At 52.5% G+C, this 70,147-nt stretch overlaps 2 protein-coding genes, 1 long non-coding RNA gene and 1 other non-coding gene across 4 annotated transcripts; 2 read left to right on the top strand and 2 right to left on the bottom strand.

Moving 5' to 3' along the window:
* Nucleotides 1-15,432: 15,432 nt before the first annotated feature.
* On the bottom strand, nucleotides 15,433-17,542 carry CEBPB (CCAAT enhancer binding protein beta). The gene has a single exon (XM_045529258.1). The coding sequence runs from the start codon at nucleotides 17,078-17,080 to the stop codon at nucleotides 16,034-16,036; it is 1,047 nt and encodes a 348-aa protein (XP_045385214.1). The 5' UTR covers nucleotides 17,081-17,542; the 3' UTR covers nucleotides 15,433-16,033.
* A 19,291-nt stretch (nucleotides 17,543-36,833) lies between these two features.
* LOC123622992 lies at nucleotides 36,834-36,940 on the top strand. Its single transcript, XR_006729721.1, has one exon. It is a non-coding gene; the product is annotated as a U6 spliceosomal RNA (small nuclear RNA).
* Nucleotides 36,941-42,256: 5,316 nt separating this feature from the next.
* Nucleotides 42,257-66,347, top strand: PEDS1 (plasmanylethanolamine desaturase 1). Its single transcript, XM_045529255.1, has 6 exons — nucleotides 42,257-42,476; nucleotides 50,076-50,195; nucleotides 60,287-60,378; nucleotides 61,547-61,691; nucleotides 62,919-63,131; nucleotides 64,870-66,347. The coding sequence occupies exons 1-6, from the start codon at nucleotides 42,353-42,355 to the stop codon at nucleotides 64,989-64,991; spliced, it is 816 nt and encodes a 271-aa protein (XP_045385211.1). The 5' UTR covers nucleotides 42,257-42,352; the 3' UTR covers nucleotides 64,992-66,347.
* Nucleotides 65,843-68,632, bottom strand: LOC123622717. The gene is made up of 2 exons (XR_006729621.1): nucleotides 66,702-68,632; nucleotides 65,843-66,299 (listed from the first exon to the last, which is right to left on the bottom strand). It is a non-coding gene; the product is annotated as an uncharacterized LOC123622717 (long non-coding RNA).
* Nucleotides 68,633-70,147: the final 1,515 nt, after the last annotated feature.

Below are 70,147 nucleotides of genomic sequence, written 5' to 3'. Positions count from 1 at the left end.
AGATCTGGAAGTTCAAACCCCAAAATTACAACACCACACTGGCAGGGCAAGGAAGGAGCCAGCCCTGGGGTAGGTGGTCCAAGATCAACTTCAGCCTGATCAGAAATGTTTTCTATGTTAAGAGAACAGACGTGTGTATTAATAACATCAATTTAAGTCAAAATTTAATAGTGAAAAGACAGGGAATCAAAGAGCAACTTGTACTATCTGTCGAGCACCTACTGTGTGCTCCAGGGGCACAGGGCAGGCCCGACAAGTCCTTAGTGCCCCAAGTTTCCCACCGATGGGATCGAGGGCCAGAATCGGGACTTGCCCCTTGTTTCCCTGTGGCCTGGCACAAAGCACTTCCTCCCACTTCCCAGGTGAGGAGACTGAGGTGAGTGAGGTTAGTGATGGGGACACCCACTCTCAGAGAGTGTTCCTGAACATCAAAGGACACAACTCAGGGGAAAGTGCTAGGTGACCATTCTGGATGCCACAGTCCTGCCCAGGACGGCTAGGTGACGATACGGGGTTCCTCGTTCTCAACTCATTAAGAATTGCAAAATGACAACAGCAGCCCATTAAACCAAGCGGGGGCCATCCTGAGCAAGGGGCCCATGGGACCGCCCAGGGCGCACCCCCATGAAGCCCACCCTGGCTCAACTTTAGCTCACCAAGAACGCTCATAAAAACCAGAGTAGAAAGTAAGAGTTTCCTGATAACCCTCAGGCAGTCAGAAAGCTCCTTTCTCCAGCACCTTCCATTCTGTGCCGGCTGTTTTCACATGTTGGTGTTTATGAGGTCTTGGGGCACCAGGGCCCCCCTTCCCACAATATCCCACAAGTAGCAACGATATCAACAACGACAGTAACAGCTGCCACTGTTGGCGCTTAGCAGACGCAGGCATCATGGCGAGTTTTGCACACATTTGATGACTCCTCTATGCTCACCACTGTCATTAGGTAAATACTCCCGTGGGCAGGCTCTGGAGTGGAAACTGAGGCACAGAGTGGGCCACTCACCCCAGGCTGCACGGCCAGATGGAAGCAGAGCTGGGATCCACACCAAAGCCTGCCGGGCTCCGGAGCCCAGACGCTAGCCCGGGAAGGAAGGCAAAGGCCGCAGGAGGCGGGCGGGGGTTGGCAGAGCCACCCAGGCCAGGGAGCGAGGCTCCGGGGATGGGAGCTGCCCTCTGCCCGACTCACTCCCCTCCTCACTTGGAGCTGCGAGCCCAGGGCTGGAACGGTCTTTGTCAGGCGGTTTCGCCATCCCCTGCCAGGCCCTGGGGAGCCTCTGGGAGTACAGCAGGGCTGTCCAGCACAGGGGGTCCAGCCCCCGGCAGCAGGTAAGGAGCACTGTCTGGGGTTCCTCGGACCCAGGTTCAAATCTTGCCTCTGCTGCCCAGCCGCTGTGTGACCTCAGGCAAGGTGCTCCCCCTTTCTGAGCTCCTAGGTCCTTTCTGGTTTTTCCTTCTGAACTTCGGGTGCCAAGGGTGGAGTTGCCTGCTCCGTTGGCAGCATGTTCCCAGGATTGCCTGCACAAGCTCCTCTCTGGTGTTACCTGTTTATTCCCCTTAACCCCACTCCCTGCTCCCTGCCCGCCTCATTCTCCTGTTTGATGTGTATCTTTAGATAATGTTTTATGTTTCTTCTTTGATACTGAGGTGTAATTACATACAGTAAAGTGCATGAGTGGGGCTTGTCTGAAGCACACAGCCCAAAGAACTTTTATATACAGAGAAATCCGCAGGCCCACTTCCCAGATCAAGACATGGAGGTGTGGGAGCGGCCCGGAAGGGCTCCTCATGCCCCTTCACAGGCCACAACTCCACCACCCCAGAGCAGAAGCCATTGTTGGGGTGTCCAGATTCGTCCTGACTGTTCTTGAACGTCACAATCAGAGAAATCACACAGAGAGTGGTCTTTCTCGTCTGGCTCCTGCCACTCTGCATAACGCTTTGAAGACGCATCCCGGCTCCGACATCTATTGCACGTCAGCGCTGAGCAGTGTCCGCGGCGCAGGTGCACCCCACAGGGTTCGGCTTCTCCCTCGGTGAAAGTGAAAGATATTCGGGTAGTTTCAATCTGAGCCTGTAATAAACAAAACTGCTGTGAATATGCGCATAGGTCTTTCTGTTGACATACGCGTTTATTTCTCTTGGGTATATTGAAGGTCAAGTATCTGTTTTGAGATGATATTGAACTTGCAGAAAAATTACAAAAATTAAAAGGAACTCCAGGACATCTTCAGCCGGGCTGTTTAGATGATATTTTGCCCCACGTACTTCCTCACTTTCCCTCTACTGGTGTTTCCTTCTTTTGCTTGAATTATTTGAGAGTCGGCTGCAGGCATGATGTCACTTCACCCCTAAACCCCTCAGTGTGTACCTCCTGACCCTCCGTTACACACGTACAGTGCCGTTATCAAAGTCAGGACATTGTACTATTATCAAATCCACACGCCAGAGTCAACATTCCACAAACTGTCCCCAGGAAGGTCTTTATGGTTTTTTCCTGTGCCAGGATCACACACAGGTTCCTTCAGTCGTGTTTAGGCTCCGTAAGCCTGAAACAGCTCCTTCTTCCGTCTCTGCTCGACTCCCATGACCTTGACACTCTGAGGGTCCTGGGCTCGCTATTCCGGAGCATGCTCCTCACTTTGGGGGTGTGTCTGACACCTCCTCGTGATTAGACGCGGGCTCTGCATCCCACAGATCTTTGCAGGGATACAGTGGAGGTGACACTGTTCTCCTTGCGTGTCCTACCGGGTGGCACACAACTGTGATTTGTCCCGTTGCTTGAAAATGGGGATAATAAAAGATTCCACTTCACAGAGCTGTCACAAGGAATTAAATGAGGCACAGCCCAAGGCTTGCTTTTGTGATTAGTATCTCCCCTAGACTTGGAGGGAGGGCCAGGCACAGTGCAGAAAAATAAACACAGGGCTGCCCCCGCCCAGGTCTGTCTCCTGGGCCCACCCTCACCTCATGTCCTAGAACTTAGTTAGACCCAGGATGTAAAGAGAGACACAGACACTAGGAGCCTGGAATTCTAGTCGGCCCAGGCTGGAGGCCCACTGATGTTGTCTCAGCCTGACCCTCTAACTGAGTGATGGGGAACTGAGGCCCAGGGGGGGCAAGGGGCTTCCCCAAGGCCACACAGCCAGTCACTCAGCCTGTGGAGTCTCAGCCCAGGCTGCTGCATCCTCCACACCCATAATTTTCAACCAAGAACACCCAGGGGACACTTAGCAATGGCTGACAACATTTTTGGTCATTACAACTTCAAGGAGAGGGACTGGCTACTGGCATCTAGTGGGTGGAGACCAGGGATGCTGCTAAACATCCTACAATGCACAGCACAGCCCCGCAGCAAACAGAGATCCCACTTCAAATGCCAGGAGCGCTGCGGTGGAGAACCCTGGTCCACGCTGGATGGGAGCTGCAGGCAGCAGGGTGAACCCCTGGCCAGCTTCCGCTCCACCCTTCTGCCAGGGCCCAGCTGGCTGCAAAGAAAAGCCAGGTTCCGGCCCTTCAGTAGTGCCTAAGACTTGAGGAAGGGAGTCCACATTCCCCAAATGGGGTTTTGCCACCCAAGTCTGTTTTTTTCTGGGTTCACAAGCGTTCAGATCAGCGTCATTGGAGATGGTCTGAGGATGTCACAACATCTGGGGAGGTGAGGGGTGGGGCACTCGGAGGGGTGTCTGCAGGGGACCTGAGATTTTAAACCATCCGTGGCAGACAGACTGCTGGGTAAGGCAGTTACACCCCGAGATCCTGTCTTTTCTAGACTCTGATTTTATAGAATCTGAGGTTCCAGGCGGTTCTAATTCCAGGTGGAGAGAGGTGACTAACCCTGGCATAGGGCAGATTCTCATATATGATTTGTGAATAAATGAGTTGTGATAATTAATATTTATTCAGCATTTACTATGTGCCAGGCACTGTTTTAAGCACTTTGCATGTATCATTTCATTTAATCCTCACAACACCCTATGAAGTAGATACTATTATTACCATCTCCCCATTTGGCAGAACAGGAAACTGAGGCACAGAGAAGTTGTCACTTACCCAGAGTCACAAGCTGTTAAGAGAAACACAAGTGAATGAATGAATACAAGTTCCCATCTAGGTTAGTATTTTTCCTTCAGATATTACCGAATCAAACATCCAGCTACAACTCTTCTTGGAGGATAACAACCCCAGCCCAAGCCCCCTGACTCCTTGGTTCTCTCCAAGTCAGCCCATCTCCCTCTCACTGCCTAAAGGGGACAGTTCCCAAATGTGAGCCTGAAATAGAGCCTTATGACATGAAGGCCTGGGGACACTTCTGTGGTGGGACCCTTTCATTTATCAAGGGCCTACTTTCCACCAAGCCCCACAATGCACAACAGTCAGATATATTGCAAGACCGGTTACACAGATAAGGAACCTGAGGCCCAGGAAGAGGGGGCAATTTACTCCAGGTCAAATGTCTAAATGACAAAACTGGGATTTGAACCCACACCGATCCAACTCATGAGCCCTATAAACAGATAGTGAAGGAACGAGGGCAATGAGAAGGAATTGTCCTCATAGGCAGGTGGACCTTGGGCAGTCAGTCAGCCTCGCTTCACCCCTTGATCACAATCTCCCCATCTCAAAAGTGCAGATTTCTGATCCTTATCGGGTGGCTGAGACCAAAGATATCTGGCTCTATCAATGACATTAACACTCTGCAATCCCACTCCTGGGTGAATACCCCAAAGAAACTCTAGGAAGTCCATTAAGCAGCTGGAAGCTCAAAGATGTGCCACCCAGGTCGCCTTCAGGGGAAACCCAGCTGCAGGGAATATGATCAGCTGACAGCCTCCACTTGTCACAGTTGCCTCGGCTACAGAGACCTACCTTGCCACAGCCAGTCTTCCCAGGGCAGTACCAGACAGAGCAAGGCGGGGGATTAGTCTGGCCATTCGGCCCAACATGGGACACACTGACAGCATTTTCCCAGACTACCCACGGCTCTATAGGCCTGCATCACAGTTAGACATCTCCACCTGCCCAACCCTGCCTCCTCCCCCTCCATTCACAGGCATTGACCCTAATAAACATCTTGCACCCCAAACTCCATCTCACTGTCCAGACAACCTAACCTGTGACAGAGGCACATTCAACAACATTCAACACAACAGTGTTTGTGGCTGTGGGGCCTTGGAGGCAATGTGTCCTCCAAGGAGAGTAAGTAGTTCATTAAAAGGCGGCAGATACATGCCGAGGGAACATTAAGCATCAGCGTAAAAAGCAATGACTTAGAGGGACACAGAGCATTTGGAGACATCTCTAAAGCACAGCATTCCGGGCATGTATGATGCACTCATACAAAATGTGACCCATTTGATATGGTTGTCCATTGCAGCATTGTGTGAAATAGAAAAAAATTAAAGGCCAGGTGCAGTGGCTCACGCCTGTAATCCTAGCACTCTGGGAGGATTGCTTGAGGCCAGGGGATCGAGACCAGCCTGAGCAAGAGCAAGATCCTGTCTGTACGAAAAATAGAAAAATTAGCTGGGCATGGTAGCGCACACCTGTAGACCCAGCTACCCAGGAGGCTGAGGCAGGAGGATCACTGGAGCCCAGGAGTTTGAAGTTGCTGTGAGCTGTGATAACACCACTGCACTCCAGCCTGGGCAACAAAGCGAGACCCTGTCACAAAAAAAAAAAAAAATTGAAAACAACCTATATGTCCATCGAAAAGAGACTGATTAAATAATTATGGTTTATCCATGAAATGGAATATTATAGGATTATTAAAAGAAATGTGGCAGCTCTACAGTATTTATATGAACAAGCTCCAAGATACATTGTTGAGTGAGAAAAACAAAGCACAGAACAGTGTGAAAAGTGTGCTACTAACTTCATATGTGCATAAACTTCATATGTCTGTGCGTGTGTGTGTATGTGCTCACATAGGCCAGCTGAAACAAGAAAAAACTGCTGAAAACTGCAGTGAGCTCTGGGGAAGGGACCTGGGAATCTGAGAGCAGGAGTGGGAGGGAGATCGACTTTTCATTGCAAACCCATTCATACCTTTCAAATTTTGAACAATGAGCATATATTAAGCATTCAACTTAAAAAGAAAATTATATAGAGGCCATGGCAGAGTTAATCTGAGGTCATGCACAAGAAGCGGGGCATTGCATGGGGCCAGAGCCTCAGTGGGATAAGCAGGTGTCCAATCAGGGTGCAGAAGAGGGGAGGGGCAGCAATAGCAAACTGGTTATGTGCAGGGATTGGCCAAATAAGTAAATATATTGAGGAAATGGAAGCCAATTTTTTCACTGATGGAAAAGAAAGTTCCAAATACAGAAAGAAAGAAAATTAGAATAAACTCCTGTGGTGCTGGATTGGACCTGGAGTTATCAATGCAGACTCATAGTTCTCTAAATAGATGATAGATGTTAGAGAGATAGATCATTGTCAGACACAGAAACATAAATGTGTGTCTACATATATACATACAGTCCTTAGCTCTGTCCACTACGAGGGCCAGGGAATAGAGAAACCCTGGCAGCAGTGTGTACACCTTGTCCTAGGATCTTGGTTTCTAAGTGCCATTCTCCACTAAAATGAGCCAGGGCTCCTGGGAGAAATGGCTGATTCCAGGGTTGGAGCAGGGAAAATACTAGATGAGACTAGAGCACCTCATTGTGCCGGAAGGTAAAGAAGTATTCAAAGAATGATGGTAACATGTCAACAGGGCACTGAAGCTAGCTAAAAGGGGCTCCCAGTGGCCAAATCTGGGACAGTTTGAGCATATAAATAACCTAACAATTATGTTGACGCTAATGATGATATACTACAACGCACTGAATAAATAGAAAACCATGAATCCATACTGATAAAAATAAATGACTAATTGAAAGTTTGATGACATTCAAGATAGTTACATAGTTTGAAAGTACCTCCCCTCAAACACTTGCTAACTGCAAAGGGGGAAGAAATAACTTTACAGATGTGAAGCCCGGCAGATCCCTCCTTCAATCAGGTGATCAAAGTGTACGCCATCAGCAGTGAGACAAAGAGAAGAACACAGCCTCTCTTCCGTGACTTTCCTGCCAGAGACGTAGAACCTGAATCTAATCACAAGAAAATGTCAGACAAACCCACAGGGAAAGACGTGCTACGAAATAGCTGGCCTATATCCTCAAAAGTGTCAAGGTAATGACTTTTCCACAGTCAAGGAAAGACTGAGGAACAGTTCTCCTGTAAACAAGTGGCAACGAAACGCAACACGTGATTCCAAACTGGATCCTCTTACTAGACGTTATTAGGGCAATTGATGAAACTTGAACAGGTCTGAGCAGATGATCCCAATTTATCGTGTTAATTTCCTGATTTTGATGGTTATATTTTGGTTACCTAGGAAAATGTTCATGTTTGTAGGAACTATGTATCAAAACATCATGGGGTGATAAGGCAACAGGTCAGCAATTTATTCTCAAATAATTCAGAAAAAAATGTTCTTTGTGCTGTATTTGTATCAATTTGAGATCTTTCTCAAAATAAAAAAGTTTTTAAAAACAGATACATAAAAAAGTAAGGAACAGAATGAGAGCTAGGGTTGAATACTATTAACATGCATTAAAACATATACTCTTAGCATTTCTTACAGCTCAGCAAGCCACTCCTAGGTGTATACCCAATGAAATATGTGCTTATGTTCATGAAAAAACACTTCCCATGGAATGCTCAGCTCAGAAAAATTCTATTTTAATTTTTTAAAATTATCTCATCTAAAATGTCTCTTTTTATTTTTTTAGAGATGCGGTCTCGCTATGTTGTCCAGGCTGGTCTTGAACTCCTGGCCTCAAGTGACCCTCTCACCTTGGCCTCCCAAAGTTCAGCCCAATTGTAAAGAGCTAAAAACTGGAAACAATGTCGATGTCCATGAACAATCCAATGGATGAATAGATTGTGATATATCCATGCAATGGAATTCTACTCAGTAATAAAAAGGGACAAACACTGGATGAATGTTACAGTTACAGTACTGAATAACAGAAGCCAGACACAAAGAGTGCCTGTTATGTGATTCCATTTCTATAAAGTGTAGAAACAGGCAAATTAACGTTTGGTCTCAGAAATCAGGATAATGACTACTCTTAGAGATAGGGAAAAGGTGGTGAGAAAGGGGTTTCTGGGGCACTGGAATCATCCATTACTCGATCTGGGCATTGGTGGGTCCATGCCAGGAAAATTCACGGAGCTGTACACCTATGTTGTGTGCACCTTCCCTTGTGTGCGTACATCTCACTGAGAAAGGAAGGCAGAAAACAACACGACGCATGTGTTAAGGACAGATATCAACCTCACTGGGGTGGGGACTACAGGAAGTGGGAGAAATGGATGGGGGAGCTGGGGTGAAGCGAGAAGTAAAACCAAGTGCAATGCAGGCCTTGCAAGGGCCGCTGACAATCGTAACCTAAGAGCTGGAATGTATAATGAGCTCTGCATCTGAGAGGCAAGAGTAAAGGCGTGAAAGGGTCTCCATTGTCTGCTGTCCCTCCCCACCCCCCAGAGGGTCAGCAGGGTGAGCTTGATGACCGGCCCCATTTGGGCATGAGAGGACTGAGGTCTGGCTGGAGTCAGGTGACCCTGGCCGCCCTGACCCCTGCCCCAGTTCTCTCTCCTCCACAGCCCACTAACTCCCGCCCACCAGGCTCTCTGAAGAGTCTTCCTCCTGCCTGGCCACCTCTGTCCCTGCCAGGGCTCCAGGGCTGGGACAGGGATCTGGTGACAGCTATAAAAATAAAAGCTCACCCGGCTCAGCAACCTGGCCTCCAGACTCACCTCTCAGAGATCTCCACTGGGCTGGCCCCAGGCAGGCTGGCAAAGGTAGCTTGGAGCCCTGGCAAGCCAAGGCCTTGGTGGAGCAGGTGGTGGTGGCAGCAGCATGGGACAGAGGGGTTATTCAGGGTGGCCCAGGGCATCTGGTCCCAGTGCAGCTGCCAACACACTCTGTGAGCTGCAACAGGGCCTGACCCTCTCTGTTTCCAAACTGAAGGCCCCTTGGTGGGTCACATATGCAGGTGTGGGGGCAGGATTTGGAGCTCACTGAGGTCAGAAGGGAAATTTATATACATTCCAAGGGCCTAGATCAAGCCTGACCTGATGCACACTGAGATTTCAGAGTCACTAGGGAGACACCTGAGGACAGGCAGAATGTTTTCATGACAGAATGTCTTTGTGCATTACTTCTGTAATCAAAATGAATAAAAAGAAATTCTTCTACCACATCTGATGGAAATTATTTTTCCTAAGCAAAGAATTTATTTCTGTACTCATATACAATAGTGTCAGTAGAACATTCTCAGACAAGGAAGCACTGGGGCATCACTAAAAAAATGCAGGTCACAAAACAGGTTGATTCCGTTTTGGCAAATATATCAGTTAGAAATAGACTCAGCTGCCAGTAACAGGAAGCCAAAATGACAGAGACCTCAATAAGCACAGATTTCTTTCTCTCTCATGTAAACAAGCCCAGAGCAAGGCAGGTAAGGACGGGTGTGGCTGTTCTGCTGCCATAAAGAGCTCAAGTGCCTTTTGTCTTTTGGTTTCACCACCCTCAGCATGTGGCTTCCATGCCTCAGTGTTTGCCTCATAGTTCAAGATGGCCCCTGAAGCTCTGGCCATCACGTCTGAATTCCAGGCAGGACACAGGAAGAAGCCGGGAATGGGCAGCTGCAGAGAAGGGAAGCAAAACGGAATGTGCCTCACAGGTGAGTCAGCCCCCTTTAAAGAGCTTGCCCAAAAACCACACCTACAACTTCTACTTGTATCTCAGTGGTCACCCCTAGCTGCAAAAGAAGCTGGAAAAGGCACTTGTCCCCAACGATAGAAGAGCCCCATTGCTAAGGAAGGGAGGGAGTGAATATCAAATCAGCAACTGTAGCTAAAATGAGAAAAAAATACACATAGAATCAAAAAAGTCTGGAAGGAAATTAACAACTGCTACATACAGAGGTCTGTTTACAATCACCCAGCATAAATAAACCCATCAAATCTCTGCAAAACACTGTGAGGAATTTTATTATCTTCTTGTTACAAATGGGGGAACTAAGTCCCAACAAGACACAACATTCACATGCCCCAAATTACGCAGCCAGGAAATGTGGGTTCAGAACTAGAACACAGGCATCCTGATTCTAGCATCTGAGCTCTTAACCCCCCAGAATGGTAATGATGTTCATAACAACGACGGCTAGTCCTGAGGTGTGCTGGCACCGCTCTAAATGTGTTATGTGGTTAACTCGCTTAATCCTCAGAACAACCTTATAAGGTAGATACTATTAGTATCCTGTTTAATAACCAAGGAAACTGAGGCACAGAGAGGTGAAGTCATTTGCCCAAGGCCACACAGTAAGTGCTAACAGGTTTGTTTCTGGGCGGTGGTATTTCTGAGTGCGTTCTGTTTCCTTCTCTTATTAATACTCCACATTCTGTGACCTTCCCACCACCGTCATGCATTACCTGGGAAATGAAATAAAAAGAAAACCCCCCTCCAGGGGTCCAGTCTCCTGCTGCCTGTCCCCTAATCCCTCACCTCCCTCCTCAGCCCTGCGCCCTCCCTGCACGGGGCTGGTGCCCTCTCCCCTGCAGTCACGGCTTCCCAAAGAACTCTCCCTCTCTTGGCTCCGCTACTGCTCCTGGCCAGCCCTTCCCCTCATTCCTGCCTGCTGAGAGCTCCCGTGGCTCCAGGCCCTGGGTCAGAGGCTCCTCGCCCATGAGGTCTCCTGGGCCCAGGCAGGTGGCCTCCCTGTGCCCTTCACCCACTGCACTTTGCCTCTTCCCAGGGGCCAGGGGCTGCTTCATTCCACCGACAGACTCGTCAAGGGCTTCCCGGGTGCCAGGACTGGCAGGGACACCCACTCACTCATCCTCAAAACAACCTCTCTCAGCCTCACCGCAGCCTCCAAGGCACGGTGTGAGGGACCCTGCCACCCCCGTTCTCGCTCACTCCACCCGTCGCTGCCTCTGCGCCAGCCACGCTGGCTGCGGGCTCTTCCTCCCCCACGGAGCTCAGTCCTGCCTCAGGGACCTTGCCCAGGCTGCCCACCCCGCCTGGGACGCTCTCTCCTCACTGCTCCCAGTCACCCTCCACCACTTCCCCCACTTCATTTTCCTCAAGGCCTTTGTCACAATCGAAAACAAACTGCCGATCTGCCAGCCACACGCTGTCTCACCCGCCACAGTGGCAGCTCGGGGGCGGGACCACTTCAAGGCCACAGCGGATGTCCCTCGATACTGGCTGAATGCATGTACTCTGTGTCCACAGGTGAGGAGGCCCAGGCCCAGAGAGGCCAAGTGCCTTGTCCAAGGTCACTCTGTAAGCAAGGGACAAAGCCCGGCGCTATTTTTTGCCTCAGCATCGTACCCTCCGTGGTTTGCACATCTGTCTGCCCCGTAGCAGTCAGGCAGGCAGGAAAGGGGCTAAGCTTGGGGTGCAGACAGACCTGGATTTGAACCCCAACTTTGCTGCCCTTTGGATAGGAGATGTCCCTCTCAGAGCCTCGCGTCTCCCTTCTACAAAATGGAACTCTTACCCTCTTGCCTCGGAGGACACCTGGGAGGGGCTCAAACACCCACAGGCCAGGGCCCCAGAAAGCACCTGGCTTCCCCAGGTTTAACCAGCCCAGGCCTCCCTCCTACCCTGCACTGACCAACACACTGTCAAAACCCCACGAGGACAGTGGCCTGCTGGCCAGCGGGTGCCCCTGAAACACCACTGCAGATCAGCCAAGCCGAGAAAGAGCTCGGGGTGGGGCAGGAGGGCAGAGCTGGGACACAGCAAACGAGAGGTTTGGGGCTGTGGGGGGAGGCAGGCGGGGAAGGCCTCAGGTGCAGGGGAAGGTGGGATTCCAATCTCACAGTAGCCACTCACCAGCCCTTGGGCCAGTGACTTTGCCTCTCTGTGCCTCAGTTTCCCCATCCGGGGAAAAGGAGTCATAAATAGCACCCACATCACTGGACCTTTCTAAGGATAAGGCATGCAGGATGGCAGCTGGTAGAGTGAGTGCTTCAGAAACCATGACTGGGCCCCACTCCGTCCTCACCTGGCTCTGGCCTCTGCTCAGATGCCACCTCCTAGGAGAGGCCTTGAGGGCCCTCCCCTCCCCCTCTGCCTCACCTGCTTCGGAGCCCTTGCTCCGTGCCTGCCGTTGTCTCGTTCCAGTTACTGGATACTGAAGTCTGTCTCTCCTTGTAAATGGCCACCTCCATCCTGGCCATCCCATGTCCCCAGCACCCAGCAAAGGGCCTGGCACACAGCAGGTGCTCAATAAATGCTTGTCTAATAAATGAAAAAAATATGGGGCAAATAAACGTCTCAGAGACAAGAACAAAACAGCCTCCGAGAGGCCTGGACAGGACTTGGAGGGCAGGGGAACATTCTCTAGGTGTTTAGAAAGAAGGAGCAGTCCCTTCTGGTTCCTACCCAACTTCCACCATTCTTAGCTGCACAAACTTGGACAGGTCACGTCACCTCTCTGAGCCTATTTGGTGGCAGGAAAATGCCGATAATGAAAGCTGCAGTCTTCGGAGGCCAATGAGCTGATTAAACCGGTGAGTACAGCCTTAGCACCCGGCACCCAGCAGTGTCTCGATCTTTCTTTCTGACACCCACTTTTCTCCTTGGCTGTAGGAGGACTGCATAGGATTATGAGGTGTGAACGTGTTTTATTAACTCTCTTGTCCTGAGCAAACATTGGTTGGGGTTCCAGGTTCCCCACCTCCCAGTTAGCCTCAGTGTCAAACCCATTAAATGGGTCTGTGGTTAACATGACCGCCTTTCTCTGCCAGACGGAAGGATCCAGTTAGCCAACTGTGCCAAGAGCTTGGAGTGCTGCTTTGTACATCTTAAGTACTTGACTCACATCCACTATTACTATGATTATTATTATTATTATTATTATTATTCCGTGAAGCCTGGCCCTGCCCTCCTGGGCTCCCCTCACCCATTCCCACTCTAGTTTCTGAACTTTGGAAGGAACTGGTTCCACCCTGCAATCCCTTAGCCCTTGCAGCCTGGTGATCCATGGGATGGGTGTCACCCCAGCTATGACATCTCTACGAGTCCTTCAGGTACAGCTCCTTCCACAGTGCCCCCACACCAGGTCACCCAGGCCACTGTCAAAGCCTTAACTATTTCTCCTAGCCCTCTGCAGAGGCAGTCAGAGGGGCTCAGGTTCAAATTCCCTTTCCACTGCATACAAACTGTGAAACTCCTGTTTGCAAGTCACTTAATTCTGGGGTTTGCTGAACTTGAGGCCAGGCAAAAAGCCCTCCAAAAAGCCTAGGATTGGGGCAAGGGGTGGGATTACAAGCCAGTCTCTCAGCCCCAAACTTTTCCTGGAGACTTGGGCGTCGGATGGAGGGGTTCTGTAACCAGCTCCACCTGTTCCACCTCGAGCACTAACCTCACTTCTGTGGGCCTCAATTTGCTTTTTTAGAAATGGACGTAACACCTCCATGGAGTGTTTGTGTAGATTAAAGCGAGATGTGAGCGTGTGAAGAGCTGCCCTGGATGCTGGCTCGAGACAGCACTCGGCAAACGGGAGCCAGGGGGAGGGTGTCACTGTTGGGCCAGGCGGCTGCCTCTCACCTCACTAGGTGAGCAGCCACCACCTGCCAACTCTTGGCGACAAAGGGGAGAGCAGGAATTGGAGAGACTCATTTCTAAATTGCAACCCTCCCCACCACTCCGGAAACACTGAACCTTCCCTACGCCAGTCCCCCAGCCTTTGCCTTCAGCAAGTCAATCTTAGAGGTTGAGCCGACGTCCCGTAGCTGGTACTGATGGAGACCACTTTCCAGGATCCAAGGGCCCGCCTGGCCAGCTGTCCAGTAGCCCCGTCACCCGGGGCTAGGAGGAGACGTGGTCAGGGCCATGCTGCAGGCCCCAGGCTGAAGGGAGGTTCTCTGTGTCCAGCGGTCTGCATAGCCCTAGTGCCACCAACAGTGCAGTTTGCTGGATCCTCAGTTCCACAGCGGTGGGGGCCGACTGTCACCGTCTCTGTTCCCCACACTGGGCTCCCACAGGGAAAGCGCATCTAGGCCCCCAAAGGGAAAGGGAGGAGAAAAGCATTCCCCATTCTCAAACCACAGTATCAGCAGCTGCCCCCACGGTCCCAGGCTGCCCCAGGCCCTCGGCAAGCCCACCACCCCAGAACTCCTCAGGGCAGGGCGACCCCAACCAGTTTCTTGCCCATAGGGATCTGACAGCCAAAAGCTGCTCCCCACCCCTAAAAACAGACATCATAATAGTACCTCACCTTTGCAAAGGTGGTTGTGAGGTTTAAATGAGGTGGGGCAGGTCAGGGTTTGCCGACGCTGGCCCCTGGCAAGTGCCGGCCGCACTCACGCAGCACTGCAGACTGGGGTGCCAAATGCCAGGAACCTCCCAGCAAAAAATAATAACACGAGCAAACGCTTATATAACACCTCTTCCGTGCCAGGCACCGTGGGACGCTGTGCATGTATCCACCAACCCCTCCATCCACATCCTCAACTCTCAGGAATGCCGTCCAGCGCTGGAATGGGGGTGGGGGTTGCAGTGAGGAGAGGCCAGAGAGGGCAGAGGGATCAGGGGGCTGGGAGGAGGAGCTTGTTCCAGGGAATCAGGGACGGCAGCCCCAGGTCCATGCCTGGCTCAGCTATCTTGGGCAAGCAGGTGACGGTGGGCCTCAGTGTCCACATCTGGGCAGAGGGCAAGTGGTAAGTTCCCATCCCAAGGAAAGGGAGGAAAAGCGTAGGAACCCTTCCCCCACCTCTTTCCACCTGGCCTGGCTTCTCCCCTCCTGCTGCTGGCCAGGGACACGCAAACCAGCCAGGGTCACACAAACAGTTTCACCCACACACTCAGGCTCCTCTCTTAAAAATATATATACACATATACACAAAGTATTTTTTAAACAACCCACCCGACTACACAAAAGAATCTGCCCAGACTCAGGCTCAGCAAGACCAAGACCTGAACCCCCTCCTCCTATAGAGTCACAGGCCTGCCTGCCCTGTCCCCAAACACAGGGCAGGGGTCACAGACCTCCCAGCCCCTCCAAACTCAAGCCTGACACTGGGAACTGGCCAGAGGTCCTGGATTCCCTTCCCAAGCAGAGCTCCCAGCCACCCATCATCAGCACCCAGGGGTGCTGAGTCACCCTGAAAGCCTGACCCAGCACTCTTCTCCCCCTTACTCGCAGGGCCAGCACCCCATCTCCAAGCAGACCCTGGGGGTGGGGGGAATGGCAGAGGAGGAAAACCAGCTGCAACACCCCCATCCAACCACCAAAAACTCCAAAAATAATAGCAGTGCCCCCACACTCAACAACCCCCTACACACCAGAAACGCAAAAACAAAACCCTATAAATCCAAAATAAAGGAAAAAAACAAAAGCCAACTACTGCCCCCAAAAGGCTTTTTAACCATTCTCAAAAAAAAAAAGTTTATTAAAAGTGTTCTTTACTTAATGCTTGAAACGGAAAAGATTCCCAAAATATACAGACGCCTCTTTACTCATAGAAATAGATTTTTTTATAATACAAAAAAAAAAAAGACCAAAAAAAAAAAAAAAAAACATCAACAGCAACAACCCCGTAGGAACATCTTTAAGCGATTACTCAGGGCCCGGCTGACAGTTACACGTGGGTTGCGTCAGTCCCGTGTACACACGCGTTCAGCCATGTTCAAACCGATTGCATCAACTTCGAAACCGGCCCGCCCGCCGGCGCCCGGAGAGGGGGCAGAGGAGAGGCGGAGAGTTTATCATTCATCTGTACACATAGACGTTTCTTCTTTAAATAACACCACGGGCGGGCGCCCCATCTGCAAGTGCGGCTGGTGTGGACAAAAATATAGATATATATATAATAAAATATTAAAATTACCGACGGGCTCCCCGCGCTGCCAAGTGCCCCAGTGCCAAAGTTTTGCCGGCGCCACCGGGGCGGGGGCGGGCGCTCCCCGGAGTCCCGGCAGCGCAGAGGCCGGCGGGCAGGGGGCCGCGCGCGGGGGCCGCGCTAGCAGTGGCCGGAGGAGGCGAGCAGGGGCTCGGGCAGCTGCTTGAACAAGTTCCGCAGGGTGCTGAGCTCGCGCGACAGCTGCTCCACCTTCTTCTGCAGCCGCTCGTTCTCGGCCGTGAGCTCCAGGACCTTGTGCTGCGTCTCCAGGTTGCGCATCTTGGCCTTGTCGCGGCTCTTGCGCACGGCGATGTTGTTGCGCTCGCGCCGGATCTTGTACTCGTCGCTGTGCTTGTCCACGGTCTTCTTGGCCTTGCTCTTGACCTGCGAGGGCGCCGGCGCGGCCCCCGCGTAGCAGGCGGCCGGGGGCGCCTTGGCGTCGGCGGGGCTCGGCGTGCCGGGCGGGCTGGACGACGAGGACGTGGAGAGGCTCCCGCTGCTGCCGCTCGGCACCGCCTGGTAGCCGAGGTAGGCGCGCAGCGCGTACGGGAAGCTGGCCGCCATGCCTGCGGCGCCGCCGCCCGGCGCTCCGGCCTCCTCCTTCCGCTTGCAGTCCGCGGGCTCGAAGCCCGGCTCCGCCTTGAGCTCGGCGGGCGGCGGCGGCGGCGGGGGCGGCGGGTGCAGGGGCGCGAAGCAGCCGGGGTGCAGCGCGCCCTTGGCGGCCCCCAGGCGCCCCAGGCTCACGTAGCCGTACTCGGCCGCCTTCTTGCAGTTCTTGCCCCCGTAGTCGTCGGAGAAGAGGTCGGAGAGGAAGTCGTGGTGCTGCCCGGAGGAGGCGGGCGCGGGGGCGGGCGCGGGCGGAGCCGCCTCGAAGGTGTCCGTGGCCGTGGCCGTGGCCGGCGCCGGGGCCTGCGGCGCGCCCAGCGGCTCCAGGTACGGGCTGAAGTCGATGGCGCGCTCGTGGTCGCCGATGCTACCCAGCTCGCCGGCGGGGGGGCGCGGCCCGGGTCTGGCCGCGGGGGGCGCCGCGGGGGCCGCCTTGCCGCCGTACGCAGCAGCCAAGCAGTCCGCCTCGTAGTAGAAGTTAGCCACTTCCATGGATTTAAAGGCAGGCGGCGGCGGCGGCAGGGGGAGACATGCTGGGTCCCAGGCCACCAGGCGTTGCATGAACGCGGGTGCCCGGGGAGGGGGCCTGGGGCTGCCCGCTCCGGCCGGCCCGCAGGTGGCGCGGCCTCCCTGCTCCGAGCTGTTGCCGCTGTGTCGCTGCCGCTGCCGCTGCCGGGGTGGCCGCTATCAGTGCGGGGGCTGGCGGCTGGACCCCTCGGGTGGGTCCCCTTCCCGGTCCCGTGCGCGGCTCTGACTCGCTAAAGTTTCTCCGGAGCCCGGTTATTTATAAGGCGACCCATGGCAACGGCTGCGTCACGCCTGGGGCCGCCCCGGCCCCTCCCGCCGCTGCCGGGACGCGGAGGACACGACTGCGGCCGCCCGAGACCCCCGGGAGGGCGGCCGCAGGGTGCAGCCTCGGCACCCAGGGCCAGGAGCGCGTCATGGGCTGGCGGAGGTCTCCCGGCTGCGGGGGGCGCCCTGACGCCCCCTACCCACCCCCGCCCGGCGGCCCCGGGATTGGGAGCGAGAAGGGGCGGTGCGACCCCGCCCCCGGCCCGCCCCCTCCGGGCTGGAGGCTGCCCTGGAAGGCGGGGGAATCCGAGGAGGGGGCGAACCTGATCGCGTTCCCCCACCCCAAACACTGCCGGGGCCCGCCCCCTGCTGGAGGAGACGGCGGTTTCAGGACGGCGGAGTCCAGCCCCGACGTCCTGCAGACGCGGCGCTCCCCCGGCGGACCCCGGGGACCCCAGTCCCCAGCTCTGGCTCTTGGGGAAGTGACCTATCTCCAAGCCCTTCCTTGGGCGCGGCCCCGCCCCTGAACAACCCCCCCCCCCCAAGCCCGGGTCCCCAGCTCTTGGAAGGAAGAGACTCCACGCCTGTGTTGACTCCCCTCTTAAAGCCACCGCCAACACGAGGGCTCCGTGGGGACGGGCATGGGGCAGGGGTGCGCGCCACTGCGGCCGCGGCCCGGGTCGACCGCGCGCCTCCCCTAGCCCCGCCCACCGCACCTGCCGCGGGCTTCGCCCACACCTGGGCCTTCTCCAGCCCTGCGCCACCCCACCCGGGCCCCTGGGATGGTGGAAGGGGCGGGGGCTGCTCGGTTCTGCCACACTGTGTGACCTTGGGTGAGTCACTTCACTTCTCCGAGCTTCAGTCCATGCAGGGTGTGATTACTGTTATTAGTAGTGTTACTGTCCCCACCACAGACTCCCAAGTTTTAAGACCATTGTGGGCTGTACAGCAGAGAGAAGGGGACCCTCACAGAGGTACCAAAGGAGGCCCAGAGTGGGTGCGGCATACCAAGGTCACCTGGCCCCCTGTCTCCCCATTCAGCCCAACAGAAAAGCCCCTGTCTGGGCCCCCTAAGACCAACAACCTATCCTGGACCTGAGCACAGGCCTCTGACCACCTGCCCTCGTCTGCTGAGTGGCGTAGGACCAGAGGGCCCTATGCCCTCCCCAGCCCCATTGGGGCAGCTCCCTGGGCCCACCCCTCTGCCACTCCCAGCCCAGGCAGGAGCTCCCAGCCTCCTGGGGCTGACCCCCAGCCCACTGACCCTAGCCCTGGCCCCAGCGGGCAAGAGGGCATTGCTCAACCTTCCGCGTTATCAGCTGAGCTGGGGTGACCTCTGCCCCCAAGAGCTGGAGAAATGACATCTCTGTGTGCCCTTGGGGGTGGGGGGCAGGGAGGGACAGGATGAAGCACTGGCCCAGCCTGCTGACTCTCTGGGCCTTCCCAGCAGCCTCTGGGCTGGGGAGAATCAAGGCCCAGAGGGGTGCAGCAGCTTCCCCAGAGCCACCCAGCCAAGCCTTGTGAGCTGCACAGTGGGATACTCAGGGCTGAGCTGGAGGGCCGTGGCCTCTGAGAAGCTCTCCCTGTCCCTCCAGCTGGCAAACTTCCTTCCCAGGCTCCCCCTAGACTGGCACTCCATGAGGACGGGCCCTCGAGTATTGGAACTCCTGGGCCTAGCATGCTCAAAGTCTACCAGTGAATGAATGCATTGCTGTTCCCTCTGCGCCAAGAGCACTGTCCCCCCAGCTCTGCCCAGTGCAGCTCCTCGGTCTCAGCCGAAAGGTTACCTCCTCCAAGAAGCCCTCCCTGACCTCCCCACTGAAAGTCCCAAGCCCACAGTCATGCCTTTCACACCCCCTGCTTCATTTCCTTCACCATTTTCATTATGATCAGAATTATCTCACCCAGCCATCTTGCTGTCTGTCCCCACTGCCCCTTCTGCATGTCAGCACCCCCCAGGACAGAGGTTTTTCTTTATTTTGTTCCTTGCTGTGGCCCCATTGCCTAGAGCAGCGCCTGGCACACAGCAGATGCTCAGTGAGTGGAGAATGAATGAATGGAGGAGGCTGAGAAGAGGGAGCGGTTCCCCACTGTTGGGCTGTGTGACCTCAGGCAGAACGGCTCCCCTCACTGAGCCACAGCACCCCCCCACACACACCCTGTCAGGGTTCTGTGGAGATGCAGTGGGGACCTGGGGGTCTGAAGGTAGTTGGGAGATTTGCTACGTGTCCTCAGGCCAACCCCCCACCCCTCTGAACCACGTTAAGCTCACTGCACGTATTAACTCATCTGATCCCCCTGATGATTTGAAGGAGAAAGTCCTGTTGTTATCTCCACTTTACAGACGAGGAAACTGAGGCCCAGGAGAGTTAAGTGCACCTGCACAAGGTCACATGAAAGGGACGGGAAGGAATAAACTCTTCCCAGCCTGACCTTCCCCTTTGGGTTTGTGATAAATTGTAACAGGTCTGGCAATGTGAGCCCCATTTTCTGGATGGAAAAGCTGAGGCCCAGAGGAGGGTGACCTGGGGTCACACAGTGAGTCAAGGGGTAACTCAGACCCCAAGGACCAGCCCTTGAGGACCAGACTCTGCCACATCAGGGTCTTGGCCCTCTGGCCTCCAGGATGGAACTCGCCCCCACCCTTCCAGCCCCCTGCAGTGAAATCGGTGGCAGTTCCTGCCCCATCGCCAACCCAGGTGTCCCACAGGGAGTCTGCAAGCTCCGGTGACGTCAGCCCCTGTCTTTACAAGGCTCTTTGCTTGACAGGCCCTGCCTGCTGCACCGCCACTAATACTCAGCCATTCCCCGGGGGGGGGGTGGGGGGGGGGCTTGAACCACCATGGCCCTGAGGCCCAGAGCATGCCTGAGTGGCCATGTGGGCCCGGCCACCTCAGCCCTGCAGGCAGCAAGGGCCAGGAAACAGGATCCACCTGGCGTCACCTCTTCCAGTTACCGGCCCTCGCAAACTGGGGCTGGGAAGGCTCTCAAACTGGCAGCCAGTGGCCACATCCAACCCACAGATGTGCTCAGTTTGACCCCACAGTGTTTTGCTTATTCTGTGTGTGTGGGGTAGGGTGGGGAATTTATTGCCAACGTTTAAAAATGAGAAGACTACACATCAAAATGCAAATTTCTGGCTTTTCTTTTAAAACTCAAAGCAGTGGGCTGGGCCCCCGTGGCCACAGGGTGGTGGGCAGAGCCAGGCAGGGACTGAGAGGGGACGGGCACTTTCCTACCTGGCACCCGCGTCCTCCTCGGCCCCCAGACTCTGCCAGTCTCTGCAGCTTTCCTTAGCCCGTTTTCAGGAGCAAACAGGCAGCAGCCCAAGGGGGCCCCACGGTTGCTGCTTGGACAGAGACCGATGAACGACGTTTGCAGGGGCCTGAGAATCCTGCCGGTAAGGCTGGGAGGCACCATCAGACCACGACAGGGGTGTCTCCAGTGGATGTGGGGCGGGGGGTTGCCAGGGTTGGACAAAATGTGCAATAAACAGAAAAAAGGTGCTCAAACCTTCACAGAGTCATTCATCAAGTGTTTTGTGGCACTTGCTGTGGCACAGGCCCCAGAGACTCATTCGTGAACAAGTTGGAAGATTCCTGTTCCTGCTCTGTACCCTCCTAGCTGTGACACTCTGGGCGCATCTGGCGTCCCCTCTGGGCCTCCGTCCCTGATCTATAACATGGGCGCGATAACATCCCCTGTCTTTTGGGGGTTCCGGGCCTGCTGTTCCCCTCACTGCTGGCCCTCCCCAACACATGGGGATGGGTCAGACGTCCCTTTAGCCCCACAAAGGGCATGACTGTGGCAAGCCATGAAAATGTCATAAAGCAGGCAGTTGGGGAAATTGAGGCCGAAAGAGGTTCAGGACTTCCCACCAATCACAATAAATTGGTAAAAAGGGCAAGGCTTAAAAGCCAGATCCCCTGATTCCAATGTTTGAGGTTTTCCCCACCTCGCCTATTCTCTGAGGCCTCAGTTTTCCCATCTGCCAAATGGGGACAGCAGAGATTAGAACCCCGAGGGCCAAGGCAGGAAGTTTCTGGGATCCAGAACTCTGGAGCCCTGGGTCGCCCAGGCCGGCTGGTAAAACTTGCCTGGGTATATGCTGCCACCACGTGGCAGGACCCGGAACTTCGGGAGGGATTTAAAGGAACCCTCTGAATGAGGCGCGACTGGTACCTGGCTGTGGGACAGGTGGGGCCGGCGCTGGGCATGTGACAGATGCCCACGGGACTCGAGCAGGCCACGAAAGGAACAAAAGTGTCCAACAAACAGAAAAAAATGTGCTCAACCTTCACGGAGTCATTCATCAGATGTGTTGTGGCACTTGCGGTGGTACGGGCCCCAGAGACACATTCGTGAACAAGATGGAAGATCCCTGTTCTCCGGGAGCCGAAATTCTCCTGCAGGAAGACAAACAATAAACGAGGCCAGTGAGTGGAGACTATGTGGTGTTAGGTCCGGTCATCGCTATGGAGAAGCATTCAGCGAGGGGGGTGCCGGGCGTGCTGGGGGACTTGCTTTTAACTTCAGGTCAGAGTGGTCGGGGAGGCTGCATTGAGGTGACATTTGAGCGAAACCTGAATGCAGTGACGGAGCTGGCTGTGCAGGTCTGCAGGGAGAACGGCAAGAAACGTGGCCAGTGCAATCAAGAAAGTGAATTTTTTATTTTATTGAGTTTTAATGTAAATCACCTCCCATGACTAGTGACTACTATATTGAACAGCACACATCTAGAATGATCTCCAAGGTCTCTCATTAGTGAAAAAAAAGCCAAGGGCAACCCAGGATGTGCAGGGTGCAACCCCCACATGAATGAGGGGAGGTGTGGGAATCTAGGCATGGTTTTGTTCTTATTGTTTTTCTAGAGGCAGGATCTCACTATGTTGTCCAAGCTGAAGTGCGGTGGCTATTCACAGGCCGGTCATAGTGCACTATAGCCTTGAACTCAAGGGCTCAAGCGATCCTCCCGCCTCAGCCTCCGGAGTAGCTGGGACTACAGGAGCGTGCCACCACGCCTGGCCTCATGTTATCTGTTTGAGGGTGTAGACTGCTGCTAGCAGGAATATAAGACACTGGCAACAACAGCAGCCTTGGTGGAGGCAGGGTCTGGATATGGTGTAACAATGCACCCCAAAACTTAGTTGGCTTTAAACAACCACCCGTTTGTTCCCAATCCTGTGGGTCACAAATTTGGAAAGGGGCTCAGAGGACGGCTTGTCTCTGCTCCAGTGGTGGCTGCCAGCTGGAACGTGCAAGGTGGTGCCTTCATCCCCGTCTGTGGTACACCAGCTAGGATGGTCCGAGTGGCCGATGGTTGGCTGGATCTTATCACTGCAGTCTTAGTTCCTGGTTCCCTGATTCTCCCCCAGGCAGTTTCTTCCTCCCCACATGGTCACTTCAAGTGGCCTCTGCACGTGGTCCAAGTTGTCCCTCCACGTAGCCTCTCATCAAGGCCTCTCCATGTGGCCTTTCCACGTGGTCTCCCCAGCACACGGCCACTGGCTTTTCCACAGCACAGCAGTGGAAGCTGCCGGGTCTTCTCCAGGCTGGAGCCCAAGACTGGCACAGACCACGTCTCTTGTCCCCTGTTGGCCAGCCCAGATCCCAGGGGGGAGATTGCACGAGGGCATTCGCTCAGGAGGCTGGTCACTGGGAGCCACTAAAGTGACTCTACCACAAGGAGGGGGTAGGGCTGAGTGGAGAGTGGGCGAGGAAGACATATATCATTTTGTGACTTTAAAGTGTCCACTGTGGCCAGGTGCGGTGGCTCATGCCTGTTATCCTTTGGGAGGCCATCGTTTCAGTCCAGGAGTTTGAAGTTGCAGTGAGCTATGATCATGCCCTGCACTCCAACCTGGACGACAGAGAGAGACCCCATCTCTGAAAAACAATTAAATTAAAAAATAAAATGTTCACCAGGGGCATATATTACTTTGTCATTTGACTCAGAAAGCCATGCATGGCAGGGTCCTGCCTCCACACCTTAGCTGCCTCTGACACCTTTCCTCTCCCCCTCCAGCTGCAGAGATTCGCAGGGAAATTTCCCCTGAATACCCAAGTCAAATTACTCTCCCCTTCCTCTGGGCTCCTGCTAGACTTTGCACCTCTGGATCTCGCTCCACCCCTACCGGAGTTACTTTTGTGTGATCTCTCGCTCCTAGAAGCCCCTCAGGGTCAGCCCAATCTAGGTCATCTCTGTACAGCTGCACGTGCGCAGACGCACGCACAGTGCAATCATGCGGGTGCTGAGTGAGCGCTCCATAATTTGAGGACCAAGCCTGGAAAACACACACTTGCTTAACTCACCCACCCACCTGCCTGCAGCGGGGGGTGAGCTACCCAGAAGAGCCACCAGGGGGCGCTGGAACCCCGCCTTCGCCCCCAGCACCCACGTCTGAGCTGGGAACCGCCTTTGGGTTGGTGCGGGATCAGAGACCCCAGGGCCAACCTCCAGGGCCGGGGCTCCAAGCCCCGATTTAAAGAGAAAGTTCCCATCCTTATTGCCCACTCCCCTCCTTCTCAACTTCAAAATGCGCTGCCTCCTCAAGTAAATTGACTTTAATTATAGGTGTGCCAACCACTCAGAGATGCAACATTAAATCTCCAAAATCTTGTGCGGAGTGAAAGATACCAGACACAAAAGAACCTCCCGCGTGCTTGCATTTATGTAAGGCTCTAGGATAAGCAGAACTCATCCACGATGGAAAATAGCAGAGCCCCCCGAGTCAGGGGCGAGCACAGTCGGGGAGGGGCATGAGGGGGCGATGGGGAAGGTTCCCTGTGAGTTTCCCGGGGCCCCCATAATGAAACCCCACACACCAGGTGGCTTAAAACAACAGAACTTTATTCTCCAACAGACAGGTCTGGAGGCCAGAAGTCTGAAATCAGGGCCATGCTGCCTGTGCAGCCTTCAGGAAAGAGACCTTCCTTGCTCTTCCAGTCGGTGGTGGTGGCCGGCAGTCCCTGGCATTCCTTGCTTGTAGCTGTGGCCCTCTAATCTCTGCCTCTGTCTTCAGATGGCCTTCTTTCCTCTGTGTGAGTCTGTGTCCAAATCTCCCTCTCCTTTCTCTTGTATAGACACCGGCCATTGGATTTAGGGCCCACCCTAATCCAGTATGATCTCGTCTTCAGTTGGGTTACGTTGCAAGCCCCTATTTCCAGATAAGGTCACATTCATAGGGACCAGGGGTTAGAACTTGAGCATGTCTTTTGGGGGGACACAGTTCAACCTACTACATGTTCTATATCTTGGAAGGAGTTTGGGTAACAGGTAGATGCACTTGTCAAAAGTAATTAAATATACGCCTAAGATTTGTGCATTTCATCAGTTGTATGTTTTGCAGACGGAGAAACAATATTGGACTCTAGTTAAGGATATGCATGCTGAAGTGTTTAGGGGTGAGGTTACTGGTGTCTGCAACTTGCTTGAAAATGAATGGAAAAAGAAAAAGGACTGATGAATAAATAGAGGGAAGGAGAAATGAAGGGGCCCATGATCCAGCCCCAGCAATGGCACTTCTGGGAATTTATCCTGAGGAACCAGCGTGGAGATGAACTCAAACCTGCTCTGCCATATAAACATCTTGATGGTGAAAAACATGGAAACCGTCTCTGGGCTGAGTTGCCTCCTCTGCCAGGGCACCTGGCAACGCTTCACCTGAAGCCTGTAGCAGGGTGCCAGGTGCAGGAAGCCTGTGAAATGGTGGGAAAGGTGGTACGTGGCCATGTCTGCTTTGTTACAAGGAGGATGTCCCCAGATTTCATTCAGTTTTGGGGGCCAAGCCAGTGACCACTCCCCAAAAGGTGAAGGCCCCTGGTCAGTTAGGCACCAGGTGTTCATGAGGTGTTGACGTGCTCCACTCTGGCCCCCTCAAGAGGAGAGAGTGGCCTCCTCCACCAGGAAGCCAGTGCTGGCCCCAGCTCTGCCACCCACAGCGGGAGCAGCCAGGCCTCTGCTTACCGGGCACTTGCACGGTGCCAGGCATCGTGCCACGGTGTTCCTTGTTCTTCTTCTTGTATTTATTCCTTCATCTTCCTGTGCCTGCCATCCACCTCTTCTTTCTGCTCAAAGGCAGCCATTCTACCTCTTTGTGTCTTTTTGTTTGAATGTGTCCCTGCAAAAACGCATGTGGCTATTTTTTGGCATGAACATTTAATTTATGTGAAGGGTTTTGCAGATGTTGTTCATCCTTTCCCTTTTAGGATTTTGAGATCCATCCCTGTTGAGGTGGGTACATGGCCCATTGCTCTTACCGCTGGCTGCACGATCCTTTCTGCGAGCATCCCCCAATCTCAGCTGCCTACGCTGGACCCCAAGTCACCTCCAACTTGCCCCACCACAGGCAGGGGAGCATCATCTTCCCCGCACCCTCATGGGCCGGTGTGAGGATGTCTCTGGGACTTTCACTCGGGGGTGGTCGCAGGGGACGGGGGCACTCGATTTGACTGCGGGCCGCCAGGTGCTCTACAGAGAGGTGTCCCACCTGCACACACACCAGCGGGGCCCAAGGGGTTCTGTACCCCCTTATCCCGCACCAACCCTTGGAGCTCTTCACCTTTTAAATGTTTTTTAATTTTGAAATAATTTCAGACCTAGAGAAAAGTTACAAACAGTCCAAACATTCCCCAGATTCCCAAATGTTATCATTTTATGACATTTGGTTGATCACAGTCTCCTTCTCTCTTTCTCTCTACACACTCACACACACACACATTTTTGTTTTTGAATCATTTCAGAGTAAGTTGCAGACATCATGCACCTTTATCCCTAAATATTACACTTTAGGGTATAGTTCCTAAGAATAAGGACATTCTTGTGTGTCACCACAACAGCAGGAATGAGCAGTGATACAATACTGTTATCTGCGGTTCCTATTCACATATCACCATTTGTCCTAATAATGTGCTCTATAGGTCCAGGATTTAACCCACCTGCATTTAGCTGCCCCGTCTTTTGGCCTCCTTTAACTGGGAACAGCTCCTCAGTCTCCCTTTGTCATTCGTAACTTTGACACTTTGGACGCAGACAGGCCAGTTGCTTTGTAGACTGTCCCTCACCGTGGGTCTGTCTCAGGTTCCCCATGGGGAGACCCAGGATGTGCACCTTGTCAGGAACCACAGAGGCAAAGCTGTGTCCTCCTCCAGGTGTCACACCGGCAGCCCGTGAGATCTGTGTGTCCCATCACCTGGATGTTACTGTCAGTGACTTGGTCAAGTTGATGGCTGCCTGGTGTCACCACTGACAAGTGACTGTTTTTACTCTTTGTAGTGAGTAAGCATCTTGAGGAGAGATATCTTTAGATTTAATTTAAATTTAAGTATCCTGCCACACCTCCAGCTTCCACCCACTGATGTTAACATCCATTTGTGAGGCTCGCCTCAATCAATCCATCTGCTGCGTAATAGCCCAAAACTCAGCAGCTTGAAACAATAACCATTCACTTCCTCACTGTTTTTCTGGATCAGGAATTCAGGAGCAGTTTGGCTAGAAGGTTCTTGCTCAGAGACTCTCAGAAGGTGACAGTCGAGATGTCAGCAGGGGGCACAGCTATCTGGAGGCTCAGCTGGGCCTGGAGTAGCACCATCCGATAGAAATATAATGCAAGTCACAAATGTGAACCACATATTTACATTTTCTAGTAGCCACATTTTGAAAAGTGAACAATGGTACAGGTGAAATTCGTTTTCATAATATGTTTTATTTAACCCATATCAACATGAGATCCATAGTTTAAAATATTAACAAAACGTTTGCCATCCTTTTGGTCCTGCTGTCTTTGAAATTCAGTGTGTATTTAACAATGCATGTTCCAATTTGGACAAGCCACACTGCAAACACTCAATAGCCGTCTGTGCTTCGTGGCCACTGGACGGGATAGCTCCGTACCCAAGGGTCTGCGTGCAGATGGTGCACTCACGCGGTTGCTCACCGCGTGGGCCTCTTCGTAGGGCTGCGGGGTGTCCTGATGACACGGAAGCCGTCTTCCCCCAGAGAGAGGTCCCAAGAAAACAAGGAGGAAGCACGGTGCCTTTTGTGATATCTCCAGACCCAGTGTCACTTCCACCATACTCGATTCAGTAGAATCAGCTCACTAAGTCCGGCCCCCACTCCAGGGGAGGTGAATTAGACTCCACCTGTTGAAGAGGAGGGTGTCAAAGAAGCTGTGGACATGCTTTTAAGTCACACTTCCCTTTATTTGCTTATTCATTTATATCAGTATGGACTCAGGGATTTTACTTTATTCCACGTGTTATAAATCCATTTCTAGCAGAATTTATATTGGTGCTCAAATTGACCCAGACTTGGCCAGTGTGAGCCCCTGGGTCCTTTCAACATGTCCCCATCTTTTCTGAGCATTTCCTTATTTCGGAACAAGATGTTGCAAGGTCAGTGTCTACTTTTCCTATCCCAGCCTTGGTTCCTTCTTGTGAAGAATGGCATTTCGAAGCCAAAATCTGGGTGCTCTCCAACTCTTATTTTTACCAATCTAATAGGTGTAAAGTGGTATCTCATTGCTGTTTTAGTTTGCATTTCCTATTACTAATGAGTTTGAGCTTTCTTCCTAGGCTTGTGGTTTTCCTCCTCTGTAAATTGCTTCTCACATTCATTGCCCATTTTCCACTGGGGCTGCTGTCTTTTCTGTTGTTTCTTTGTAGAAGTTTCTTGTATATTTGAAGCACTGCAGTTTTAGACACTGTAACATCTTCTCACTCTAACATCTGTCTCTTAACTTTGTCCATGGTATTCTTCTTTGGCCATAATTCCTTCATTTTGGTGTAATCAAAATAATTCTTAAAAATATGTTTTGCCTTTTATATACTCGTGCTTTTTTTTTTGTTTGCTTGGGTTTGTGGGTATGTGGGTGTGTGTGGGTGTGTGTGTTTTGAGACAGGGTCTCACTATGTTGCCCAGGCTGAACTTGAACTCCTGGTATCAGGGGATCCTCATGCCTCAACCTCCCGAGTAGCTGGAACTACAGGTATGTCCCACCGTACCAGGCTTGTGTTTTTTTATTATGGTAAAATATAGATAACATAAAAGTTACCACTTTTAAGTGTATAGTTCAGTGGCATTAAGTACATTCACGATGTTATACAACAATCACCACTGTCTGTTTCCAGAACTTTTTCATCATCCCAAATGGAAACACTGTACCCATTGAACAATAACCCCTATCCTCCTCCCTCCACCCACTCCCAGCCCAGGTAACCTTGAATCTACTTTCTGTCCCTGTGAATTTTACTAATCTAAGTACTTCCTATAAATGCAACAATACAATATTTGTCCTGTTGTATCTGGCTGATTTCCCGTAGCATAATATTTTCATCCATGTTGTAGCACGTGTCAGCATTTCCTTCCTTTTTAAGGCTGACTAATATTCCACTGTGTGTATACAACACACTCTCGCTCTATTCATCCGTTCATCCATCAGTGGACTTGCGGGCTATTTTGCCTTATAGCTATTGTGAATTACTCTGCTGTGTGCACAGGTAGGTGCACCAGTTTCTGTTCGAGTCCTGCTTTCAGTATATAGATAGCCAGAAGTGGTGTTGCTGGATTTTATGGTAATTCTATTTGTAACTTTCTGAGGAACTTCCAAAGTGTTTTCTACTCCAGCTGCAGCATTTTACATTCTCCCCAGCAATGCACAAGCGTTCCGGTTTCTCCACATCCTCGCCACCACTCGTCATTAATATTTTCCATTTTGTTTGCATAACAGCCACCCTAGTGAGTGCCATGTGGTAACTCACTGTGGTTTGGATTTGCATTTCCTTAGCGACTGGTCATGCTGAGCATCTTTCCGTGTTCTTATTGACCATTCGTATAATATACCATCTTGGAAGAAATGTCTGTTCAAGTCCTTTGCCCATTTTTAATTGGATTGTTTGCACCTGTGCTTTTAAAGTTTACTTTAAGAAGTCATTTCTCAACTCTAGTCACAAAGATACTTTCTGACTTTTCTTCTTTGAGGGGTAGGTAGCTTTTTTGGTTTTATTTTTATGGTGATAAAATATATATAACACAATATTTATCATTTTCACCATTTTTAAGTGTACAATTCAATGGCGTTAAATTCACTGTCTATACCCGAACTTCCTCACCATCCCCAATATAAACTCTCTCCCCTCCCCCAGCCCCTGATAACCACTACTCCACCTCCTGTCCCTATGAATTTGACCATTCTAGGTACCTCGTACCAGTGGGATCACACAGTCCGACCCTCTGTGTCTGGCATCTTCACTTAGCGTAAATCTGTGTTGCGGGATCGTCAGGATTTCCTTCCTGGGACAAAAAGGCCTGTCTGACCCAGCCGTCCCTGGATCTCCAGAACGCGGCGACCCTCCCCTCTGTGCCCTGTGTTTTCATCTTCTGGGCTGGTCACCCCGGCGCTCTCAGCTCCTTTCCTTGCATCAGTTGCTGCGGAGCCGGGACACACAGAAACCTCTGGGCCTTGAAGCAGAGGGACTTTCCCACAGGGAATGGGTCACAGAGATGACGGAGGAGCCCAGAGGCCAAACGGGACTGTGAAGAAGCTCAGAGAAAGAAATTCACAGGAGCTGCAGGTCCCTGCCACCTCTAAGCTGGAGGAACCGAGGAAGGAGGTAGGTTTAAGGCAACCCAGGGCCTGCGGTCACCCGCAAAGCTAGAAGCACAGGGGCCTGTCCCGTGGGTGCTGGAGCCAGGGAGGAGACTCCGTCATTGACAGAGATGCAGCCCAAGGAGTGGGGAGACGGGGAAATACTCTGGCTTTGCCCTCCCTGCCACCGAGCTCCCTCCAGGGCCTCCCATGGCCAGTGGGAAGTGAGTGGACCAGAGCCTGGGGGCAGCGGCAGGCGTCAGCCCTCTGGGCCGCAGGGCAGAGCTGGCAGGCAGGGCTTGGTTCCCAGGGCAAAGAGGACCCATCCCTGCCCAACAGGCGCTCCCTCCCTGGTCTCAGCTCCTACCAGGCAGCCCCACTATAGCTCTAGCCCTGGCTTCTGGGATCCAGTGACACCACAGCCTCCTTCTGTCCCTGTGGCCTAGGGTGGGAGCCCAGGGAATCTTCTGTCACTCTCTGTAGCTGCCCCCAACCCTGGGAAATGCATTCCGACCCCTCGTTCCATTCCTTTCCCTCGGATCTGTGGATTTGTGTGATAACACTGCGTGCGGGGCTCTTCCCGTGGTGTTTCCTGTGCGTTCCACACAGGCAGGAAACACAGCTCCTCGGGGCCTCTGCTCAACGTCCTCAGAGACGCCCTCCGCACTCCCTGTTTGTAGCGACCTCTCTCCCGGTCTGTCCTCCTTTACAGTGTTGACAATACCTGGAATTATCTCACATGCTTGTTTGTTGGTTTGCCATCTCCTTCCCATAGACTGTGATTTCCAGGAGGGTCGGACCCGCGTCTTGTCCACTGCCGTTTCCCTGGCACCTGGATGAGATTCTCCGTCGATCACGGACATTACAGGTGCTCAATGTTGCCTCCATGAATGACTGAATGAATGAATTCCTTCATCCAGCCCTCACCAGGCATCTGTAAGGTAGGCCCCAGGATCCTCATTCCATGGAAGAAACTGAGGCTCAGATTAAGTCCCAAATCTGCCAAGGCTCACCCAGCTAGTGAGGAGCAGGTGCTTCCAACCCCACACCCAGGCCACCCCCTTGCCTTGACCTTCCTCCCAAATCTCTGTGGCTTCCCAAGCTACGCCCTCGTCTGGCTGCCCCTAACTTCTCTTATTCTGGGAAGTCCCAGCACCTAGCCAGTCTGGGCTGCGGTATCACCTTGCGCCAGCAGGTGTCACCGGGGAATTCCGGATGGCCGTGGTTCAGTCTCACGCTGCAGAGCACGAATGTGCCGCGGTTTATTTAATCACCTTTCAGGATGTTTCCAGGTTTTTGCCCCACAGATGACGCTGCAGCTGCATCCTTACACCTGTGCGCATAGGATAGGAAGTGAGAATTTCTCTACAAACGGAATTGCAAAGAACAGAAAATATCTTCTTCATAAAACAGTTTATGTAAATAGAAAAAATATATATTTTTTTTTTTTTGAGGAGAAGGAAAGAAGAGTTTATTAATTTTCTGGCAAATGAGGAGGTTGGCAGACTCCCATCTCAAAGTACAAACATGCTGCCTCTGAGCAGGAGTGCAGAGCTTTTAAAGGTTCTGATTAACCCCATAATCCCATTTTAGGCTAAGACAATCTCGTGACCTCTGCCAGGATTCGTCCCATCTTTGGCTAAGTGACTTCCCCCCAGGGGCAACTCCCCTGAGCCATATGCTGTGGCACAAAGAACAAAGGACACTCTCCTGCCCCTCCTGACCACTGGCCCAAGGCAGAGATGTAGGTTTTAGTTCTCAAAAGGGGCAAGGGGGCTTGAAGAGACAGAAAACCTATGTTTACCCTTTTTGGGGCCATTTTCCCTGTTATATATCCCCACTGGCAATTTTTACCCTTCCATACCTATGGGAGGAGGGGTGACATAGTCGTCAAGCTACTTCCTGCTGAATTGGGGCTGTGTTTTGGATGGAAGGTTTATACTTATTTATGTCATTACAAAGCTTTGGCAGTAGATTTACAACAACAGACTACCAGGTGAAAAAGGGCCTAAGCAACAACTACAACCGAGAGGACTGGCAAGGCGAGAAGCAGGACACCTGATAAGAGAGATTTTACTCCACTTGGTATCCAAGACACCAGGAGGCTGTTGGTCAGGATGTAGACAAATTGGAACCCTTGTGCACTGCTGGTGGGAATGCAAAATGGTACAGCCAGTATAGAAAACAGTATGGCAGTCCCTCAAAAAATTAAACATAGAATTACCATATGATCCAGCAATTCCACTTCTAGGTATACGCCCAAAAGAATTGAAAGTAAGATCTTGAAGAGCTATTTGTACACCCACATTCATAGCGACACTATTCACAATAACTAAAAAGTGGAGGCAGCCCAAGGGCCCATCACTGGAAAAATGAATAAGCAAAGTGTGGTCTATACACATAATGCTCTATACATGCACATTCAGCCTTAAAAAGGAAGGGAATTCTGACTCATGCTACATTGTGGATAAATCTGGAGGATATTCCAAGTACATGAGGTGCCCAGAGTACTCAAATTCATAGGGACAGAAAGGAGGATGGTGGTTGCCAGGGGATGGGAAGTTATTGTTTAATGGGGACAGAGTTTCCGTTTTACAAGATGAAAAGCATTCTGGAGACGGACGGTGGTGATGGCTGCACACCGTTATGAATGTACTTAATACCACTAAACTGCACACTTAAAATGGTTAAGATGGCAAATTTTGTGTTATGTGTATTTTATCACAATTAAAAAATTGGGGGGAAAAAAAAGAAAGAAAGAAAGAGAGAAGGAAAGAAAGAGGAAGGAGGGAAGGAAGGACAGTTGCTTCCAAAATAAGCCAGCCCCTGAGCTGGGCTCCCAGGGCCAGAGGTGACTCAGCAGAGGGCCCACCCTTGATTGAAATGGGGAGACATTCCAGGACAGCCTCTGCTGATGCGTCAGCACATAATCCAAGAAGCCAATCACGCGTGAGTCAGAAGCAGTTGCGTCCGTAAGTCATAAAGTAGCAGCCAGGCCCAGCACTTTTGGTGTTCTTCCAATCCCCCTCCCCAGCCCCGTTTTTCCCAAGCTGAGGGAAGCAAACATGGCACAGCATGACATCACTGCTTTATTTTATCTGTCTCCTCCTAATTGGCATGTAGGTTGCTTCCATTTTCCAGCGATTGTAAACAAACCTGGCCGGAACTCCCTGTGCCCACAGAGGTGGGTTTTGCAGCAGAGCTGGGGAGAAGTGGGATTGCCAGGGTCAACTGTGCTCCCATTACGACAGCAGGAGGGCGACTTCCAGATCAGGATTCCTGAACCTCGACCCTACTGACCTCCTGGACTGGGTAATTCTTCCTTGTAGGGACTGTCCTGTGCACCGTGGGATGTTTCGCAGCGTTCCTGGCCTCTATCCACTAGGTGCCAGTAGCAGGTCACCACCCCCAGTTGTGACAACCACAAAAGTCCCGTGAGAGTCAAAATCACCCCCAGTTGAGAACCATTGCTCTAATTGTCCTAAGCCTGTGAGTAGGATTTCTAAGGATTCTTTAAACAGATTCCTGCATGTTACTGATTTTCTTCTCTTTGGGCAGGCGCATGTTTTACCTTTTTAGAAGGGGTACAGTTGTTACCGCCCAACCAGGTTCATTGCCGGCTGCTCAAGAGGAAGCCAATACACTGAGACAACAGGGGTTACAGTGGAGAAAGAGTTTAATATCACAGGGTATCTAGCAAAGGGATGGGAGAAATTTCTCAAATCCACTTCCCTAAGAATTTGAGAGCCAGGGTTTTTAAAGATAGTTTGGTGGGCAAAGGGCTAGGGAATTAGGTTCTGCTGATTGGCTGGGGATGAACTCACAGGGTTGGGAAACAGAAATTGCATTAAATCAGTTCCCAAGTAGAGGGTTACAGGACCTGTTGAGTCCATTCCTAAGTATGGCCCCTGGTCCAGTTGGCATCAGTTGGTCCACTGGAATGCAGAGTGTGGAAAATATCTCCAAGACCAGTCTTAGATTTCACAACTGTGATGTTATCTATGGGAGCAATTAAGAAACCTATGAATCTTATGACCATAAAGCAAGCTAGGGAACAATAGCTGGTTTTAGATATATAGATATAAATATAGATTTTTTTTTTGGAGACAGAGTCTGGCTCTGTTGCCTGGGCTAGAGTGCCATGGCATTAACCTAGCTTACAGCAACCTCAAACTCCTGGGCTTAAGCAATCCTTCTGCCTCAGCCTCCCGAGTAGCTGGGACTACAGGCATGCGCCACCATGCCTGGCTAATTTTTTCTACATATTTTTAGTTGTCCAGCTAATTTCTTTCTATTTTTAGTAGAGACGGGGTCTGGCTGTTGCTCAGGCTGGTCTCAAACTCCTGACCTTGAGCGATCCTCCCACCTCGGCTTCCCAGAGTGCTAGGGTTACAGGCGTGAGCCACCATGACCGGCCTATATGTTTTAACTATGCCTGTACCTTTGCAGAGTGCAGGCCCCTACCAGAGTTCCCATCTTGTGCCCCTTTATTAATTTTATAAAGGATGGTTTCACAATGACATTGGTAGTCTCTAGTCTAAGGCTAAGGGTTTCAGACCACTATTGGGACAATTATCGAGATCCGAATATGGACAATAGAAATTAAATTATAACTTTGTAACAATGTTAAACTTCTAACTTTGAGAACTATACAGTGGTCATATAAGAGAATGTCCTTAGGACATGCACTTGAAGTATTTAGGGGTAAAAGGGCATCGTGTCTGTAACCGACTTTCAAATGGTTCAGAGAGATCCCACACAGAGAGAAGGAAGGACGAATCCAGTGCAGCAAAACGCTGACAGTTGGGGGATCTGAATGGGGGGCATATGGGAGTTTATTGTACCATTCCTACAACTTTTCCGTAAATTTGAAATTCTTTTTTTAAAAAATCACCTATGTTTTATTCTAGTTTTAAAAATATGGTTTCAATCTGTCATTCCCACCTGCTCCCAGGAAAAGGAAAAATCATAACACGATTGTGCCCAGGCCCCAGGCCCCATTTAGGGCCCAGTGCAAGAGCCTCCAGAAAAGGGTTCTCAGTGCAGGCATAGCAAGCAGGAGGATCTTTTGCATTTATCCAGGTCTGCAAAACGCCTGGACCGAAATTCCACCGAACATTAACAGTGGGTCTCAAGAGTCCCTGTTGTCCATGGCCTCCAGTAACCATCCCCTCCCTGTACGGGCCCCTCCCCAGTTTTGTTCAAGTGTCCACCCCTCCCCCAGGCAGCCCAGGTGCCTCAGGAAAGTGACCCCATCCCCAGCTGCTTGGAGGGCATGATGGGTCAAAGGGCAATCTTATCCCCCTGCTAGCATGTGCATACGTTGCACGTGGGCCAATAAGGAACAAGGAACAGTTTACTGGAAGTCCTGGGCTGGTGTTTGAACGGCTTTGATATGGACTAAACAGGAAGAAATTACTTTATGAGATATCTGAGCCTAGGGTTCTCAGATGCTGCCCTGAGACCACCAGGTACAGAAGCCAATCTAGCCTTCCAGAAGGTAACGGAAGTAAGATGCCACAGCCAATAATCAGCTGCTCTCTGAATCAAATATCCCCATGAATGAGTCCATCTTGGCCCCGCCAGCACAGCTAGAAGCCCAAGGAGGCTGCACAAATGAGCCCAGGTGAAGCCAGCAGAAGACCCACCCGCCAACTCACAGGATCTCGAGAAGTGTTACAATAAATCAGTGTCGTTTTAGCAACTAAGATTTGGGATGAACGTGAAGGTTCAGTGAGGTTATAACATGCCCTGGCATGCAGTAAGCACTCAATAAATGCTCGCCATTACTATTGATCATGCATTTCTGCTCCCGTCCCCTGTGCCATTCACTCCCACTGCCGGAGAAGCACGATCTGGGCCCATGATGAGAGGCAAGAAACCAACTCTGGGGGACACACAGGAATTTACTAGGAGGATATTGGGGAACTCCCAGGAACCCCAGGAGAGCTGGAGAGTCTAAGAGAGCAGTTCAGATACTGGAGGCCAAAAGGAAGGACTAATGCCTGCCATGGATGGAGCCCCAGCTTTTTAGTTGGTTTCCTGAGAGAAAAACTACATTCCCCAGCCTAAGGCAAAGAGTGCCGTGTGACTAAGCCTACGTTCTAACCAGTGGGGCAGAAGCAGGGAAGTGTTGCCTGCTGGCTGGAATATGACTAAATGGCTAGAGCATGGGCAACCTTCTTGGACCCTGAGGTGGAAGCCACCTGCTACAGATGGTGGAGTGACTAGAGAGAAGGGGCCTGGTGATTGTGGAGCTGTCACACCACCTTAGGTCTCCTGTATCTGCATGAAAGAGAAAGAAAAGTCTGCCACATTTAAGCCGCTATAACTTTGGGAAATCTGTCACTCATAGTCAAATCTCAACCAAACAAATGCACAGATGAGAAAATTGACACAAGGGGACAACAGTTGTGGACATGACACCAGAATAATTTCAACAACTACCAACACTGATTGTGCCAGGCCCCGCCTTTCCTGGTCACCTGAACTTTCATTACTCACGAATTGTCCTGGACTCCAGATGACTGTCATTGCCTGAGCAGTGCACTAAGTACACCCGTGCCTCCCGGCCTTTGCTCTTGTCCTACTCACTGCCCACTGCCTTAGGCTTCCCTGCCTTACCCTTTCTCCTTGGGGAAATCTTACTCATCATTGAGCAAGTTAACTTCTCTGAGGCTGCTTTCTCTTCTACAAACTGGGGCAAATAGCAAGTGTGTGCACAATGCCTGGCACACGGTAATAGCCACCTTCAGACAACAGTTCCCCACACCTTTCTCCCTGGTCCTCCCCTGATCTCAACCCCACACTCTGCAAGTAAAAAGATAGCAGAATAAAAGCAGAGAATTTATTGGATGCCTAGAACTATGAAATCCAGAGGGAAGTTACAGTTCAAGTAAGGTTTGTTCTAATGGCTCAGTGCTAATAACAATAGCTAAGTGCTCGCTTCGGCAGCACATATACTAAAATTGGAATGATACAGAGAAGATTAGCATGGCCCCTGCTCAAGGATGACACACAAATTCATGAAGCATTCCATATAAAAAAAAAAAACAATAGCTAAAATGTATGGAGTGCTTACAATGTGCCAGGCACTCTTCTAACCACTATATATTTATTAACTTGTTCATCTTCACAACAACCCGAAGAAACAGGAATACTATTATGATCCCCATTTTCTACATGAGGAAACTAACATCCTGAGAGAGTAAATATTTTGCCCATGGTCACATGACACACAGTGGTGGGGCTGAGACTTAAACCTAAGTCTGTCTGGCTGGAAGGATAGGATGGCTTTCAGGTGAGGCTTGATCCAGCCATTCAAAGATCTCAGCAGGAACCTGGTTTCTCTTGGTCTCTCCTCTTTGCTTCCTCCAATGCTGAAATCACCCTGAGGATCACCCCCTTTTGGCTGCCAGCAGAGTCTGATGAGACTTGCTTCCTCCTTCACATCCCAATTCCATGCCAGGATCCTGAAATTCACTGTGATTGGACCATCTAAAGTCACATGCCCATCTCTGAACCAACCAATCCACTATGTCCCAAGGGACTGGTCAATGTTGCTTGGCTTATGCTAAAGGGATGAGGGTTGTCAGTCCCATACAAACCACAGGCTAAGAATAAGGACAAGAGAGATTCCTCCAAAAATTTCATGGTATTAGTTCTATGAAGAAAGGGGAATGGCTGTGGGCAGCCAGAAACACATATCTACACGCCCACAACTCACATGTACAATAAAACATTCTGAAATGATCATTTGGGAAAAAGGAGGCTTGGTTTGGGGACACCTGTGCCATAGCCCAGGCAAGCAGCATGTAGCCAGCCCTTCCATGACCCCCAAGGAAAGAGGCCTTGCTGTCTACACCCTCACCCCGAGTTGGTGGCAGGGTCAGAAGGTAGGCACACTCAGGGTGTCGGCGGAGAGCCTGCCCCAGGACCAGAATCTGGGGCACTTCCTGCTGGGTAGGAGGCCCTGCTGGGGACAAGAGAGCTGTGCCCAGGGACTGGCTCAGGGAGCAAGCGGCCTGGCTGGACACACACAGCTTCTTGGTAGCCCCCTGACATCCTGAACACACAGTGGCCCCTGCTTGCCTCTGAGGCTTTTCTTGCAGCCTGGGAAACTCTAACTGAGCCTCCTCCCTCACCATACCCCCTCCCCATCTGTCCTTCTGCCAGGCTATGGCCTGGATCCTTTAAGATCCCTCTGGGCTCCAAGCCCACTTCTTAACAAGCCTACACGTTCAGTCGAATCATTAAAATGCATCTGCAACAGAAGATTTTTAGAACAGTGAAACTACTCAGTCTGATACAATGGTAGATACATGTCATTATAGGTTTGTCCAAACCCACAGAATGTATAACACCAAGAGTGAACCCCAATGTAAACTATCAACGTGGGTGATAACAATGTGTCAATGTAGATTCAGCAACTGCAACAAATGCACCACTCTGCTGGGGGAAGGTAACCGGCAGGCTGTACATCTGGGGCAGGAGGTATATGGGAAACATCTGCCTTTTTCTCAATTTTGCTGTGAAGCTACAGATGCTCTAAAAAACAAAGTCTATTGGCCTGCAGCCAATAAGGCTCCTTCCCACCTCAGGGCCTTTGCACTGGCTGTTTGCTCTGTTTGGAACACTATTCACCTACAACCCCACAGGGCTTCCTCCTTCCCCTTCAAGTCTTTGCTGACATGTTACTTTCTCAATGAGGCCTTCCCTGGCCACCCTCATTAACAACTTGACCTGCCCTCCATCCCCCCAACTTCCAAGCCTCCTAACTTGCTCTGCTCTGTTTTCCCAAAAGCAGGCATGAACTTTGTAGCATGTTGCAGTTTATTTCCTATTGTTTACTGTCCATCTCCCACCCCCACCCAAGTGTCAGCTCCATGAGGTAGAGATTTTGTCTTTTTTTGCTCACTGCTATGATTCTAGTACCTCAAACAGGTCTTGGCATGCAGTATATGCTCAATAAATAATTGTTGAATGAATGAATAAATGGATGGGAAAGGATTTGAGATTACAGTGATGCTCATTTTTGCATTCAATTATTGTACTTTGGAACCTAAATAAATATGTAGAGGAGGGATCTTACACATTCTCCTAGACACAGGGCGCTGCATGTTCATGAAGGAACATCTGTCAGGAATGAGGCTTGATTCACCACATGTCCCTTCCTTCCCAGCAGGGTGCCTGGCACAGAGCAGGTGTTGAAAATGTTTCCTGAACACACATGTGGTCAGGCCGATGCAGAGGTGGGAGCAGGGAGGAGATCTGCTGACATGAGCCTCCCACATTTTTTTTTTTTTTTTTTTTTTTGAGTCAGGGTCTCACTCTGTTGTCTGGGCTAGAGTGCCGTGGCGTCCTCATAGCTCACTGCAACCTCAAACTCCTGGGCTCGGCGCAGTGGCTCACGCCTGTAATCCTAGCACTCTGGGAGGCCGAGGCGGGTGGATCGCTCAAGGTCAGGAGTTCAAGACCAGCCTGGGGAACATAGCAAGATTCCATCTCCACAAAAAATAGAAAAATTAGCTTGGTGTGGTGGTGCATGTCTGTAGTCCCAGCGACATGGGAGGCTGAGGCAAGAGAATTGCTTGAGCCCAGGAGGAGGTTGCAGTGAAGTACAATGACAATACTGCACTCTAACTGGGGCAACCGAGCAAGACTCTGTCTCAAAAAAAAAAAAAAAAAGAATAAGGTCTTGACACATGCTGCAGCATGGATGAACCTTGAAAACATTATGCTAAGTGAAAGACAAAAAGGCCACATATTATATGATTCCATGACATTGAAATGTCCAGAAGATGCAAATCCATAGACAGAAAGTAGATGAATGGTTACCAGAGGCTGGGGGAAGAGGGAAACAGAAAGTATCTGCTAATGGATAAGGGGTTTCTTTGGGGGAGGTAATGAAATGTTCTAGAAATAGATAATGATGATGATTACACAACTTTATGAATATACTAAAAACCACTGAATTGTACACTTTAATAGGGTACACCATACTTTAAAAGGTATGCATGTAATCTATATCTAAAAAAACAAGGATTAAAAAACTCTGTACTGCTAGGGCAAGATTTAACAACAAAAAATCCAATAGCAGAATAGTGTATGTATCCTTTGTGCAAAAAGGGGAGGACAATAAGAATATATATTCATTTTGCCTGTACTTGTATAAAAATACTGGAAGGATACATAAGAAACTAATAAGTAGCTACTTGGGGTTAGAGTGGAAAGGGGTGGATGGGGCCAGGGCTGGGAGCAAGATTTCTCAGTGTGCACCCTTTCATATCATTTTGATTTTCAAAGCATGTGAATGTCTTACCAGTAAAAATAAAATTACTTTTAAAACTGTAAGTCAGATCATGTCATTCCTCTACTTAAAACTCTACAGGGAAAGGACTTTCCAGCTCGGTTTAAGTAAAAACCAAAGACCCTATATTCCCTTTAAGGCCCTGCCCCATCTGCCCCTCCCTTCTTCCCTGACCTCACCCCCTCTCACTACCCTTGATTGGTTCCTAGAATATCAGAAACATGTTTCTGCCTCAGAACTTTTGAGCCTGTTATTACCTCGATTGGAGCCATTTGCCCAGATGTTTGTGCAACTGGCTCCCTCATCTCCTTTAGGTCTTGGCTCCAACCATATCTCCTTGAACAGGCCTTCCCTGACTTCCCCCTCCACCTTCCAGGAGAGCAGGGATTCTGCCATGCTCCCTGCTGTTTCCCTAGAACAGTGCCTGGGCCAGGTTGGTGCTTAATAAACATCTGTGCAGTGAATGACTGAAGGAATGAGTTATCTCAGGTAGTCTGTCCACCACCCATCTGGGGCAGGCTAGGAATAACCAGCCACCCCATCCAGCTTGCAGGCTCTGGGACACAGGCAGGGAGTTTGGAGCTTGGGGGGGGGGTGTTTTCCTGAAATCTGAGATCCAGCCTCCACCAAAGCAACCACCCTCCTGCCTTAAGCTCCTGGCTTAAGAATCCAACTATGTACTTAATAAATGATGCGAGGCCAGCCAGCTTCACCAGAATTTACCAGGACTTGGGCCACAGCCTGTTCCTGACATTCGAAGGTGGCTATTCCTTCCTGCGAGGAAGTGTGGGAAGGAAAAGGGGAGAGAGCATGGGGCTGGCTGGGGACAGTGGCTGCCCAGGGCAGGACCGCCCAGGAAACAGCCCTGGGGTGACTGGTAGCTGAGGAATCCAGGACTTGAACCCTCAGAGAACCAGGGCAGGATGGAGTCTCAGAAAGAAATTCTGGAAGGAGATTTTACCTCCCTTCCTGCTCCCCCCAGGCACCTCTTGAGTCCTTCCACAGCTCCTGTGTGATCACACTACATGGAATTAATGTGAGCAATTATCGTGTACTTTCTAGTCAGCCAAACCTGGGGTAAAATCCTGCTGCTGTATTTACCTGCTGAAGTATTAAAGGCATCTAACTGAGCCTTAATTCATCCCACAAGCATTCGTCGAGCTTCTACCATGGGCCAGCAGCCGCGGCGCGGTGAACAAAGCAAGTCTCTGTCCTTAGGAGCTTGTTTAGTGGTAGGAGAAACAGGAACTGCAAGTTCATTGCCCATGACAAAGCTGTGAGGACAAAACCGGGTGATGTCACAGTGACTGGAGCGGGGGCAACTTTGAGCAGGGTGGTCGGGAGACGCCTCTCTGAGGAGGCAACATCATCGGTTAGGAAGAGAAAATGAAATGTTCTGCTAGCTCTCGGCCCAGCGCCTGACAGACATTAAGTGCTCAGCAAATCTTAGAGCGACTCTCACTGTCATTTCCAGCAGTTTACCGCCTTCTTCCTGCGGAGGGCATGAGCTCCTGGGGGGCCAGGGGAGGCTCAGGTTTCCTCTCCCTGGGCGCACAGCACAAAGCTGGCACCTGGGCGACGATGTGCTCGGATAGAACCTCCGCACACGGCAGGACTTGATGAACTAGTCCATTGTCAATCAGGCCCGCTAGGGAGCACTGTATAACGAGCCCACCAGTGGTCCCTGGCCCCGTCGGGCCCCGCGCCCTCCCCTCGCGTTCCTTGCACACAGCAGGCGCTTAACGCCACGGCCCGGAGTGCCCGTTTCTGGGCCCGGTCTCGGCCCGCTGCACAGGCCCGTGAGCCCAGGCCGAGGGGACGAAGGGACGCGGCGGGCACCGGCGGGGGCGGAGCGCGGCAGGCGGAGACGCGCCTCCAGCGCACGCTTCCGCGCCCAGCTGCGCCCAGCTGCGGCCCAGCCCCCGGCGCGCCGCGGTTGGCTGCGGCTCGGCGGCCGCCGATTGGCCGGCGCGGCTCCGGCGCGGGCTCCGATTGGCTGTGACGCGCGGCCGGGCGAGGTCCCCGCCCGCGCCGCTGCCGCGCCCGGCGCTGGGCGGTCATTGGGCGTTGTGATCTCGCCGCGATTCCGCGGCCCTGCAGCCGCCGCCGCCGCCAGCGGAGCGCACCGGGCTGGCCGGGCGAGTGGCCATGGCGGGCGCCGAGGACGGGCCGGGCCAGCAGCCGGAGCTCGACGAGGACGAGGCGGCGTATTGCCGGCGCTGGGGCGCGCAGCACGCCGGGGCCCGCGAGCTGGCTGCGCTCTACTCGCCAGGTAGGACCTCCGGGCCCCCCTTCCAGGCCTGCAGTCTGCAGCCCAGGCTGCGGACAGCGACCCCGGGTCCCTAGGTCGAAAACCCAGCCTCGGGCTCAGATGCGGAACTTTAGCCCTGGTTTCTAACTTGCAATAACGCCTCCAGCGTCCCTTCCAAACCCAAACCAGAACCCCAGCCCCGAGGTTTCCTGGCTGCATAGAGACTCTCCAGCTCAAGAAACTACCATATCAGCTCCATGGGCGACAGAGCTCCCGTCGTATTCCCGGATCCGAAATCCCAGTTCCAGGGTACCCTCGACTGCAGAGAGCGCCCCTAGACTTAGGAACCCCCACTCCAGGACCAAGTCCAAGCCCAGGACAGCCCCACAACTATAAGCACCGCCCCGGGCCTCCTAAAAGTCACACCCCATCCCAGGTTCCCCAGATAGGCAATCCACATCCTTGTGCCTCCTCTGCGCCCCAGCCAGGGCCCTGGTCTGCAAACAGTAACTTCAGCCCCCTAACCTGGAACATCGATCGGTCCATCTGCTCAGGGAACTCTAACTCAGGGACTCCCAGCTGCAGAGTGCCCCAGACACCCTTCCTCCAAAGCCACATCCTAGTGATAGTTTCAGTGGCTACACACCGGGATCCTTTCCTCTCCTCTCCTTTACCCGTCCTGGGACCCTCCAGTGAGAGCATCAGCGCTCACCCCCTACTCCTGGATCCTCGGTGGTGAGGGGACTGCAAATGTCCCAGTTTAAGCTCCCCGCCATGCACAAGCCCCAACTCCAGCCCTTGCCCCTCCCCCACATCTACATATTAGCTGCCTTCATTAGGACTTGGGGGGTGGAGCCCCCAGATGCCCCAGACCACACCACAACTTGGAGACCCTTGCTCCCTCTCTGCCCCTTTCCCACAGGCCAAAGTCTCTGCCTAGCTTCCTCCTGCTTTGCTCACCAGTCACGCTCCTGCAAGCACCAGCCACCACCCCTCCATGTGAGTCCCAGGAATTTCCTTGCCTGGTCACTGGGTGGCCTAGTGTCCTCAGGGGTTAAGGAAGTGCCTTTGAGAATGCAGAGTCAGGTGACTGGGAGGCCCTTCTGCCTGGATATCAATATCACATCAAGCTTTGGTTGTGAAACATTCTGACATCTTTCCTTTTGCCTTGGAACAGCCACCATGCACAGCCCTTGCCTGGGGTGTGCCTAGAACCATCCCCACTTGGCTTCCTGCCCTGGCTGGCCTGGGTTTGATGAGTCTCTACCTTAAGTGGCTGCATGACCTTGGGCCATTTCCTTTCCCTTGATTCTCTGGTTTCTGTGTGTGATTTTTCACACCTGACTTGGGCACCTGGTCCATGCTGCCATGGTTTCTTCAGCCCATACCCCAGACACTGCCTCTTGTCCCTGGGGCAGGCCAGGGTTGGCATCCTGACTCTGCTACTTAGCTGTGTGACCTGGGCCAAGCCGTTTTCCCTCTCTGAGTCCCAAGTTTCCTCACCTCTAAAATGGGCACAAGGTGAAGTTTATTTGCCCCTTAGTGTTGTTAGGAAGAGGAAATGAGGTTATCTACTTGGTGCAGTACCTGGCATTCGGTAGGTGTGATCCCTCATTTTAAGGGTCGGGCCCAGAGAGAGGTCAGGGTACTTCCCCGAGGCCACACAGCCTGGCCAGAGAGGCCTCCCCATAGTCTGACCTTGCTGTGAGGTGAGCCGCCTCGCCTGTCTGGTCCCCAGACTCCCCACCTGGGCATTGAGGGGAAGGAGTCAAAGGCCTTCTTCTTTGGTGTCCAGCTCTGCTACTCGAGTAAACTCTACCTGCTTTCAACCAGCCCACATCATCCCCAGGCATTCTGAGCCTCCCCAAGGGACCACTGTCTCCCCACTCTATCACGACGGCATATCTGTCTATTTCTGGCTTCCATGAGTGCCCCTCACTCTCTGTAGAACAGCCATGTGGGAATCTGAGGCTGCAGACAGCCTCCTCGTGCCCCAAACCTGCAGTCCAGGCTCCTTACCTCCTCCTGACCTGGAGGTGGGTAGGAAGGGGGGGGACACTTACCAAACTGGCTTCTCCAAATTTGTTTCAGGAGGCCTCTCTCTGGCCGGGCTGTGTGGCCTTGGGGAAGTACCTTGACCTCTCTGGGCCTGACCCGTAAAATGAGAGATCACGCCAAATACATATTGAGCACTTATGTTCCAGTCCCTGTTCTAGGCCCTGGGGGCACAGCCATGAACAAGACAGAAAAAAATGGAGCTGACATTTTAGTAGGGAGCCAGGCAATAAACTCAATAAATAAGGAAAATGTCTCATATGCCCAACAGTGGCAAGCACTATGGAGCAAATATACAGCAGGAAAGGAGGAAGTGAAATGTTGGAGAAGGGGTGACATTTTAGAGAGGGGCAATTCAGCTCTCACTGAGCAAGTGACATTTGAACAGAGACCTGAAGGGAGGAGGGGCAGGAGGGAGGGAGCTGCGAGGATATTGAGGAAGGAGGGAAGCAGCAGGTGCAAGGGCCCTGAGGTAGGAGCATCCCTCGCATAGTCTAGGAACATCTCGGAGGTCTGTGGGCTGGAGCAGAGGGAGCAAGGGAAGAGTGGGAGAGATTCCTGGGTTCCAGGAGCTGAATTTTTGAGATTCCTGGGGCCAGAGGTGGTTTGGCACCCTAACAGTTGACAGGGATAATAATGGCAGTTAACACAGTTGACATTTATTGAGCACTGAGTGCGTGCCGGGCATTTTCCTCACATGCCCTCATTTCCTCCTCACCACAGCTGTCTGAGGTGCCCCTGACGGTAACCCCATTCTACAGAGCAGGCAGCCAAGACGGCTCCTCACCCCCCACCCGCGTGTTCTTCCTAAAGCGTGTCCTGGTTGGGGTTAGGCCCGCGTCTGCGCCACCAGATGGGAAGGTCGGCGAGGACAGGGACTGCGTCCCTTTGGTCTGCCTGAAGTGCCTGGCACTTCATGAGCGCCCAGCCCACCTTTGGAGTCGCAGTGAGCTGCCATGGTGACGTGGTGGGTCAGCAGCAGGACCCAAACTGGAACACAGGGCAGGGGCGTCCTGGGTTCTGCGTCTTGCTCCTCGCTGGGGGAGTGAGCCAGCAGGGGTGGGCATGCGGGCCGGGGGGCAAACGTTCCGTGTCAGCGGAACAGCGTGGGTGCGGGGCCTGCCCGGGTGCAGGGCGTGGGCCCGCTGTATGCAGACGGCAGCGTGGGGCGGAGGGAAGGGAGAGGGGTGAGGCAGAGAGGTGGCCTCGGCCTGGTCCTGGGGGTCCTGAGTGTCCAGCCCAGGAGTGGGGGCCTGGCCCTGTGGGACTCAGGAGCCTAAAGGGCCTACTCCGGGTTTGAGTTTCGCTTCAGCGGCCCACCTCGTGCCAGGCGCCAGGGCTCGTGCAGGGCCTGGCGAGCTTGCAAGGCCTGTCCCGGCTGCACAGACAAGCCGCGAGGTGTCTAGTTTGCCAAGAGGTGCCAGCCGAAACCTGGCCATGTGTGCCACTCTCAGCTGTTCCCGAAGGGTCCTGCATCCAGCTGTCCCCCGACCCTGGACAACTATGGATGTCCCCTGCCCTGGGGAACACAGGGACTCAGTGTGGGGTGAGGGGAAGGGTGGAGGTGTCAGGCGTGGGTGGCAGTCCTGGGCTGTAGTCCCAAAGCAGCCTGGAGGTTCAGTCCCCCAAATGGGCCTGACCGAGGAGAGAGGCTTGGGGCCCCTCCCTGGCCAGGCCTGGTCCCTGCCATACTCTGGGCCGAGCTTTCTGTCTGTCTCTTTGCCTGTCCTCCCTGGTCACGCCCTTTCGCTTGTCTTTGTCTCTCTCTCTCTCCCTGTCCCTGTTTCTCATCTTTCTCTGATTCCTGCCCTCTTGTCTCTCTTTGTCCTTCTGTCTATCGTCCTCTCATCTCTGCTGTCTCTCTACATCTTGTCCCCCCATCTCCCTGAGGCTGAGGGTCTCCTAGTGGCCAGAGGCTGTCAGAAGTGCAGGTTATTTGGGGCTTGACTGGAACTGGAAGAGTCGGGCCTGAGGCCAAGTCTTTGGCCAGAAAGCAGGATGGCAGGGGCCTGGCCCTTGGCCTCCCTGCTCCTCCCAGCCCTCCACGCCCACCACTCGAGCACAGCCCCCTCCCCAAGCCAACAAGCAGTCACTACTGTAACTCAGCCCAGATCATCAACCTTTGCCATGCCAGGGGCCGGCCTGGGAAATGACCTCAGTGCTCCAGCCAGAGGACAGCTTGTGTCTTGAGCACACTCCCACCTCTGGCCTCAGTCTGCCCATCTGCAAAGTGGTACCGTTTAGGCCACCTGACCCCACAGGCCCTGTCAGGCTGATGGTCCATGCTGTGACTTTGGTGACCCTCAGGTGACTTTGTACAAGTCACTTCATCTCTCTAGGCCTAGTTTTTCCCTCAAAGAATGGGACAAATGGTTCCCAGCTCACAGGGGGTATGTGTGTGGGGGGGTCACTGGGATCACCCTTAGCACTGTGCCTGGCACATACTTGGTGCTCAGTGAAGGCCACTCATTATTGTTTGTGTATTTTTTATGGATTAGAATTGAGGCACTTGATCTGCAGAAAGATCCAGGTTCCAGAGGCCAAAGAGAGATGGAATTTAGAAGGAAAAATATTTAGATTTCAGGGACATTCTCCATGCTGTGGGGAGAGAGCTGGGCCATCTTTGGGATCAGGACAGCCCCGCGCATCCAGTCTGGCGTGTCCCATTTATGAGTCTAGGATCCAAGCCCAGCTCTGCGCCTCAGTGTCCGTATCCGGAAAATAGGATCACACATTTCCTTCCTTGAGGGACTGAGACTCGAATGAGAGACTGCCTTGAGCACAAAAACTCAGAGGACTACAGGGGCCTGGCCAGGGCTACCACCAAAGGAAGCTCCCCAGTGTGAGGCCACAGGGAGGGGGAGGACCAGGGTGACCCTGGAGCTGGTGCCCCATCGGATGGGCGTAGCCGCTGCTGCCAGGCCCAGCGTGGCCAGAGCCCTGTGTGTGTTCTCAAGGGAAGCAGGAAACTAGGAATTTTACATGATTTTAAAATTTAGCTTGTTTTTTTAAAACTGAGCAAGACATGCGGAGTGAGTGGTTTGTGACATCTGTGATGTGGGCCATGCCCTGTACCCCAGCACGGGATAGGCTTCGGGGGCGTCAGCCATTGTTGCTGGAACTGTTATTTGGCCATGTTGCTGTCAGCTCTGCCCATTTTCTGTCCTGCATGCTGACAGGGAGGATTCACCTGTCCTTTACTTCCTCTGCTTCTCCTTGTCCCCCCAGCCCGCCCCCTTGGGGCTCTCTCCTTCTGAGCCCCAGGCTGGCCACAAACAGGAACTGGAGAGGTGGGCGCCCTGCTGGGTCCGGCATGGTGATCCCCGGCAGGGGCTGCTGGGTCAGGGGGACCCTTGCCTAAGAGCAAGGAAGAGGAGCGCTAGGCTGGCTGCAGTGTGACCTCTCTTGGGGTCCTTGTCCCTTCTGGGCCTCAGTGTCCTTTTCTGTAAAGAGGGACCAAGGGGACATGGCTCTGGCATGTTCCTTCCTGCTTCTGAGCCTTGGTCTTTTCACAGGGCGAGAGGAGGGCAGCTGTCCTGGTTCTGGTTCAGGGTGGGTTGGGAGCAGTGTGCTGTTGTGTGACCTCCACAAGGCCCTCCCCCTCTCTGAGCTTCAGTTTCCCTGCTGGGACAAATGGGGAGCCCTTTACCTCCTTCCCAAAGTGCGTCGGTAAGGGGCACCTGGAGACAAAGCCTTGGAGTTGTGCTTTAGGATTGTGGCCGGGAATTTGCTCATTCCACAAGCATTTATTGAGTACCAGCGGAGTGCCAGGGCCCTGGTGAGTGAGCCAGACACAGTCTGGCCTCCTGAGTTCACATTCGGGTAGGGGAAGACAAACAGATACAGGCCACAGTCCTGAGTGATGGGCCCCATGCTGGGGGCGCACAGGGGTCAGAGGAGGCATCCTGGATGGCTTTTTGGAGGCGGAGGTTTCCAGGTTGAGATCTGTAGGAGCCACGTCAGATCAGCCAGGTGCAGAGGGGGAGAAGCCTCTTCAGGCTTGAAGCCCTGAAGAGAAGACAGATGCAGGAGGAGCCCTGCTTATCTGCTCTGGCCCTGACTCCTTGGTTAGTCACTCACTGGGTCCCCTTTGGTCCCACTGCTTAGCAGGCCTGGGCTCCTAACACAGATGTCGCCTGGGCAATAGAGTGGTGGCTGGTAGAGCAAGGGACCAGGGGCAGCAGGAGAGAACAGAGTAGGGGGAGAGCAGGGTCTTAGGAGCCAGACCCTCTGGCCACAGAATCCTGGTCCACAGGGGACTAGTTGGGTGCCCTTGGACTACTTGCTAGACCACTCTGACCCTCAGTTTTCTCATCTGCAAAAGGGCATCACCTCAGAAGGTGCCTAACGCATAGTGGCTGCTTGATAGATGTTAAACACTAATGATAAAATTGTTATCATTAAAGGTCTTTTGTGCCTTTGGGAGCAGCTGCCTGGGGCATACCCCGGGGCATAGTCACACAGTTCTGTGTCACTCACATGTTGTTTTTATCTCCTTTTTTTTTTAATTTTAATTTACAATTAAAAGAAAAAGTTTTGATATGCTAGTGCATGCAAAAGGAGTAAGTGAAAGGCCAGTCTCAACTATACAGATTTTTTTAAAAATTTTTCTTGCATAAATGGTTGCTGTATGGAACTTTGCTGTCTGCACGTCCTGTATATCGTGGGCATCTCTCCGTGTCCACACGTAGACGGCTGCAGAGTTGCCTTGGACTGAGTTAATTTGGCCAGTCCCCAGGTGATGGACACTCAGGTTACTTCCACGTGAATCAGTCTGAGTTTTGACAGCTCAAGGCTGCAGTGAGTGAATCGGCCTGTCCGTGCGCACGTGCCTGTTAAAAATACGTGCCTCTCCCAGCTTTGTTACCTGGGAAAAAAATATGTGGCAACATTTAAATAGGAGAGTTTGCCTGATGTCTGGCTTCTCTTAAGATTCAGAAACTCTGGCCTCGCTGGCCCACACTCCCGCTTGGCACAGTCAGCCCGACAGCAGCCTCACTTCTAGGAGCCCCCCTGCCCCCAGGGCCCTGTTGGTCCTGAGTCATTGCCTGGAGTCTGCTTGATGGAGGTCGGGCAGGGTCTGCGCCTCCAGGATTAACGGCCGTTTATAGGTCTCTACCTCCAAATAATTACCTGCAAAAGGGCATTGGTGATGCCATGAAGATTCCGGTTTTTTAAAAAAGAAGCTTATTAAAGTTCCCTCAGGTGTCTCCAGAGAGAAACCAAATGGGCCTGGGAGACCAGAGTTCTGGTCCTGTTTGCCAAAGAACTGGTATATACAGGGCCAGCTTCATGGGCATGTGACCCGTGCACGGGGACCTGCTCTCTGAAGGGTCCCATACTTGGTTTAATGCATCCTGCCTTGAGTGTATGACCTTGAGCAGGCCTTTCCCCTTCTCTGGGCCTCAGCAGTGTGATCTGTGAAATGGGTAGGTTGTGGTTGGCCCTGTAGGTAGACTTCTTGAACACAGTTGAGAGCCCCCATGGGGTCCCAGCTCTGCCTGGTTTTGGTCCCCCAGCCTTTGCCACCTACCCACACTCACCTCTCGCCTCTGCTCCCTGCAGGCAAGCGCTTCCAGGAGTGGTGCTGTGTGGTCCTGTGCTTCAGCCTCATTGCCCACAACTCGGTCCACCTCCTGCTGCTGGCCCGCTGGGAACACATGCCCCTCGTCATGCTGGGTGTTGGTGAGTGCCTGAGGCTTCGCTGCCTGCCTCAGTTTCCCCAGGGGGGCAGGGACCTACCCAATGACTCACACAAGTGCGTGTGGTGGGGGGTGCTCGCCTGTGTACAGGTACATGCTGTGGGGGCCCCGCCTCCCCATCTCAGTCAGTGGCACCTCCCTACGTCCTATCACTTGGGCCCAAAACCTGGATATCACGCCCGGTTCCTCTCTTTTCCTCACCTTCCACAGCCAAACATCAGCAAATGCTGTTGGCTCTACTTTCAGAATGCACACAGGATCCAGCCACTACTCCTGCCTCCACTGGCCCCGCCTTGGTTCAGCCAGCAGCCTCTCCTGCTTGACTGTTTCAGGGACCTGCTCCCTGGTCTGCCTGCCTCCACCTGTGTCCCTACCACCCTGTCTCCACACACGGCCAGAGGGCTCCTGTCAGATCTCACTACTCCCCTGCTCCTAGCTGCCCACTTAGATGAAACAGCCACTCCGCAGGCTTCCTGTCAGCCCTCACTCCACTCTGCTCCTGCCACGCTGGCCTGGCTGTGCCCCACCGTGCCCTGATACACACCTACCTCAGGGCCTTTGCATGGGCTCTTCCCTGGGCCGGGAACTCTCTTCTCACAGACACCTACACGGTTTACTCCCTCACCCAGGTCTCTGCTCAGGGAGCCCCCCACCCCGCCAATTGCCCCTGAGAAATAGCAGCCTTGGCCAGGCACGGTGGCTCCTGTCTGTAATCCTAGCACTCTGGGAGGCCGAGGCGGGAGGATCGCTTGAGCTCAGGAGTTAGAGACCAGCCTGAGCAAGAGCGAGACCCTGTCTCTACTAAAAACAGAAAAATTAGCCCGGTGTCATAGCGTGCACCTGCAGTCCCAGCTACCCGGGAGGCTGAGGCAGGAGGATCACTTGAGCCCAGGAGTTTGAGGTTGCTGTGAGCTAGGCTGACGCCACGGCACTCTAGCCCGGGCAACAAAGTGAGACTCTGTCTCAAAAAAAAAAATAGCAGCCCTATCACACTCTATTCTACCCCACTGTTATACAATTGTGTTTCTTTATTTGTTTATCATCTGTCTCCTGTCACTCAAATGTCAGCTCCCTGAGGGCAGAGATTTTTGTCTGTTTCATTCACACAGCCAGTACTCAGTATTTACTGAGTCAGTGAATAAATGAATGAATGAATGAATAAGCAAACTGCAGTTTATTACTATCTCCTGGGTGTTTTCCATCAGTCAGTCCTTACCCATCCACAGCCTGGGAGGTAGATGCTAAGGTTGTCATCGTTTTCCAGATGAAACTGAGGGTCAGAGAAGGGACCAACTCAGAGTCACACCTCAAGCCAGAGGCACAACGTAATTCTTGAGACAGTGTCTCCACCCCAGGCCCCAGATGACTCAATTTCCTTCCTGTCTACCCACCACCGCTCACCTCTTCCCTCTGACTTGGGCACTCATCCCCTCCCTGTCCTGGGCTCCCAGGCCAAGGGGGCAACTGTGCCCTTGGTCCCTCATGGTCCTCCCTAAAGATTCAGCTCCCACAATCTCATTATAAGCATTCTGGCTGCCTAAGCCAATAGTGCTCAGGCTGGCCAAGTGAGCCATCTGGGTGTGGTGGTGGGGGTGGGCATGTGCTGGGGGGCCGGACCAGCTGGAGGGGAGAGAGTTTAGCCTGTCCAGTGTGGGAAGCCTGGGCCCTGCCTACGGGAGCCAGCCATAGCCCCGCCCCAGGCACAAGAGGGACCTGCACTCCAAGCCCCTCTGCCTTAGAGTACCACATTCAAGGGCAGGAACGTAGATACTCTGAGCCTCAAGGCCTCTTCTGAGGATGGTTATGAGCAGGCCCCTAATCGATTTAAATAGCTGCCCTGATTTGGGTTCAAGTCCCACTCCACTAACCTCCTGACTCTGTGGCCTTGGGCAAGTGTCACTGCATCTCTGAGCCTCATTTTCCACATGTGTAAAACGAGCCTGCTGGCAGTACCTGCCTCCTGGGGCTGTTGTGAGGGCAAAATGCAGGTGTGCACAGGTGCTGAGAAGGCCAGTGACTGAATGGAGGTGGGGAGAGGCGCTGCCCGCCAGACCACTGGCCAAGACTGGCACCTCAGCCTCACTGGTCATTTGACAGTGGATGTTTTATGAGCACCTGCTATGCTCCCAGCCCCATACTGGGCACTCTTCACTCTTTGTGACAACCTAGTGAGGAGGTTCTGATCCCCATCCTCTGAGACACCAAGTGACTTGCCCATTGGCCCACACCCAGGCAGCGGCAGAGTCTAGAATCATCAATCCAGACCTGCCCGTCTCTCAGATCTCACGCTCCACCACCAGGGCTGTCCAGCCTCCAGTTAACGTCAGGAGGAGAGGGTGTTCCAGGCAGCAGGCCCAGCCTGGGCAAAGGATCGGCAAGGTCAGAGCCCAGGCGTGAGCTGTGCAAGCTGGGAGGGTGGGCATCCCGGGTGGGTCACTACCTTCCTTCTCTGGTTGGGACCTGAGCTTCCAGCCGGGGACCCGATACATCTCTGGCTGCCAAGTCACCAAATGTGGTGCCAGCTCCCCCATCACACACCTTTGCCCCTGGGCTGATAACAGCAGACAATCCCCTGATAGTGGTGTTTGCACAGTCCCTAATCGATTTAAATAGTAGCTCTGATTTGGGTGTTAACATGCAGGCAGTGAGGGCACCATGCCAGCCTGCAGAGCCTGCCCCCTACTCCTCACTGTCTTCCCGGAGGTTCCAGTGTCCCAGGCAAGCCCTGGAAATCAGGGAAGGCAGAAGCATGAAAGGGTGTCAAGTTAATAAACACAGACACACATGACTCACCCTTGGGAAGCAAAATCAAGATAAAGGAATAGGCAGGGAAGGCCTCTCCGAAAAGCTGGCATTTGTGTGGAGACCCAAAGGAGATGGGCCAAGGGACCGTGGAGGTATCTTGGGGAGGGGTATTCCAGGAAGAGAAAACAGCAAGTGCAAAGGCCCTAAGGCTGGTGTGTGCCCCTTGTGTTTGGAGAATAGAAAGGAGGTCAGCCTGACTGGAGAAAATTGATCACAGTAAAAGGGGTTGGCAGCAGCTGAGAGGCAGCGCGGGCAGACGCTGTAGGGCCTGAGGGCTGTGAGCTGGGTACGGGTTTTATTCTACGGGCTCTGAGAAGCCATTGGTGAGTTTCCCACAGGGAGCTGACATCATCTGATGCTGCAGGGCGGGTGGCCTGGGGTGGAGAGGCCAGGAAGGAGCCGCCCACAGGGATCCAGCTACACGGAGATGGTGGTCCAGACCCAGGTGGGGCAGTGGGGCTGGTGATGAGTTGTCCAAATCCGGATGAGCCGTGAAGGGTGAGCTGCCAGGATGTGCTCCGGGGTTGGCTGTGGAGGCAAGAGAGGGAAGAGTCAGCAAAACTCCCTGGTTTTTGGCCTGCGAGACGGGAGGGATGAGGCCGCCCTGGATGGCTGGAGAGAGGGTAGCAGAGCTGCCCTGGGGAGAAGCCCGAGGTGCCTGCCAGCAGGGGCCAGTAGGAAGTCGGAAGTCCAGGGGTCATCTGTTAGAGATGGCGTTTGAAGCCCAGAGGCTGGAGTAGCGCCCCCAGGGGCTGAGCGCAAGGAGAGAGAGGAGAGGTGGGAGGAGAGCTGCTCCAGAGGGCTGCTGGGGACAAGAGGAGAATGTGTTTCCAGGGGGCCGGGACCAGCCACTGAGCAGACTAGCAAGACAAAGGAACTGCCAGATTTGGCCACCTGGAGGTCGCTGGTGACCTTGACAAGGACAGTGTCGTGAATGAATGGGTGAACAGATGAGCAGCCATGGTGGCCCAAGCTGTGTGTTCCACTTGGGCTGTGACTGGTCCCGGAAGGAGCGTGTCCCCTGGGAGCCGGTGGAGGGGAAGGTGTTCCAGGCAGAGGGCACGGTGAGTGAGTGCAAAGGTCCATCGGGAGGTCAGAGAAGTCATGCGGCCTCCGGTCACAGCCGGCCTGGTAGGTGGAAGCGGAGAGTCTGGATTTGACAAGGATTTGGACCCAGGGCAGTCTGCGAGCAAAGACATCCGCAGCTCTCCATCTCCACGCCAGGCCTTTGAGGGGGCAGGGGTGAAGGAGTTCCAGCTGGGTGACCTGTGGGGAACCGGATGCCCCACGGGGCCCAGGGACTGCCTCAAGGTCACTGGTGAGTCAGGGTAGCCTGGAGTGAGTCACCCCCCAGCCCTTTCCTCAGCCCAGTGCTGTGCTGGGAGGGGCGGTAACCAGGCCGAAGCTGCCCCCAGGGAGAGCGAGCTGCCAGCCACGCCCAGAGCTGGGACAAAGAGGCTTCTGTGTGCCTGTCTGCCACCCCTGCCCCCATTAAAGGGGCCTCAGGCAGCCGGCCTGGGGTTGGTGCTCTAGGAACAGCCACCTGCAGGGGCCTCGGGATCACGGAGCCAGGGGAGGGCTCCTCCCCCAAAATACTCCCTGACATCTGTCCAAAGTACACATCCCTCCCCACTTGCTTGGCAGCCTGCAAAGCCAGGTGCTGGTCATTTGACAGATGGCAAGACTGAGGCTCAAAGCCTTAGACGACTGGGGTGTCCTCACTGAGCCCCGGGGGTGGGGCTGCTAAGCACTTCACCTGCAGCAGCCCATTTTATTAACTTCTCCCATTAAGGGAAGTAAGTCCTATTAATATTCCCCTCCCCAGACCTGGCCGTGACGGCTCAGCCACCTAAGGTCACATCTGCCTGACTGGCCCTAGCAATGGTCTGTGGCTACTCACCAGCAGTCCTGATTGGCACCTGCCACCGTGTGATCCCGGGCAGGCCTGACCCTTCTCTGGAAAGCAGGGATGGGTTGGGGCCTGTCACCATGGCGTGAAGTGAGATAATGCACTTTATAAAGATAGGCTTTATTTTTTTAGAACAGTTTTAAATTTACAGAAAAATTGAGCAGATAGGACAGAGAGTTCCCACATAGCCCCTGCACCCAGCTTCCATCTTACATCTCTCCTTAGTTTGGTACATTTGTTACAAGGCTTGCACCGATGTGGATACGTCTGTATGAACCAAAGTCCACAGATGATTCAGATTTCCTCAGTTTTTACCTAATGTCCTTCTGTTCCAAGACCCATCCAGGCGTCCTGTCTCTTTAGCACCTCTTGTCTCTTAGACCTTCCTTGTTTGCGATGACCTTGACAGTTCGAGCGAGAAGTGCTGGGCAGGTGTTCCGTGGGCTGCCCCTCTATTAGGATTCTTCCCATGTTTTTCCTATGAGTGGACTGGGTTTGTGGATTTTGAGGAGGAGGAGCTCAGAGGTGCAGTGCCATTTCATCACACCGTAGCGGAAGTACGCCCTGTCAACATGACTGGTCACTGTGCTGTTGACTTTGATCACCTGGCTGAGCTAGCACACATCAGGTTTCTCACTGTAGAGTGACTCCTCCCCGTCCCCTGCTGAACTGTCTTTGGAAGGAAGTGCCTGTGCACAGTCCACACTTAGGAACAGGACGGAATGTGCTTTTAACGCTCCTGATGAAGCACTAGGTACACAGTGCTAGCCATATTTTTTCTAATGCAGTATTGTTTTTATTATCATCATTCTTCCCGTTACCTGTGAGGATTACGTGCTTAGGATGATTAAGGAGATAAGATGTGGCCCAGGCCTGGTCTTGCTGCAGTTTAGACAAGGGATTAAAGGAGATAAAACATTTAAGATGCTGGCACAGGGCCTGGTTCCTGTAAATACTCAATAAATGTCAGGTTAAAAAAAAAAAAAAAGTAGCTGACATCTTGACCCAAAGGAAATGAGGACAGATGTCTACAATAGGCTTGTACGTGGATGTTCACTGCAGCTTCATTCAGAACAGCCCCCGACGGGAAACAACCCTAATGTCCAACAACAGCCAGATGGATAAACGCATCATGGTACATCCCGGCGATGGAATACTACTCAGCAATCAAAAGGATAAACTGATACGCACGACTCCATGGATGACTCCTGAAGCATTCCACTAGCAAAGGAAGCCAGACCCCAAAGAGCACATACCATATGAATCCATTTATTTGAAGTTCTAGAGTAGGCAAAGCCAATCTGTACTGATGGCCAGCTGGTCCGTGGTTCCATGGAACAGGGGAGGGGAGTGAGAAAGGCAACAGGGGAGCCTGCTGGGGGCTAGAAATATTCCATATCAGGCATCAGCCCACTAGGGCCTGAAAACCAAAAATACTTGTGAACAAAATATTATGGGAATGCTGCCAGTCCCATTTATTGGTTTTTTGTTTTTTTTTTGTTGTTGTTGTTGTTTTTAGAGATAGGGTCTTACTATGTTGCCCAGGATGCTGGAGTGCAGAGTGCAGCGGCATGATTATAGCTCATTGCAGCCTTGAAATCCTGGGCTCAAGGAATCCTCCCTCCTCAGTCTCCCAAATAACTAGGACCATAGGCATGCACCTCCACCACCACCATGCTTGGATAATTTTTTAAATTTTTTGTAGAGATGGGGTCTTACTGTGTTGCCCAGGCTGGTCTCAAACTCTTGGGCACAAGTGATCCTCCTGCCTCGGCCTCCCTTAGTGCTGGGATTATAGGCCTGAGCCACCGCGCCTGTCCCCCATTTGTTGTTGATACCTGCTTTCATATTACAACAGCAGAGTTGAGTAGTGGCAGCAGAGACTGCATGACCTTCAAAGCCCAAAATATTTACTGTCTGGCTCTCTAAAGAAAGTTTGCGGCCGGGCGCGGTGGCTCACACCTGTAATCCTAGCACTCTGGGAGGCCGAGGTGGGCGGATTGTTTGAGCTCAGGAGTTCGAGACCAGCCTGAGCAAGAGCGAGACCCCGTCTCTACTAAAAATAGAAAAGAAATTATACAGACAGCTAAAAACATATATATATATATATATATATATAGAAAAAATTAGCCAGGCATGGTGGCACATGCCTGTAGTCCCAGCTACTCGGGAGGCTGAGGCAGGAGGATGGCTCGAGCCCAGGAGTTTGAGGTTGCTGTGAGCTAGGCTGACACCATGGCACTCTAGCCCGGGCAACAGAGTGAGACTCTGTCTCAAAAAAAAAAGAAAGTTTGCCAACCCCTTATGTTCTATATAGGTGTAGAATCTCTGTCTTGACCTGAGAGATGGTCACACAGGTGTGTCCATATGTAAAAAAGCCGTGAACTGCACAAGGCCTGTGCCGGTTTCTGTATGCAGATTATACTCACTTATAAAATGAGCCAAGGTTTGGGGAGGGGAAGGGGCTTGCCCCATTCTCACCAGGGGCCCAGAACTCGGGGAACGAGGAACCTAGACTGTGAATCCCTGCAAGGCCACACCCCTTGGCATCCAGTCACTTCTCATCTGTACCTATCTCTCACATAGAGGCAGCATTTGGAGGTGTCATTAGAGTTATAGGGACAGGGCTGCTGCAGATACCTCAGCTGATCTCATTGTGCGAGTGAAGATGCTGAGGCTCAGAGATGGCAAGGGGCTTGCCCGGGGTCGCACAGCAATATGGTGTGGAGAGATGGGCCCCCAATGCTTGATCTAGCTCTGCCATACCTCTTGGCCACACAGCCTCTTGTCCCTCCTGGTAGACAGAGGCAGTGCATACGCAGCATCCCACAGCACACTGTAGGAGCACTAATAATGCCCCGGACCTACTGCAGTGCAGTTTAAGGGCAGGAAAGGGTGCTGGTTGGGGAAGCAGGTAGGCAGGCCTCTTCCCATCCCACAGCTGCCACTTCAAAGCCACATGACTAGCGGACGGTGGTTAGACTTCTCTGAGCCTCTTATCTCATCCAAGAAGTGGGGACAATAAATGAGTCCATTTCCGGTGGTAAAAGAAATAAAGCAGGAAGATGTGACCAAGAGAGCCTGGCTGGGAGGATGGCTTTAGCCAGGGAGTTTGGGTGACTTGTGCTCTGAGTGAGAAGGCTGAGATGGGACCAGCTCGGGGGTCTGTAGGGCAAGGGTGGGGACCTGGGTAGAGGAGCAGCAAATGCAGAAGGTTCTGCCTCCCTCGGCTTCTGCCCCCCTCCTCTGGCCCCGCCCTCAGCCTGGGTCCTCCCTCCTTGCATCCTCTCCAGGGCAGGGCTGCCCAGCCAGCCACCACACAGTGACAACCTTTAGCCTGTCCTTTGGCTTCCACGTGCCAGGAGGTACAGCTGCTACATGTCCCCACCTGCCCTCTCGCCCTTACCACCAGGAACTCACAGGTGCCAGCATGAAGCTGTGTCATCCCCACCACACCCCCCATGCGAGGCGTTTGTGTGGTGGATGCTCTGGGGCCTCTGGAAGGTCTGCACTCGACGGCTGCCCCTTCACTTGGGCGTGGCCAGCAGAACTGACCCACATGCTCACTGTTTTCTCAGTTGCAAGTCCTGCCCCCCAGGGAGGTATCCAGGGGCTTTTCTGCAGCCTCCACAGTGCCCTAAGACCCTGGTCCCTTGTCATCCAGGGGCTGAGGGGCCCAGCAGAACTCAGAACCTGGGCCTTGGACAACCAGTTCAACAGAGAAACTGAGTCTGGGGAGGGGCAGGGAAGGGGTGTGCCTGAAGCCACACTCAATGAGCCAGGGGGTCGCGTGTGTCATCACTCACACTGCATTCATCCCCCCCGCAACCCTGACATCCTTCCTGGTAGGTGAGAGCTCAGTGTCTGGCCCTGGAGCTTGGCACACAGTAGGTCCTCACAGAAGTGACTGAATAAAACAGTAACATGTACAGAGGGCTTACCGTGTGCCAGGCACTTGGTGCTTTACTGAGTTCTCGTTAGGTGCCAGGAACCAGGATTCAGGCATCAGCAAGAGACTAAAGCTCCGGCCCCTGTGGAGCTGACAGGTAGGAGACGATAAACCAGCCAAAGAGAAGTCAAAGGTGCTGAGTGCTTGGAGAAAAATAAAGACAGGAGATAGGAAATGCTGGAAGATAAGGCGGTTACAATTTTAGATCAGGTGTCCAGGGAGGACATTTGCATAAAGACCTAAAGGAGGAAAGAGAGTGAGCTGTGCTGAATCTTAAGAAAGAATGTTCCAGGCAAAGGGAACAGCAAATGCAAAGACCGAGAGGCATGGAAGAGGTTGCCAGAGAAAGGGAATGGAGCCAGTAGTGCTCACCTGCAGCGAGTGACGGAGGCAGCACTGGGGCGGTTCCTTGGGCAGATTGCTGGCTACTCAGCCTCAGTTTCCCCATGTATACAATGGTGGTGGTACATTCTGCTGTTAAGAGGTACATCCTGTGCCACTTGTGTGTGACCTCAGCCTAGTCACTTCTGCTCTCCAAGCCTCAGTTTCCACCTCTACGAAGTGGGAATAAAAATGGTACCAACTTCTAACAGAGGGGGGTGAGAATGCACTGAGATCTAGCATGTAAAGCACTCGTGCCTGGCTTTGAAAAAAATGCTCAATAAATGGTGGCCACAATGTTTTTGCTAGTCATCATCACTCCTGTTTTACAGGAGGAAACTGGGGCAGAGAGGTTAGTCAGTATGAGCAAAGTCACACAGCTAGTGAGTGACAGGGCTGGAATTTGAGTCCACATCTAACAGCTCTTAACTCCTGTGTTATGCTGAACCCTCAAGTAAGTGAAAAGTGCTGGGAGTCTCTGAGGGGACCCCACTCCAGTTCAGAACAGATTAATAGCAAAGACAAGGAAAAGGCTGCTGGGGACCAAATTATCAGGTTTATTGCTGATAAAAGCTAAGGTGGGGGGTGGCTTCCATCTGCAGGTAAGGTGTTTCCTAACACCAAGCCCAGAAGGACGCTGCTGCGGTCACAGGCAGCACCGCGCAGAGCAGACTTTCCCAGGTGGGGTGAGTCTGCAAAGCAGAAAGAAGGGGACAGCCACCCCCTAACAAGGAAAGGTTGGGCTGATCTGAGCATGCCCAGTTTATGCTCTCCAGATTCCCCAAGCAGATGAGTCCAAGCATCCCCCCGGGGCAGAGGAAGTAAGGAGCAGATGGGGCAGGAGTATTCTGCCTGAGGCGCCATCCTTAGGGAAGAAAACATCCCAAGTAGAAATGTTTTGTCCCCTAACAAATGAGTACATGAGCAGGCAAGTGAGTAAATGAATGAGTGAACTCCCTGATTGCGAGGGGGGCAGGGATGTCCTTCCACATGTCCCCCTACCCCCAGCTCACCCTCTTCTTGTCCACAGTTGCAGGGGCTCTCATTGCCGACTTCTTGTCTGGCCTGGTGCACTGGGGTGCCGACACGTGGGGCTCCGTGGAGCTGCCCATTGTGGGGAAGGTGCGTATGTGGACCCAGCCCGACTCCTCCAGAAGGAGGTTGGGCTGCATGACTGTGGGTGAGTCCCCTTTCCTCTCTATGTGTCAGTTTCCCCATTATTCCAGCCTGTCCCTCATGCCGGCCCTGCAAGACTAGAACAGCAATCCCTTGAGGTTTTGTGGAAGCAAAAGTATCAGGCTTGAGATGGTCAGAGAGCTCGATGTGTGGCTGCCTCACCAGAACTCACTGAATTTGGGGGCCATGTCTTGTTTTTCCATTGCCACCTCTGCTGTACCTCACTGTTCTAATTGGATTTTATCTTGTATTAGACTTTTCGTTGTGATAGAAAATCTATTCTAAACTGGCTTAGAATAGCAAATAAGGGTACTGATTCATGTAACTGAAAATTCAGAGTTGGACCCAAATTAAGGCATGGCTGGGTCCAGTGGGGCAGACAGACCATATTCTTCAGACTCAGTCTCCATCTCTGTCTCTGCTTCCCCCTCTGAGGTGGCTCCTGGCAGCCTAGATATCCATCCTCCCAGTTCCCAGAAAAAGAAAACTTCTTTTCCTCCTCCCAGGAGAAGAGAATTTCTCCTTTCCCATAGTTACAGCCAAAGTCCCATGGCTCACTCCCATTGTCCCAGCTTGGGTCACACGCCTGTCCCTCAGCCAGTCATTGTGCCCAGAGGGATGGAAGGCTGTGATTGGCCAGGCCTAGGTCACATGCACTCTCTTGGCCAGGGTGCGGAATCAGCCCTATGGGAACAGCTTGTGCTAAGAGAAGGTTAAGGAGGGGCTCAGGTGCTGGGGAGACAGAGGGTCCCGCCTCTTACCTCAGGGGGCCTCCTCAACTGCCTTAGGGTGGGGAAGAAGGGTAGAGGTTGTCCCCAAGCTCCCTCACAGCACAGGTGGGGAGACTGAGGCCCAGAGGGGGGCAGTACCAGCCCAAGGTCCCTGCCACAGCCACTTCAACTCATCTTCCACTATAGCTGCTAGACCTAGAGCCTGAAGGCCGGGTGGGGTCTGTGTCAGTGGCTGGTGGGAATATTGGGGCGTCCCAGGTGGAGTGAACTGTAGGAGCAAAGCTGGGAGGGGAGCCCAAGACGAGGGTATTCAGGGGGGTGTGGAGGGCAGGTGACCGCCAGGGGCTGACTGGCTGGGCTGTATCCATCTCCAACCTACCCAGGCTTTCATTCGGCCATTTCGGGAGCACCACATCGACCCAACGGCTATCACGCGCCACGACTTCATCGAGACCAATGGGGACAACTGCCTGGTGACACTGCTGCCACTGCTAAACATGGCCTACAAGTTCTGCACCCAGAGTCCTGGTGAGGCACACCAGCTGGTGATGGGCCAGGAGGGGGCTGTCAGGGACAGAGACTAACCCCATGAGCCTCCTGGGGCTTGTGTTGTCTGTTTGGCCCCTCATGGTGTTTTAAAATATTTTTTGTCAGTTGTCTTCATGCAAATTGGGATATTTGACATAAAGATCTGGGTTTCCAGCTTCTCTTGAACAATTGATCTGGCCACCCTGAGTCCTTGTTCCCACCTCCTCCCTGGGCAGGAGCTGAGCTGTGGCCACCTGCTTTGGCAGGTTGACAGGATGCACACTTCCAGTTTACCGCAGTCCCCACTGCTCCTTGCTGTCCTCCACCCAGCCCGCCTTGTTCATTTGCACTATCTGCCTGGCCCTGAGGGCTTTTGGTTTTGCTCCCTTGGTCTAGTAGAGAGAGCATAGGCTGTGAACTCAGTCCTGAGTTCAGATCTCAGCCCTGCCTATTTTTGGAGGGACTTGGCCCAAAGCAAGTCACTTCATCACTCTGAGTCTCAGTTACCTCATCTGTCAGGTGGAGGAGAGGCCAGGCCAGATCCTGTTCTAACAACTTGATACCCACTGATTCTTAGAGCAGCCCCGCTATGGGCAGAGGTGTAGTGGCACCCTGCCTACCCTCTTCCCCGTGGCTGCCAACAGCTCCAGCTTCTCCGGAGGCTCCCTGGGGGAGGTCCCGCCTCTCCTCTTGGAGAGGCCGGTCCCTTCACCTCTGAGTGGGACCAACTCTGTGGAGCCATTAAGGCCCCAGAACTCCTCCCAGGGGCAGGCTGAGACAAGACCACCCCCTCACCCCACCCCCGCTGTCTCGCTTCCCTCACTGCTCAGATGTTTTTCTGAAGAGATTCTCTTGATAAGTCACACACGAGGGAAGCCGTCTCAGGCTCTGCTTCTAGGGACCTGGCTGAAGGCCTTACTCCCATTTTACTGATGGAGAAATTGAGACTCAGAGAGATAGAGTCACCAACCCAACCCCATACAGCCAAGGAGTGTCGGAGCAGGGATCTGACCCAGCTCTGGCGACTCCAGAGCCTGCATTCCTGTTCCTTGTGTTACTCCGTTATGTGCCCACTGAGCGGAAGGAAAGCCTGAGGCCATGTGGGAGGTCGGGAGGAGTCCCGGGTGCTCGCCCAGGGGTGGGTGGCGAGGGCCAGGCTGGCAGCGGGCCTCCACCCCGCATGATGGCTGTGCCAGCCCCGTGGGTACGCTGTCCCCTGCCCTGCAGAAGCCCTGGAGCAGCTGTACCCCTGGGAGTGCTTCGTCTTCTGCCTGATGATCTTTGGCACCTTCACCAACCAGATCCACAAGTGGTCGCACACGTACTTCGGGCTGCCACGCTGGGTCACCCTCCTGCAGGACTGGCATGTCATCCTGCCACGTAAACACCATCGCATCCACCACGTCTCGCCCCATGAGACCTACTTCTGCATCACCACAGGTGGGGCCACCGGTGGCTCGGAATGGGCTTTCCCCACCCCAGCCGCCACACCAGTGTTGAGGGCAGGGGGGCAGGGGTCACAGCGGGAGGTCATGCAGACCTTGCCCTCCCAGAACAGTCTCTCAGGACGTGCAGTTACTGAGCACCTACTGTGTGCCGGGCATTCTTCTCAGTGCTGAGGACACTGCAGTAAATAAGACAGCGGGTCCCCTCCCCGTCCGCTGGTGTTGTGACTCCAACTCCCCGTCCATCCAGCAGATACTTACTGAGTACCTGCCGTGTGCCAGGCACTGCTCCAGGGTTCAGATACAGCAGTGAACACCACAGGCATGAATCCCTGCCCATGCGGCACTCACCTAATGGGTGAGACTAAATAAATAAATAAATAAATAAAAGCTGTAGCACTTCTCATGGTGCCGACTGCTGTGGAGGAAAACAGCAGGCAGTGGGAGAAGGAGGTGGGGGCTGTGCCTTCTAACCAGGGTGGCCAGGGAAGCCCTCATTGAGAAGGTAACAAATGAACAAAGACCTGCAGGGCTAAGGGAGGAAGCCAAGCAGATCCCTGCAGGAAGGGCACTCCCGCAAGAACAGTAGGTGCAAAGGCCCTGAGGCTAGAATGTGCTTGCTTGTTGTGTTTGAGGAACAGCAAGCAGGCCCGTGACTGGAAAGGGGATTGGGGGACGGACAGCAAAGTGGGAAAGGGAGGCGAGAAGCATGGGAACAGCCCTGCAGATAAACAGGGACAGATTCGAGCAAAGGAACAGCAAGTGCAAAAGCCAGAAGCAGGAACACCCCTGCAGTGTAAGGAACAGTAGGAGGTCATGTGCCACACTAGGTCATGGGCCACTGGACCGCTTTCAAGGTTAAGTCTATCGGGTGCTGTCAAGTCAGGCCACCTCAGGTGTAACTCCCAGCTCCTCCGTCTGTGCCTTTAGGAAACTCACAAACCTCCCTGAGTATCACTTTGCTCATCCACAAAATGGGGCTGCAGTCCCCTCCTTCACACACCGCCCTCTCGGGGCCCTGGTGAGAACGGAAACGCGGCACATACAAAGTGCTTGGTGTGTAGTGGGTACTTGATCAATTACAGCTACTTTTTTTTTTCTTTTGAAGTCTTTCTGGAAGCAGAACTGAGAGCCACAAAAAATGTTTGCATGTCCTAAACTCACTCCTGGAAGGATCAGAATTTAGGCTATTTAGGAATTTAGGCAGGTGGAAGGATTAGAATTTAGGCTATTTTAGCCAGACACAGTGACTCTCAACACCTGTAATCACTGGACTTTGGGAGGCCAAGAGTTCAAGACCAGCCTGGGCAACACGTCTCTACAAGAAATAATTTTTTAAAAAATTAGCCAGGTGTGGTGGCACGTGCCTCTAGTCCCAGCTACTCTGGAGGCTGAGGCAGGAGGATCGCTTGAGCCCAGGAGTTTGAGATTACAGGAAGCTATCATTGCAGCACTGCAGTCCAGCCTGGGCGACAGAGCGGGACCCCATTTCTTAAAAAGGAACAAAAAAAAGAAGTAAATGAATGGGAAAATGGAGTCATTCCATGTGGCCCTAAGACCATTAGTGGGAGGCCTCCATTCCCAGACTCCTTGGTTGGTCCCTGCTCCCTGCCCTCTGCAGAATCACCCCTTGTTAGGCCCCCCGCCCCAGTTAGGGCCAGCTTTCTCCCAATATCCAACATCCCCTTGACTCCTGCTCCCCATTCAGTCTCCGGGTGCTGTTTCTACTGCAGGCTGGCTCAACTACCCTCTGGAGAAGATAGGCTTCTGGCGACGCCTGGAGGACATCATCCAGGCCCTGACGGGCGAGAAGCCTCGGGCAGATGACATGAAATGGGCCCAGAAGATCAAATAACTTCTCCAAGCCTGCCACCTGGTTGCCAACCTTCCCTAGCCCCCAAACCGAAGCCATCTGCCAAATTCCAGTCTCTTTGAGCTGGCCCCTCCAGGTGGAGAGGACATCTCCTGGGCTGGGCCCAGGCAACCCCAGCCCACCCTTCGTGACACAGAATACTTGAGCCACTGATTTATCATTTCCTTTTTTCGTTTTCTTTCCTTGGCCCCTCCCTAGCCACCTGAGCTGCTGTCTGCCAAGCCTGACTCTGCAGAAAAGGGAGCCCTGCCCTGCCAGCCATCCCTCGGATAGAGAGGTGGCCCACGAACTCCCTATACTCTGCCCCATGCCCTGCTGGGCAGCCCTTCAGTGTGGCTGGCTTTGGGGCCACTAAGTTGCCTCTGTCTGTCTCTCCTTGTCTGGCCCCAGTGGTCAGGGAGCCGCCAGGCACACCTAAGTGTCCCTGGAGCACTGTCCGCCATGGCAAACTGATCCTGGAGGCCTGGGTCGGTGGACAGCCCCAACCACCACCTCCAGCCTAGCCTGTCCACCCAAAAATGGCAAAGCTCAGCAAGGGCCGGAAGGCAGCCTTCCAGGAGAAGCCGGAATCTCTGGCCCAAGTCCAGACCCCTTCTCCGCTGCCCCCACCCCCATCTGCCCACATGATTCTAGCCAGAGCTGATATTTCCAATACAAGGATGTCTTCACAGGGCACAGTCCCTGCAAAGGGTCCTGGTCATTTGGAAGGGGACACAGTATCCCCTCTGGCCAGAGTATGTCAGAGAAGGAAGAGTGGGGCTTTTTTGGTTTTTTTGTTTTTTTTTTTAAAGGTGCTTGCTTGTTTAATGTAAATAATAGAAAGCCTTAATATCTTTTCTGTAACACGGAGTAATATTTTAATGTCATGTTTTGGATGCACATAATATATTTATAACAAAGCAGCAAGAGTCTTACTTAACCTTAGCTGCCTCATGATGTTTCCTGGTTGGCTGGGCTGGGGTGGGCGCGGTGTTTAGGAGCCAGAGGGAGCCAGGCCTCACTCCCTCCCCATTCCTAGCTCCCCCCAACCCAGGCCTCAGGATGGGGGTTTGTCATCTGACAGTGAAATAATGCTGACATCTGCTCCAAGCCCTTTTGGAGGGGACCCCCATTTGGTGCGGAGTGGCCTTCCATGTCTTCATGATGGTAAAGGAATGATGGCTGATCCCTATTTGTGAATTCCTTCAGCAGATGTTTATTGACACCCGGTGTGTGCCAGGCTCTGTCCTGGACACTGGGGTACAGTGGTGAACAGTCTGACAAGGACCTGCCCCTGATGGAGGTGCCCTCCTGGGGAGAGAGAGACAATAAACATAAATAAATGCACATGGAAATTCAGGTGGTGATTTGTGAAGAAAATCAAAGAAGCGGAGAAGCAGGGTGGTCTGGGAGGGCCTCTGAGGAGGTGACACTTAGCTGAGACTTGGCCTCTTGATGGGCCAGCAAGTGCAAAGGCCCTGAGACAAGAAGCAGCTTGGGTTTTGTTTGTTTGTTTTCAGTCTTATTTCCTAGCCACTAGCCCATCAGGGAGAGGCCTAGGATTTTTAAGAGACAGTGAGGCGGCCAGTGTGGCTGGACTACAGTGAGCAGGGGAAAGTGGATGGTGGGGTTGGGAAACGGGGACCCAGGGCCTCACAGGCTGAGTGGGGAGCCTCTGGACAGCTTGGACGAGTAAGTAACTTGTTCTCTCACTGAGCAAGTAATTGCAGGACGTCTCCTCCGTGCCAGGCACTGGGCTTTGTGGCGAACACTGCAGACATTACAATGAACACCTAGTCTAGGCTAGATAGTTTAGCCAGAGAAAAGAAAACCTGTTGGGAACAAGGAAATGATAAAAGATTCTTCGGTGCAGTTGCAAACATGGCATTTATTTTTAAAAATGTGAGCCATAACTTCATTTTCCTTAAAGTTTGCCTACCACTTTGGATTTGTGACTGCCTGAGGGGACCACAAAAGGAAGGGCATTAGAATGATAGAAATGACAGAAAACTAAACCAAAAATGAATCGCTAAAATAATTGTATAAGCTCATAAAACTGAGAAGTCCACACATGGTTCTGACCTGAGGTTTGGCAGGACCCAGGGACTCACATGATTCATCAGAACTTGGTTTCTCTCTTAGCTCTGTTCTCTGACTTGAGACTCACTGAACCAGCTCAGCAAGCTCAGTGGCAAAAAAAGTTCCTTTCCAGGTGTTGCAGTGAAAGTCCCAGACTCTAGTTGGCCTGGGTTGGGTCAGGGGCCTCTCCCTGACCCAATCACCTTGGCCGAACGGTGAGGGGTGTGTGAGAGAAATGTTCTATTGGCCAGGTCTGAAGTCCCCTTGGAGCTGCAGAAGTGGGATCAACCCTTTCCAAGCCAGAGGACGGACGGAGGGTCCCAGGAGAAAATTAAGGTGTTATAAAATAAAAGAAGTCTGGTGGATGGAGCAGACAGCCAAACTCTTCTTCAGCGAGACCAGATGAGCAGCCTCAGCAGATAAGGTTGGCTTCCAGGCCCTACCAGTCTGTCAATTCTGCTGGAGCCAACAAAAAAACCCAGCCTGAGTCCAGAGAGGCAAAGTGACTTCCTGAAGGTTCCACAGCTAGTAATGGCAGAGCCAGGCCTCAAACTAAGACCATTTCACTTCTGAATCCAGGGGGCTGGAAAAAAATTCTTTTTAAAACCAGAAGAAGGTCTGCATTGGGTCTGAGAGTGCTGGGGCCACTTGTGAGATCAGGGCCCTGTGAACAAGTGTCTATGAGGGCCAGATGGAAAAATGCCACTTAATATTTACTGAACACTTATCCCATGCCAGACTGCAGAGAGCTCTGGCCCAGGTCCCATCAGCAGTTCGTGTGGCTCTGAAAAGTGAGTGCTCTTAGCATCATTTGCAGACGATAAAACTGAGGCACCTAAGTCATGTGACATGCCCAAGGTCACACAGCTGGTAGGTGGCAGAACCAGGACTTGAACCCAGGCCTGACCCAGAGCCCTTGTGCTTTAACACTCTTACTGAGAGAGGGAGGTGAGGCAGGTGGCAAGAGGGAAATGTGTCCACTAGGAGAAAACAGCAAGATGCGTGAGAAACCGGCAGCTGACGCTGGGGACTGGGATGACCTGGAGACCTTGGGCCCGAAAGGGCAGCTGCTACTCACACCAGTTGGTTAATGAGGAGCCAGAAAGCCAGATTTTAAAAATGCAGACTCCACGTTTAAAACATACCGTGGGCAAAATAAAATAGGTGCATGGGTCAACTTTTGCCCATGGCCTCCCAGCTGGTGACGGATGGCTTGGTTTTAGGTGGGCATGTGCTGCTATCTGGTGGCGGAGCAGGGTAGGTGGCAGGCAGGGCAAACATGGGGCTCCAGCTGGACTTGGGAATGTCACATATCCCTCTCTGTGCTCATTTCTTTTTAGAGGGATCTGGGCACATGCCTCCAGTCACCTGCCCCAACGTTAACCCTACCCCCTTTTGATAAACCAAAAATTTTCAAGCTACCCTTTTCAATATTATTTTCCAACAGGTAATGCATGCATAAGGTAAAGAGTAAGTATCAAACAATACAAAAGGGGCTAGAGCAGGGGTCAGCTGACTCCGGCCAGTGGGCCAAATCCAGCCTACCTGTTTTCTTTCTTTCTTTCTTTTTTTTTTTTTTTTTTGAGGCAGAGTCCCACTCTGTCACCCTGGCTAGAGTGCCGTGGCGTCAGCCTAGCTCATAGCAACCTCAAACTCCTGGGCTCAAGCAATCCTCCTGCCTCAGCCTCCTGAGTAGCTGGGACTACAGGAATGTGCCACCATGCCCAGCTAATTTTTTCTATATATTTTTAGTTGTCTAGCTAATTTCTTTCTATTTTTGTAGTAGAGACGGGGGTCTCACTCTTGCTCACGCTAGTCTCGAACTCCTGAGCTCAAACGATCCTCCTACCTCGGCCGCCCAAGTGCTAGGATTACAGTCATGAGCCACCGCGCCTGGCCAGCCTACCTGTTTTCCTATAGTTCCTATATTTTTTTAAATGATTAGGAGGGGCATATTTCCCAACACAGGAATTCAAATTTCATTTCGGTGGTGTTTGTAAAGTTTAATTGGCACGTGGCCATGCCCACTCATTTACATATTGTCCCAGGCTGCTTTTGCACTGCAGCAGCAGATTTGAATGGCTGCCTCAGAGACCAAATGGCTCAACAAAGCCTAAAATATTTACTATCTGGCCCTTTACAAAAAAAAGTTACCAACCCCTCCCTGGTTTAAAGTGAAGAGTAAATTGCTCCCCATAAATTGCTCCCCAATTCATGTGCCCCCAAGCCCTCAGTTCCCCTCCTTAGGGGCCATCACTTCCACGGACCCTTGAAAGTCCCTTCTACAGGCATAGATGCATGTCTGCCCCCACCTTTTTCACACAATAGGATTTTATGCACACAGCCTTGCACCTTGCCTTTTTTCCTTTAACATTGAAGGAACGCAGGGAATTTCACCCCAAAATATGGCTCCCTAGTATAAAGAATATTTTGAATTAAAGGCTCTTAGAAATCAACAGGCGTTGGAAGGGGCTTTGCCTCTATCTACACAAAACCATCAAAAAACAATTGTCTTTCCTTCCCCTCCCAGTTACCTCAATATACTGCAGGAAAAAAGATCAAAAATGCAACTAGACCTTGCCCAACCCATTTAAAAGATAATACCTGTCTCTCAGGCTAATTTCATTTCCAAACAGAATCATTTAGAAGTCAATCTGTTTCCCACCATCCATTTCTTATCCGAAGTATCCATTCATCCTCCCTAGTAACTATTTATTGTCCCTAAACAGAATTACCTATATTCCTCATCTCTTCCTCCCCTCTAAAGTGAGGATATATACATTTCTGGACCCCGCTGGAATATTAGGTAATCATTCTGTGATTCTCCCCTTGCACACAGTAAATAAATTTGTAATCTCTTTCTCTTAGTAATCTGCCTTATTGTGAGTTGTTCATCAAATTTTCTGGGGACAAAGGAGAAGTTTTCCTTCTCCCCCACAACATATTTTGGAGATAATGTTATTACTGACACTATGCTCAGAGACCTTCCTTATTGCTTTTTACAGCTGCAGAACCTTCCAACTTTGGGATGGACCCAACCTGCATTTTTTTTTTAACCTCATTGGATGTTGAGGTCATTA

The sequence above is a fragment of the Lemur catta genome, chromosome 17 (genome assembly GCF_020740605.2).
Source record: "Lemur catta isolate mLemCat1 chromosome 17, mLemCat1.pri, whole genome shotgun sequence".
NCBI classification, from domain to species: Eukaryota; Metazoa; Chordata; class Mammalia; order Primates; family Lemuridae; genus Lemur; species Lemur catta.
The sequence above is the reverse complement of the archived record's forward strand: the minus strand, read 5'-3'. Positions and strand labels throughout refer to the sequence as shown.

Bases quoted from the DNA above. Each gene is read 5' to 3' on its own strand.
- CEBPB (XM_045529258.1), bottom strand. From the start codon at position 17,080: ATGCAACGCCTGGTGGCCTGGGACCCAGCATGTCTCCCCCTGCCGCCG.
- PEDS1 (XM_045529255.1), top strand. From the start codon at position 42,353: ATGGCGGGCGCCGAGGACGGGCCGGGCCAGCAGCCGGAGCTCGACGAG. The intron at 50,196-60,286 runs GTGAGTGCCTGA...TCTTGTCCACAG, and splicing joins CCTCGTCATGCTGGGTGTTG to TTGCAGGGGCTCTCATTGCC. The intron at 60,379-61,546 runs GTGCGTATGTGG...CAACCTACCCAG, and splicing joins AGCTGCCCATTGTGGGGAAG to GCTTTCATTCGGCCATTTCG.